General features: G+C 42.4%; 1 protein-coding gene and 1 non-coding gene across 2 annotated transcripts; one reads left to right on the top strand and one right to left on the bottom strand.

The window, feature by feature from the left end:
• Positions 1–4,556: 4,556 nt before the first annotated feature.
• On the bottom strand, positions 4,557–54,048 carry PIWIL4 (piwi like RNA-mediated gene silencing 4). Its single transcript, XM_053670460.1, has 20 exons — positions 53,930–54,048; positions 52,495–52,573; positions 49,896–50,027; positions 47,786–48,000; positions 42,192–42,313; positions 40,475–40,555; positions 37,908–38,105; positions 32,773–32,884; positions 27,341–27,461; positions 23,794–23,911; positions 22,443–22,554; positions 19,802–19,986; positions 17,636–17,708; positions 12,234–12,434; positions 10,938–11,041; positions 9,358–9,428; positions 7,808–7,961; positions 6,037–6,162; positions 5,779–5,926; positions 4,557–5,067 (listed from the first exon to the last, which is right to left on the bottom strand). The coding sequence occupies exons 1-20, from the start codon at positions 54,014–54,016 to the stop codon at positions 4,951–4,953; spliced, it is 2,556 nt and encodes an 851-aa protein (XP_053526435.1). The 5' UTR covers positions 54,017–54,048; the 3' UTR covers positions 4,557–4,950.
• LOC119062475 (U6 spliceosomal RNA) lies at positions 15,872–15,975 on the top strand. The gene has a single exon (XR_005084978.2). It is a non-coding gene; the product is annotated as a U6 spliceosomal RNA (small nuclear RNA).
• Positions 54,049–57,415: the final 3,367 nt, after the last annotated feature.

Here is a 57,415-nt window from a genome sequence, read left to right as displayed (position 1 = left end):
GAATTTTTATGTTTTTTTAGAAAATACCCAGATGTGTTCTAACTTTACCTTCTAGCGAAATGTCAAGTTAATACTTCTAATCTCCTTCCTAATGAGATTAGGCCTTGAGCACATTTTGCTACCTCTGAACGCTTTCTCTTGCACTGAGAGAAAGTGGCACACCGAGAAGCTGTCAGCAGCTCGGGGTTGGTGCAGAGTCTTCAAGAGTCTCCATCTCACCCCCTAAAATAAAAGCAAAACCAAAACCTCCTCCATAAAACAGCAAGCAATAGATTGCTTATATCTAGAGAAAACATTAAAGCAGGATTTCCTGCTTTCCTTAAAGCAGGATTGTGGAAGAATTCAGAACCTAGCACAGTGCCTAGTGCCTTATATGCACCCATGAGTATTTGTTGACTAAATTATGGCATTTGAGACTTCCGGCCAAGTTGAAGGCATAGGTAGATACACTGTGCCTCCTTGTGTCATCAAAAGAAGGACAACAACAAATTTAAAAACAACCAGAACTGACAGAAAATTGAACTGTATGGAAGTCAGACAACCAAGGAGTTAAAGAAGAAATGTTTATTTAGACTAGTAGAACTAGCAGAGATGGGCAGCCGGGGCAGAAAGGACTCCCGGCAAGGTGGCAGCTGGGGGATTGGGGCAGGTGATGTGGCTTCTGGCAGACTGGGCAAGGCAGTGGGCGGTCCTACATGTGCATGTGGATAAAGTGGGAGGAACAACTGGAGAGAGAAACAGGTGGTACAGTCCAGGTTTCCAGTGCAGGGGAGATAGCCTCAAAACCTCCCCCTGTAAAAAATCTGTGGGGGTTGAAGTGGTGGGAGAAACTCACAGGAGAGTTCACTGGAGAAACCTACAGGGTCCTTGAACATATACAAGCCCACCAACTTGGGAATCAGCACCAGAAAGGCCCAATTTGATTGTGGGTAGTGGGGGAAGTGACTGCCAAGAGCTGAGCAAGCACACTGTTCCCTCTTGGACCCCTCCCCCACATACAGCGTCACAATGCAGCAATGTGGGTTGCCCTGCTCTGGTGAATACTTAAGGCTCTGCCCCACACAATGGAACAGATGCTCTGAAGCCAAAAAATATGGCCCAAATAAAAGAATAGATCAAAGCTCCAGAAAAAATACAACTAAGTGATGAAGAACTAGCCAACCTATCAGATGAAGAGTTCAAAACACTGGTGATCAGGATGCTCACAGAAATGGTTGAGTATGGTCACAAAATATAAGAGTGAAGGCCATGCAAAGTGAAATAAGGGAACCAACACTGGAGGGAAGGAAACCAGGACTCAAACCAATGGTTTGAGGCAAAAGGAAGAAATAAACAATCAACCAGAACAGAACAAAGAAACAAGAATTCAGAAAAATGAGAAGAGGCTTAGGAACCTCCAGAACATCTTTAAATGTTCCAATATCTGAATCATAGGGGTGCCAGAAGGAGAAGAGGAAGAGCAAGAAATGGAAAACTTATTTGAAAAAATAATGAAGGAGGTCTTTCCTAAGTTGGCAAAGGAAATAGACTTCCAGGAAGTCCAGGAAGCTCAGAGTGTCCCAAAGAAGTTGGACCCAAGGAAGCACACACCAAGGCACATCATCATTATATTGCCCAAGATGAAACATAAGGAGAGAATCTTAGAAGCAGCAAGACAAAAGGAGAGAGTTACCTAAAAGGAGTGCCCATAAGACTGTGAGCTGATTTCTCAAAAGAAACCTTACAGGCAAGAAGGGGCTGAAAAGACACATTCAAAGCCATAAAAGGCAAGGACCTACACCCAAGATTACTCTATCCAGCAAAGCTATCATTTAGAATGGAAGGGGAGATAAAGTGCTTCCCAGATAAGATCAAGTTAAAGGAGTTCATCATCGCCAAGCCCTTATAAGAAATGTTAAAGGGACTTATCTAAAAAAAAAGAAGTTAAAGAATATGAACAGCAAAATGACAACAAACTCACAACTATCAACTGAACCTAGGAAAAACAAAATCAAAACCAAAAATGAAGGAAGCAAAGTACTAGAACAAGAACAGATTCACAGAAATAGAGATCACATGGAAGGTGATCAGCATGGTGGGGGCAGTGGATTGGGGGAAAAGGAACAGGGAATAAGAAGCATAAATGGTAGGTACAACATAGACAGGGGGAGGTTAAGAATAGTATAGGCAATGGAGAAGCCAAAGAGCTTATATGTATGACCCATGGACATGAACTAAGGTGGGGGGGATACTGATGGGAGGGGTGCAGTTACAGGGTGGAGCAGAATAAAGGGAAGAAAAAAATGGGACAACTGTAATAGCATAATCAATAAAATATATTAAAAACTAAAATAAATAAATGATAGCATTTGATTCTTTTCCTTTTGTGAGGTGTAATAATATATCACTATTAAAACCAGATACTTTAGATCTGGTATTTCTAATCCTACAATAACCCTACTATGTGGACATAATGATGTGTCTTTACAGGTAAACTGGCTCAGAGAAGTTCAGTAACTGCCCAGGGTCATGTATAGCTAGCTAGTAAGGGGTTTTTCTGAGATTCAACCCAGTCCTGCCCTAGACCAGTAGTTCTCAGCTCCAGCTAACCTTCAGAATCACCTAGCTTCATTTTAGAATTAGATCACTATTCCTGGAGGTGGGCCCAGCATCCGGTGTATTTTTTTTTAAAGCTTTTAAATGTCTATTCCAACCCTTTCTCATACAGCAGATTGGGTAACTGAGTTTCAGAGAGAGAATCCCACAGCTGAACCAGAGATGAGATGAAGAGTTTCCTAATCCCATGTTGCCCTCCGGGAGCTTATTGACAGGGACTGTTCTTCTGCCTCTAGCTGGCACCACACCTGCAAAGGGCCAGGGCTCTGCGGGCAGATGGTCCTTGTCTGCCCCCTGGTGGGCTAAAATGGCAAGGGACTACTATCTTGGGTAAAACTTAAAGGGTAAAAAGCTCTGAGACTGCTGTATTGATCAATCCAAACGCAGCATGTAGATTTATTTAGGCCTGCTGTTAAGTGGTGGGGCTTCACAGCACCCTGGTCCTTGGAAGGAGAAAACCACTTCATCAACACAGGAGCACCACCACTCTGGATCGGTGCAGCGCCTTGCTTCCACTGGCCAGCTTTAAACTGCATGAGGCACTCCCTCACCTAAGAACCCAGGGAGAAAATTTTAAATTTTTACCATACCTTTTATTAAGGCAGTAGAGTCTTGTGGTTCATCTCACAGGTTTTAGAGTCAAACACACCCAAGGACAAATTCTAACCACAATTTACTAATCTTATAAACTTTGGTGAGACACGTAGCACCTATAATCCTCAGTTTTATCTGTAAAACAGTCATTCTAGCCCTAATTCATACACTTAAGATTAAATGTGAACGTAAAGGGTTTGGCACTCTGCCTGGAACATATTAACCCCCCTCCACCCTCAGGTCCAGAAATGGTTATCACTATTAACACTGAAGTGGACCATGTTACCAGGCCTGGAAAACACTCTCAAATGAGACAAGAATATTTTCAGTGCCACCTTATATTATTTCTGCGTTGGGGTCTGCTTCTCCTCAGAGAGAACTTTTGGCTCCCCACACTCCCCTGGACTATAGCCTGCTATGTAGTCTCTCTCTGTGAAGAGAATCTAGAACTCTGATTTCCTTCATCAAAATAGTTCTGCATGTAGCCATATTCTCATTCCTGGGGGATCTGATGTGAAAAGGATGAGGGATGAGGAGGAACCAGCAAAGGAGACTGAGAATGGGCAACGAATGCGGCAGGAGAGAAACCAGGAGCGCGTTATCCTCGAGGCCACGGAGTGTCTCCAGATGAAGGCAACAGTCAACTGGGCCAAAGGCTGTGAGAAGCTGAGCAAGATGAGGATCTGGAATTGACGATCAAATTCCGCCAAGCAGGGGTCATGGGTGACCTGGAGAAAAACAACCTCGATGTGGTGGTTGTGAAACTCTGATTGGAGTAAGGCATTAGATATGTCAAGCATAGACTACTCTTTTGAGAAGTGCTTCTATCAAGAGAAGTGAAGAACTCAAGGGAGAAATAGTTTATCAAATGGAGAACATAGCAGCATGTTTATCACGCTGCTGGGAATGATCCAGTGTGAGGGGGAGACTGAGGAGGAGGAGGAGAGAGGGAAGTTGGGGGGTGGGAACCGGGAGTGGGTGCACAGGTGGAGCGCCCCCGCAGAGCAGAGGCAGGACTTAGGTAGGAGAACAGGGGGCAGGGCGGCGTCTGCGCACACAGACGCCCTCGGGTGGGTGGATGGAAGGGGAGCCTGTGCAAGCCCTCCCCGGATGCAGTGCTTTTGCAGGGCAGCAGGCAACAAGGTCATCAGTCAGTGAGAGTGGCTGTGTGAAGTAACGTGCCATCCAGTGACCAAGTGATGTGTTCGGTTTCAGAAACACAGAATAGGGATGGCAGTGAAGTCTAGTGGGTAAGAATCTTTTCGGAAAACACTTGTAAATAACCAGGTTCGCATGTAACTTCAGGGGAAATTCAAATAAAAATGAACACGTCATGTAATGCTCTAAAGTTTCTTTATTTCCTAATAACTATTGAAACCACTCTACAAAATGCTCTATAACACTATTTTAAAAAGCTTCTGAAACATTTAGGGTGGGAATTAGACCCTGTGTACCTATCCATCAAAACACCATGCACACACTTCTTAGAAGGTATTTAGCTTTGTGGAATTACTAACAGGTGATGGTACATTTTAGTTCTATATAACACAGCGAGAATTTACCCCAAGCATAGAACTTCAAAATAAAACAACACACATTTCTTTTGAACAGTGTCAGATTAAATTGTTTTGTTTTTCCAAGAAGTTAAAACTAGGTGCAACCTCCTTTCCCCAGTCACAGTTGCGAGCTCACAGAAGCCCTGTATTCCCGCTGCTCCTGGGATTTCTCCTCCAGCAAGGCCGAGGGTGACAGTTCGCGTCATCACAGGTAGAAGAGAGAATTGGCTAATTCCAAACTCGGTTCTTTGTGAACGCTCTGTGCCACCAGGAAGGTCAGCTTGTGTGCATACTGACACGGTGCGGGGATACTGATTAAGCCCTGCGAGGAAAATATATGGGTGGTAATTAGGAGGATAACTTGTTCTTCAAAGGGATTTTTCCTCTGAGATTCTTTCCTCTGCTAGTTAGTTACATGCAGAGATAGAATGTTTGTGAAGAAACAATAACTAGACTCCAACAACAGAGGGCACCCCGCTCACCAGGAACCTATGCTCACTGGGCAGAATGGGGTGGGGGCCTGGCTGGCTTCCTGGTGCTGGGAGCTGGGAGCTATCACACTTAGGGCCAATCTGTGATTCCTTCCATTTAATGTTTCAAGGGGCTCTGAATGAATCTTTGCCTTGGATTCTAACAGCAGCCCTTGGCCTCATGCACAGGCACACAGAACAGGGCCAGGCCCACTACTTTCCCACCAGACGTCTGAGCTTGCTCAACTTCCTCATCTGCAACGTGGAAATAACAATACGCTCATTTCCTCAGAGGTTTGCATAAGATAATGAATGTATATAATAAAGTCCTCTTGAAATTATAAATACTAATGTGTTAATAGCTATTCCCACTTCATTTCTATGACAGACTGGGTTTCCCCCACTGCGGACTCAGAGTCATTCATTCATTCATTCATTCATTCCTCCTTTGTGAAAGTCTGGCACTGTGCCAGGTGCAGGGATACAAAGGTAAACTGGGTGACAATTCCTGGGCAGGAAGCTTGAGTATCGGTACTCAAGTATTAGTAACAGCTGTCACTCACCGGCCAGTTGAAGTACAAGTGGCACAGCTTGAATGTAAGTCTCTGCATGTGGTCAGGCTTCAAGCCATTGTCATCGTAGATGACATTATAGTAAGTAGGATTCACAGTTCCCCGGCAGGCAGCCTGGCTGACCAAGTAAAAGTCGTACCTGAGGGGAAAATGAAATGAAAGTGAGAAAGAAGGCAAACAAAATAAGGCCAAACTTGAACAAAACACAGCAAATGTTCTGTTAGAAACAGGTTTTCTAAGAGCACTTGCCATTCAGGACGCGTGGCTTCTGAATCCACCACAGTGCCAAGTGGCGGGTTCTGTAAGGTGTGGTTCGCTTCCACAAAGAATCGTGGCATGCACTTCTTCCTGACCACGATTACCGACAGTTTGGAGCTGGGAACCAGAAAGACAGAACAGTAAGACGGAGAGAACTAAAACCAAGCCACGCAGCCCTCTGTTTCTCTTATTTGGTAATTTTGAGGAAATAAATGAATTAATAAATCCATTAGAAAAGCACTGCAAAAAGAAACAACCAAAAAAAAACCCCACCTCCAATCTCTCCTCTCCCAGAGACACATATTATACAATTTTTAAATTAGGGATTGGCCTCATTTGCTGCAAAACTGTGGTAGGTCCAGGCATTGGCTAGTTTATATTACTTAAAGGGGACAGGGAGGAATGGTTGATAGGGTAATCAACTTCAATTAGCACTTCTAAAAAAGATTTTCCAGAATTAGAGACAAGATTTTTAGAGACAAGATTTTTTTTTCCATTAGCAATCATCCCCCTTATTTTCACCTTCAGTCTTCCTCTCAATGTCTGAATAGCAAAGGGAGAGCCACCAGTCTCTCTGACTTCTCGAACCCTCACTCCTGAACATGCTCCTGAAAAGACAGATGGACGGGCCAAAGACACACTTGGGCCAAATGCTGAATGACGAGTGTTACAGTCAGCATCTGGTAAAGCCTAGGCCAAACCCAAACACTGGCCATCACAGGAGGAACTTCTGGGATGCAGAGACCACTGTGAAATTTCATGGTGATCTCTGGATTAACTTTCAATTAAACTGGTCATGTTTCTGATACTGAGACTTACAAGTCGATGTCACAGTGCAAGAAAACAAACTCCTTGGCACTGTCAGGTATTCCCCAAAAGGCATCTAGTGATTCTGAATTCACCTGAGGTCAGTGAGGAGCAAGAGATTTTGGCTCTGACAGTTTGGATGCAGCTGAAGGTGAAGTTGTCCCGAAGCTATTACGCTCTCCTTCCTAAGAGTCACTGATGAGGTCCAGACTTAGATCCTTTGTGGCTCTTGGCTGCGACACTTGGCCAGTGGGGGTGATGGTGTTGTAACCCTACATTCAAGTGGAGCGCTGTGCGCGGCTTGGAAGAAGATGCTTTCTGAATATTTTAAGATTACCATCCTCCTCCATTTTCCAGTTCTAATAATTTTCTTGCACTTGCCACTTGACATAATCAATATTGTTCTGAAAATGCTGTATGAAACAGGGGGTCTAGAAATGTGACAATGGAGCAAGGTGTCCCGTGCTTAGGACAGGGTGATTTCCAGACGCACCTCAGTGCTCACGGCACTCTCAGGCCTCTCAGCACCTGCCGTAGGCCTGAGCCGAGCAGCAGCGCCTGCACTGTGGAGGCTCAGCCCTGTGTGTGGGTTCGGGCCTTGAATCTGAAGCCATAGCTTATCTTTTCTCCGTGGCATGTTTGTATGTATGAAGCATCTTCACCAGCCAGCGGCCCTGCAGGCCTTCTGCTGAATTTCAGTGACAGCTGCTCTGTCTGGAGGATGTCACCTGCCTTCCTCCAGGTGCCACCACCCCAGGGCCCCAAAGCTCACACCACCCAGGCTATTTATGTCAAACCATCCCAAATACCCTCCAGTCTAGGGGAAATCGATTTGTCCAGATGCAGAAACAGAGATAAATTTACGTGCCTAAAAAAGACATGCTGCCATATAGTAATTCTAACAGAGAATGACGGATGTGCTGTAACTGTGAGTGCAGAGGAAAAACAGCAATACCTCGTACTCGACCTTGCTTCCGACAAACTGCTCAGCAGCTGTGGCACTTCGTATTCGATAAGTGTTTTTAGCTGACCATTCCCTACACCATCACGGTACACAACAATCCGGGCTGGCAAATCCTGATTGTACTTGTACCATTTGTTGAGTGCTCCTGCAGAATTTGGTGTAAGAAAAGAATGACTTGTCTGATGCCAGCAAAGCATAAAGTCCCCATTAAATATATTATTTAAACATTAAATATCAATGTTTAAATAGGTTTGCTATCTCAGACCACTGTGAAATAGGGTGATACCTAATTTGGGTTGTATTTGCAATAATATAAAAACAGATGACTTTAAGGAACATTCCTGCATCTTTGCTATTTAAGGAATCATAATGGTTTCTATGCCATAACAGATTCTTAAATGTAGCACATCACTTCAGTATAATTCTAATAGTTTACCAATAAATTAAATTTTAATTCATAGAATAGACAAATTCCTAAAACCAAAGTGATACTAATGCCGTTTCTTCAAGCCTTTAAGTCCTCTCAATAAAAAGAGACTGAGTAATTTTAGATAGTTTCCTTCTCTAATGAGCACAGATATGAACACACAGGAAAGAACTTGGCGGTCCCTCTGAAGGCATCTCTTCACATGGACTCACCCAAGTAGATCCCATGTCTCACTGCCAATGGGGCTTTAAAGACCCTTCCACCCACTGTACTAGAAATCACCGGAAGAGCAGGGACTGGACAGGGACTCCTACCCAACAGAAACTTTCCATGACCGCTAAAAAAAATACCAGGTTTTGAAGTGAGGAGAAAGTAATAAAATAATGTAGTAAAGATATAATGATTCTTTTTTGTGCGTATATATTGTATATGCAATTGCATTAGTTGATTGTCTAGGAAATTCATTTTAGTTTGATAGAAGATCATATATGTGAGTCCATTACCAACACATATCACCAAATCTACTATTTTAGGGGAAAAAAATCTTTACAACTTCTTACCCACACCCCCACACTCCCCCAAAAATGTTTAAAGATGGGAAAACACAGCTCAGGGGAGGGGCTGGGAATTGCAAGCACGCTGAGCAGGACTGACAAAGCCAGATCTGGGCCAGGTCCGTCTTTCTGCTGCATCACGCTGCGAGAGGGCGCCCTTCCCCCCTGCCGTCTTCCCCAATTCTCAGGCTATGCCACACTATACCCACTGACGTCCCGAAGGCTTCTCTCCTATTTCTAGACCTAACGCTGCTGGGTCACAATCCTCGTTCCTCTAGGGTAGGTTTCTTCTGGCCTTCCAACTATTTGCCAGAGCCACCAGTATTTACAAACTCTCCCTCCCCTGGCTTTCTGTTTATCACAGGCAGACAGACGACAATGTAAATTCTAGTCTGTTAGCCTCAGACAGGACACAGCTCTGGGGACGTCCAGCTGGCTGCCAGCTGACTCAGGCGGGCCTGGGGAGGTTGCTTCCTCCTATCCGGTCTCCTACAGACATGTGGACCTTGGATCTGAAGGGTCATCCTCACAGTCCACCACTTCTGCTATGCTTTTATTACCAGTCATGAAAACTTTTAAGCAATCTGCAACCTCAGCGGTTGTTCTCTGAAGGATACAGCGGGAAAACCACCTAAGGGAAGCAAAGAACATAAGTAAAGTTCAACTTCGAAATATCTACTATAAACATGCATCAGGGTTAAATTAAGAAACAGATATTATGGGTAAAAATCAATGTTGCTCATAATTTTGTATATGCTGTCTGATCACAATTAAAAACTCACCCTCCTCCAAAATGAAATTTATCAAAAAGAGAAACTAAAGCAATGTGCTGACATCAGACACATGTGGGTTCAAATCCTGGCTGGTACACTCATCAACCACCTGACTTTGCTATGTAAACTCAAGCTTCTGTTTCCTACCTGTAACAAGGAAATTTACAAGATGGTATGACAGTTTCTACCTCACACTGTTGTTGTAAAATTTAAATGATGTATATATGTATATATAGTGCTTAGCACAGTACTTGACACATAATAAGCAATAGAGGCCTCTATGCTATGATTATAAAGGAATTTTTAGTTTAGCAGGTCTTCTACTTTCAAAATAGTCAAAGATTTCTCAAGCACAAACTTCCACTTCTATTAGAGAGCCTTTCAAGCTTACAACCTTAACATGATTACCTTATTTAGATTTCAGAGGCAGATTTTCTTGCTAAAGTCATTAATCAGTTTAAAGCGCAAAGAAAACGAAGATCATGACAGGAATGAGCGTGCCCTCAACACTGCTGCAGTTCTCCGCGCCCACGCAACAGCGACGCAGTCAGCACGCGGCTAACTAGCTGGACGGCCTTCATCTGCCTGACTAGGGGAGTGACAGGCACAGCCGGGATCTCTATGAGCCTAGAATGAAGTCGGAGGCGTGCTGCTATTTTTCCTATTTCCCGCATTCCCAAATACATACCCAACCACAAATTTAATGGAGCAAATCCAACCGCTTAAGCCCAGGGAGAAGAAATTTTGCCAAAAGCTCCTTCAGCCTCAAAACATGGAATAGTGACAAATATCAAAATAATTCTAGAAACTATACTTTAATAAGAACTATGAGCTCATATTTAACATTAGCCCTAATCTTGCCTATGTTTCTAATAGCTGTGTGAACAACCATCATATCAAACGTCTGTGAGCATTAAGAATGATAAAATAGTCACAAGCATGTATTGAACATTTAAATGGAATAAGGGGCAGATGAGGATGCCAATCCAGCCAGTCCGATTTCTTAACTGCTGCACAGGATGCAGGTCAATTTCCCAGTACAATGCCTGAGAGAGTGCAGAAGTTAAAAAGTAAATGCACAAGAATTTCTACATAGCCATCATCTTAGGAATATGACTGGCATATGAGCAACGGCTTGTTCTAATGTATGTATAAAATAGTTTTTTAATGAGGCTATGTATTAGCCTCAATATTACCCCAATATTATCAATCACATTTTTAAATTTAGTATAAGTTATGACTGTAAGTGTTCATATTTCTTAAATGAGTAAAAAAATACAACCTATTCCTTGCTGTATAGTCTTTAATTAAGCCACAATTAATAGTCTAGATAGAAGAAGAATATGTTAGGCTAATTTTAAAACTACCTGGTGATTCTGAGGTTAACACTGGCCACGAATCCAACCACCACGGTTCCCTTGTTGAATGCATCTCTACAGACATCAATGCCAACTACCATCAGGGACTTTAACTGTAAAATTAAATTTTTCATGACTTAATGGGGTGAAGTATTGTTTCCCCAAACAATTGAGTTAATATGAAATTAAAAAAAAAATTATTGCCCTGGCTGGTATAGCTCAGTAGGTTGAGTGTGGGTGCGTGAACCAAAGGGTCGCTGGTTCGGATCCCAGTCAGGGCACATGCCTGGGTTGCAGGCTACGTCCCAGGTATAAGGCACACAAGAGGCAGTCACACATTGACGTTTATCTCCCTCTCTTTCTTTTTCCCTTCCCCTCTCACTAAAAATAAATAAGTAAAATCTTTAAAAATATATCTCTACTCACTTAATTATTCATGTTAAGCTAGGTGCCAGAGAGGTCAAAGTCCAGGTAAGGCTGATTATTAAACCAGAAGCCAAAGAGACTGACAGATGAGGGGAAGAATACGATACACACTTTGCTTAAAAGACTCACTAGAGTCTAAAATAGCAACTAACTTGTGTGGAGAAGGCCAGGGGCCATTGTTGGTTCAAAAGATTCTGGGAAGGCGGTCAGTCCATTTACCCGCTGCCTCTGGGATGAAGGAATCTGAAGAGGAATTTTCTCTTTCTTCTCCAGACCTCTAAGGAATACTCATCCTCACCTGGCTCTGTACCTCCAGAGGGGCCACTGGGAGTTGCCCCATGTGCTCTGTTCATAGAAACACAATGGCCAATAGTCCCTTATTTCTCTCATCCCCTCACTTCCTCCCACAGTGGCAATGGTTCAAGAAAGAGAGAGGACTTTCTCAGTTTTCAACACAGTTTGGAGGTTGAGCTCACAGACTCTGCCAGTTCTCCAAGGTCTTGGAGGAGCATCCAGGGTGCAAGGCCACTCTGAAAGTTGGTGCCTTGTGAAATCAGGTAAAAGCAGAGCCCATGGAAGAGATTTTAATAGCCGTCAGAAGGCTCCAAATCAAGTCCCTCCGAGTCTATGCCAAACTAGATTCTCTTTCATAAAATATCTGTTGCCGGTTTACCTGGAGTTCCCTGAGAGCAGGGTCCATGCCTCACCTTTGCGCACCTTCACGGTGGCTTGTGCACTGCTGAAACTCAGAGCAGAGGCTCAACAAGCAAAACAAATGCTTCTGGGGTCATGCAAAAATCTCTCTTACTTTGATTTGACTTTTAAAATGAATTAATCAATTGAAGGATTACTAAAAGGAAAAGAGTGAAGGCTCCTCACAGGAATCTCGACGGCCCACAGCTCGCCTCCGAGTTTACAGGTCATCTGCATGGCAATCTTGGTGGCGATACTCATCATCATTCCCTGTTTACTCAAGGTGTGAACCAGCACACACTGGCTTGGGACGGGGCAGTCGCAGCTCAAGTATTTTTTAATCGACTCGTAATAGCTCTGCTGACTGGAAGGCAGAATACACATTACCTAAAAACAAAATGAACAACAAGTCAATTTACTTACACTTAGAGATAGATTTATAAAGAAAAATTGAATACATGGATTCTCCAACATTCTTTGTCCTTAAGTTCTCAAGAAAAAACAATGAACATGCCTCCAGGTCTTTAACTTTGACAATTACGGCCATTTGAAAGGCCTTCTCATCAGCCATCCACTCCACCAAGCCCCACTCCAGGCTTACCTTCCCCATCACCCTTGGCTTTCCCTTCCCCTTCATCTCTCTACTGGTTTGATTCTGTTAGTGCCCTCAAGTTCCCTTGTAGCCTAGCTCTTGCCCCAGCTCCCTCCCCGCTTTCTCCCTGCCCTTCTTCTGTGGCTCCAGCTCTCATTCCCTCTGCCTCCCAGCTTCACCCACAGAAAAAGAATCGGCTTACAATGTGGTATTTTCCCCATTAGGAACTGAACAACCAAAAATTTTTTTAAACATTTTTTTTGTTCACTGGTACTCGAAAATGGGGATATGGGAAGTGGGAAAATAAAGAGAAAGAAACTTCAGGTATTTTTTAGTTCCGCCCATCTCTGTCACTGCCCCTATTTCTTATCAGGTTTCCCTCACAGAAGGATCGCCCCTGGACTACCTCTGTCTCCTTTCTAGCTCCTATTCCCTACTTTCAACCCCCCCAAATTATAGAAAAGATAGTCACTCTCACAATTAGCAAAAGAAAACAAATGAAGTGATTTTTTTTCACCTACAGATCTGTTCAAAATCATAATCCCACTAAAATTATTTACAATTCATTAATAAAGTGGGGAAAAGTATTTTTAAATTGTCAGCAAAATTCTCTTAGGAGCCTTCCTTCCTTTCATCCTGTGAGTTTGGGGCCAAGCAAGCTCAGTGGCAGAACAAGGCAGGCGCCCGATGGGACCAGGATAGAAAGAAGGCAGAGCCAAGTGAGACCGGTCACATATCAGGGTTGGAGAAGCAAGCAAATGTTTGGTGATTAATGGCAGCTGAGTTACTCTCTATCAGAGAAGGGGGGTACAAATTTGGAAAGGAGAATGCTTTTTTGTGGCATTGAGATGGAACTGGAGGCATGCACATGTTTTTAATATATACAGATACACAGAGTATAAAATAGGTGTAGTTGTCCATAATGTATATGTGTGTATGTACACATAAACACATACATACGAGTATTTGCCCTCATCTGCCCACTGAGACAGCCTGCAACAGCGACACTCCAGGAGCAAATGAGCTCATCCAATGCCCAGACCTTGGTTTCCAAACACTCTTCTCCACCCAGAGGAATCAGGGCTCATGAGAGAACCTTCTGATTCCACAGCTGGGCAACAAAACTTCAGGTTTAACTTGGAATATCTTTTTTTAAAATATCTATTTTATTGATTATGCTATTACAGTTGTTCTATTCCCCCCTTCATTCCCCTCCACCCTGCATACCCCTCCCCCACCATTTCCCCCTTTAGTTTATGACCACGTGTCTCAGGTTCTTTAGATTCTATATTTCCCATACTATTCTTGCCCTCCCCCCATCTATTTTCTACCTACTGTCTATGCTACTTATTTTCTGTACCTTTTCCCTCTTTCTCCTCTTCCCACTCCCCTGCTGCTAACCCTCCATGTGATCTTCATTTCTATGGTTCTGCTCCTGATCTAGCTGTCCTTAGTTTGCTTTTGTTTTAGGTGTGGTTGTTAATAACTGTGAGTTTTCTGTCCTTTCACTGTTCATCTTTTTTATCTTCTTTTTCTTAGGTAAGTCCCTTTAACATTTCATATAATAATGGCTTGGTGATGATGAACTCCTTGAATTTGATCTTATCTGAGAAGCACTTTATCTGTCCTTCCATTCTAAATGAAAGCTTTGCTGGATAGAGCCATCTTGGCTGTAGGTCTTTGGATTTCATGACTTGGAATACTTATTTCCAGCCCCTCCTTGCCTCTAAGGTCTCTTTTGAGAAATCAGCTGACAGTTTGATGGGAACTCCTTTGTAGGTGACTGTCCCCTTATCTCTTGCTGCTTCTAGTAGTCTCTCCTTCATTTTAATCTTGGCTAATGTAATTATGATGTGCCTTGGTATGTTCCCCCTTGGGTCCAACTTCTTTGGGACTCACTGAGTTTTCTGGACTTCCTGGAAGTTTATTTTCTCTGCCAGATTGGGGAATTTCTCTTTTATTATTTATTCAAATAGGTTTTCCACTTGCTCTTTCTCTTCCCATTCTGGTACTCTTATAATTCGGATGTTAGAGCGTTTAAAGATGTCCTGGAAGTTCCTAAGCCTCTCCTCATTTTTCTGAATTCTTGTTTCTTCATATTTTTCTGTTTGGTCATTTTTTTCCTTCCTTCTGGTCTGCTCCCTTGATTTGAGTCCCAGTTTCCTTTCCATCACTATTGGTTTCCTGTGCAATTCCCTTCATTTTAATTAGTTTAGCCTCCATTTGTTCCTCTAATTTGTGACTAAAACCAACCAGTTCTGTGAGAATCCTGATCACCAGTGTTTTGAACTGTGCATCTGAAAGTTTGGCAATTTCTTGTTGGCTTAGATTTATCGGCTCTGGAGCTTTGAGTTCTTCTTGAGCCATGTTTTGGTCTGTTTGTGCCTGTTACATATGAGGAGCAGAGAGCCTTAGTTGTTTACCAGGGTGGGGCCACCCAGGTTGCTGGGTTGTGATGCTGTATGTGGGGGTGGGGTCAGACAGGGACAATGGCGGTCCTCTCTGCTGCTTCCCGCTGTTGGGGCCTGCATGGTCTGTCTCACTGCTCGCTCCTTTACCTGGTTTATCTGCATGTGAATGTGTGACCGAGATCAGCCTGCCACCTTGCGCCCTCAGTGGGTCTGCCTGTTGCTACTCCACACCTTGGACCCGCCCATGGCGGCTGCCTGCGTGCCTGGGTCATGCGCCTGGGTCAGTCAGGTGGATCTTTCCTGCCCGAGCCAGCTCTGCTGCTGGCTCTGCCCCTCTTACTGGTCTGGCTGAATGGTTCGTTGTTGTTGGACATCTGTATAGTTCAATTTTCTGTGGTTTGGCTGCGTTTTTGTTGCTAAAACTTTGTTGTTTTTAAACTTGGTTGTGTGAGAATGCACAATGTTTCCACCTACGCCTCCATCTTGACGGAATTCCTCTTAACTTGAAATATCTTACTGTACAAGACAGTAAGGGTGTGTTCCAAGAAAATTGGGGAAATGTCAAAAGGCTTGGATGGAGCTTTCACAGGAAAACCCAAGGACAATTTGGCATCAAAATAAATAATAGCTGTCATGGACTTTAAGTTAGTAAATAGGAATGCACACTGATATAAATAGATGAACAACAAAATGGAGAGAAAAGGAAGCTTTTCTTTATAAAGTAATACCACCTAATAAATGTAGAAGGAAGTATGGAATCAGAAGGCCAAGACAGGCAACCATCAGAGTATTAACGAGTTCAGACAAGAATGACCAACGGAGTGCTCGCTTCAGCAGCACATGCACTGAAACTGGGATGATTTAGAGACCAGCCTGGCCCCTGTGCAAGGCCGACACACAAATTTGTGAAGTGTTTCATGTGTTTAAACACATGTATTTGTAACAACAACAAAACAGAACTACCAATGGATTCTAAAATGAGTGGATAGGCGTTTGATGAGGAACAGATATTCACATAGTGCCGAAGTACCTCCCTACTAAAACAAACCAACCCTAACTAAGTACAAAGAGAAAAAGAGTAACTTGATGGTGGAAAGTTGACCAATACCACCTTAATCAATGGGGTACTGATAGGAGGAAGTAAAAACAAAAAATCGTACTTCTGCCAAAACTGCATAACCTGAATTTAATCAAAAGGAAACATCAGACAAACTCAAATTGAGGGACATTATATACATAATTGGTCCATACTCATCAAAATTAGAAGGTCATCAAAGATGAGGAAAAATGATGGAACTGTTCCACGTTGCACATGAGACTAAAGAGATCAGACCACTACGTGCAACACATTAGATCCTCTTACTAGAGAGGATGTGTTTGAGATGAATGGAGAAATGTTCAGAGTCTGTGGATTAGCTGGGCATATTTACTCTTGGTGTTGATGGTTGTCTTATGGTTCTCAGGAGAGCGACCTCATTTGCAGGGAATACGTACTAAAGTATTCAAGGGTAATAGAACATCATGTCTGTAATTCAATCTCAAATGGTTTTAGAAAAAAATAGATTTAGATATATAGAATAATAGATGATTGATAGAAAAATAGAAAATGATAAAGCAAATATGATAAAATGTCAACAGTTGGGGACTCTGAGTGAACAGTATATGGGAGTTTTTGTACGAGCAACTTTTCTATAAGTTTGACTTTATTTTTTAAATTAAAAAAATGCTCATAGTGTGAGAATTTTCTTTATCTAACATCACATCCTCATGGGCCATTTTTTTTGTGTGTATTTGACTAAAAGAGCCAGAGCGCTCTGCGTGCGATATGAGTGGGAATGCTGGGAGCTGGGATGAGTGAGCTCGGGAGGTCAAGGAGACGGGACAGGAAAACAGCTGCAATGAAGTGCAAGGCTGAGACCAAGGAACACGAATGGGTGTGAGATATTTTTAAGAACAGGGAAGTCCATTTTAACCTACCTGCAATGGTGAAATGTGATGTCATTATTCCTTGGCCCCAAATGCTCTGCGAAGTCAGCCTCACACCACACACGCACACACACACACACACACCTACTCTGAGAAATGAGGCAACTGTGGCTCATTTCTCACATGAGCTCATTTAAATCCCCCAGGGTAATAAAACGCAGGAGGAAATGGCACTCACAAAAGATGAAACACACCCAGGAGGGCAAGAATTCAGAGGAAGCAAAAATATGGGGTCACGGGCGACATGCCAACACCTGGGTGACGTGGAACACAGGTGCCCCAACATTTAAGGGATACAGTAGGAGTTAATTATCTTAAATCTTAAATAAAAGATGACTCCTCCAATAAGTGAAGAAATATGTAGACATCCCAGAGGCTGATACAGGGGTAACCAGGAGAATTTTAAACTAAATAGACATATAAAAGAGAAATAAAATATTGATTAAAATACAAGGGTTAATACTTTCTTGGGTTCTTGGAGAAATGCACAGCAATCTGTAAACATATCATGGGAGACTGTGTTCAGATTCTTTCAAGACTGTCATACATATTGAAAAATAGAAATTATACAGCAAAACATAAAATGACCCTGTACTCACCAACTGAACATCAGGATCAACGTGTTTCTGTATGGCGCCAAGAAATGCAGCTGGATTTTCTTGTACTTTCATGCTACGTAAAAAGAGTAATTTTGAACATATAAAATTCTTCTCTGAGTAGCACATAACCATATGGAGTTAAAATAATACAAATGTATTTTTATAACAGACTAGCAATTTGAGAAAAAATTATCAGAGAGAAGTGACAAGCTTTTGAGTCTAAAATTGTTTCTTCCACTATAAGACATGCCAGAAATATTTAATAATCATTTATATTAGCTTTAAAATAGTTCGGTGGCAAATAAAAATTTTGGAATTGTACAGAATCCCTATAATTAATAATTCTGCTGCTCAAAATGAGGTTAAAAATGAACTTTTAAAATCACCAGTCACAATATCAAGTGTCTGAAACGAGATTTAAATTAAACTAGGATTAAGATTCCTCTAATACCGAATCTCCATAAAGAACTTTAAAATGAACTGTTTCAAAAATCATCAGGTTAATGAGACCAAGATGTTCAGCCATTCTTGAATCTGTATGATTCAGGCTAAAAGCTTTTCTTTTCTTCCATGACAGCTTGTTTGGAGCTTAGACTATTTAGCCTTTGTCAATCAAACAGTGAGCAAGTACTTATCAATTATCTGTTCGGTGCTTAGAGCAAGTTATGGGGCAGAGGCAACAGAAATGATTCCCACTCAGAGGAATTTATAAATCCACTTACTTTATGGAGAATCACCCTCTCTTAAGTGTGTATGATTGCCTGGCCCGGTTCCTGGTGGCCTTTTAAAACTTGCCCGCCAGAGGGCAGGACCACTCTCTCCTACTTGCGGATTCCAATCAGCTGTAGGAATGTCTTAACAGCTCTTTAAACCACTCAAAACTTCTGACTTTTCCAATTCAATCTCTTGAATCAGACTCAACCACTATCTCACTGTCCATTCCTTTTAAAGCCATCTGGTAAATGTTTCAGATGGGAGAAACTATTCATATAAATATAACAGGTAAATGAATACTTCATGGGGGTTGAGGGGTGGGAGGGAAGGGTGGGATAAAATACAGACTTTCAAATAAAACAGGCCAGGAACAGAAGATGGACATGAACTTGCTCATGGAACTGGTGTTCAGAAGATGCCAGCCCAGGGTCTGCTGAGTGTGGCTTCTTACATTAATCTTTTCCTGCCTTATTAATTAGTTTATAGTTTAAGAGAAATGAGAGCAGGTGAAACTCAAACCAGGCAATCTGTTAACAGATTTGATAAGAGGAGAATTCTAAACTACGGTATAAAATGAGACTGGGTTATCTGTGGTTTTCCACAGTGCATGCACTGCTGATGTAATTAATTAGCAACCATGTGTGTAAAGAATGATTTCCCACCCTGCCAATAAGGACATCTGCATCTGCACCATAACAAAGAAAAAAAGTGTCTATCGCTCCTCACTAAGTATATCAAGATCAATAAATGAGGCATGACCAACTTCATGACTTTACCAAAGCAAAGCAATATTCGGTTTGAGTGTGCTTGTCTGTACGGATCCCTGTCTAGACTCAAAGTAACTCCTTCATCTTTCTCATCCCTCCAAACCGGCCCAGTGTCTAACACACAGCAGGTACTCAATAAGTGTTCAAAAACTAAGTGAACGACCTTGGTTTAATCAGAAAACTGTTTAAATGACTAATTTTATTCTATAGTAATGGAATCAGAAAACTTATTTCAAATCTATGTTTACATTCAATTTTAAAGCCTAAAATGTATGAAGTGAGTCAGGAAATGCAACTTAATTTTTTTAAATATCCTGCTTGCTGTTAAGTTTTATAGATAACTGCTATTTTCCTATAATATGAGAGAATTAAAGGAAAAAAGTTGAATAGGTAATATATGAATTTATACCTGAACTAGCAATGAAAAAACCTCAAGGTAATGAGACTATTGCCTAAAAAGCTGGAAAAAAAGTTTTACAAAGACCAACATAAAGTATATTTTAGCTGTATAAAATTTAATCATAGCAAAAATGTATTTACTTACAACTCTTTTCTTGGCACTTCAAATTAGGAAACTCTACTGATAAAGACGCTTTTATAGCTACCTGAGCCCTTATTTCCTAGCTCCTGACCAAACCGAATTACTATATTAAAGAGGCTGGGATGATTTTCAGTGTATTCTCACATTTTGGGGTAGTCCACATTAAATCCCATAGAACTTCCAACTCTTCTTAGGCAGCCCAGAAAGTTCTCAGTCACATTTTCAGCTCTGTTGCTACATACAATCAACCATTTATTCAGAGATTTTGCACTTAAAATCTTGCAAGTTCGAATATCCTTGGACCAATCAGCAGCAGACACGGGTTGACACTGAGAAAAATAATGATCACGACAGGGTTGAACACATTTATTCAGACAGCAATTCAATAAAGACAGTGAGGATGGTCCACATCTATCCTAAAAAACTATTTTGAACTATTTGCTGTTCAGGCTCAAAACTTCAATCCAGGCACTCACTGCACATCTGAACAGAATGCATGTGCTTCCTGGGAGCGGAGGCATCCGAGCACCATCCCAGATCGGCCACTCCATGGCTGCAGAGCCTTAGACAAGTCCCTTTACTTCACAGGCCTCCACTGTGTGCAAAAAAAAAAAAAATCATCTGGTTCAAAGACCTGTAGGTTCCTTTCCAGCTCTAAGAATCTCTGACCTTTATTATGAATGGCGGCTCAGGCGAGCAGGCTGTCTGTCCAGTTTGGTCTCTTTAATCTAGGCATCTGGGTCACTCAAATAGAAAATGCTGATTACTGATACTCCACGTCGTCATACTAAAACTAACAACCCTACAGGGCGGTTAAGGATATATTTATGCAAGGAGTAGCTACACCTAGGAGCAAAGATAAGGCCAGGACACAAGCTCCTCGCCCACTCTTGGAAGGTTCCCCAGGTAACAGGAAAGAGAAGCGCTCTGCACTGAAAAGGGGAGACTTTAAATTGGATACACTGGTCCCAGCCTTCTATGTATATCCATGGACTGGAGGTGAATGGAAATATCCTTGGTATTGTGAGCTGGGAAGAGCTGCTGTTAGAATTTAAAAGAAACACACTATAATCTAATTCCTTGCTGCTCAAAGTGTTGTATTGGAGCAGCATGGCTCTCTCCTGAGAGCTTGTTAGCAATACAGAGTCCCAGGCCCCATGCTGGACCCTCTGAATCAGAATCTGCTTTTTAATAAGTTCCCAGGTGATTCATCTGCACACGAATGTTTAAGAAGCCTTGTAATCCCCTTGTTTTACAGACCCCAAAGCTGTGGATGGGAGAGGTTATGGAGCCAGCTGGTGGCAGTGACAGGTTTAGAATGCTGGTCTTCTTGATGTTGCAACCAGAGCACTTTTCACCAAGCACTCTGACTTCTGACCACCCGCCATCCTCAGGTGGCCAGGCAGGGACTCCACTCCAGAAAGAGACCTCAGGCTGAGAATGGAGGGGAAGGGTTAGCCCCTCCATGGAGGGTTCCATCTGGAGCCAAGGTTTAGTCCCTCCCTTTATAGCCGAAATGAGGAGAGTCACGCCTTCTCACCTACACTCCTATCCATTATGGGCAGGCAAAAGACCCAAGACAAATGCCCATGGCCCACTCTGAGGTCCATGAACCTCTAGTTTACTCATCTCCTAGAACCCAATTTCAGAAAAGCAGACTCGGTCAAGAAGTCGATGACCCAGCCACATGTAGCTGCCTACCGCCACCTTGAGGAAGCAGGTTCTCCCATTTTATGTTCCTTCTATGGAGCCCTGTTTCCATGCAAAAAAAAAAAAGTAAAAAAAAAAAAAAGCTGACAAATAGAAGACTTTACTTATGGAAATAATGAGACAGGTCATTTTAATATTTAAATTCAAATCCTGTTTCATATGTGGAGCTAAAATTGAGCTTCTCTTTACTGATTCCTGACCAAAATCCTAAGCGGGGCCTACATTTTAGTACTTTAGATAATTGTGTGTGGGTTTTTTTGTAATGTATTTATAAGTAGTTGTTTTCAGCTTCTCCAATAAGGTTTTGATAATTTAGAATAGATTATCAAAAATAAATGATGAAAATCCCCATTCTGCCAACACAAACCAACTGCTGCTTAGTTTAAACTAATGTTTAAACATGTCAGTTTATTTTATCAAATAGGGCAAGAAGAGAGCCTTTAAAATGAATAAAATATAACTGAATTTTAAAATGTGAAAAGTAGAAATGCAATGCACAGTTTTTGTGTAAAATAGATTCATTTCTTCCACGGAAGCCTGAAAGAGCCAATGATGGGCCTCTTCAAGTTTCAGAACATCGTTCCCCCTAAATGCTATGGCCGGGGATGAGATGTATGTGAATTTCTTCATGTTTATGCCAACTGGGCAGCCTTTTACGTTGGGATAAAAACAAGTCTGGTATCAGGAAACATAATTTATTGAAATTAACCCTCACCAGCTAGCAGAATTTTCCCAGGTAGAATGAATTTTTTTTAATAACATAAGGGTATTATAATACTCGATAGTAGATGGGCATGTTTTAATTACAATGGCTTGAAATGCCATTTTTTAATGTGTCTTTAAATGTGACACATCACACAGATGGACATAAATCGCATGCTCTTGGGGCCACTAAGCCCATGCAAGTACACTGAAATTAAAGAGGAAAAGAGAGGGGACCTCAAGGTTTAGGACAAAGGGAGCATAGAGAAACCAAATGAATATGATAAGCCCACGTAGTCACTCTGGCATGTGATTAAACTTACACACAGTCAAGTCAATTACTGTTAAATAAAAATAAAATCACAGCACTTACTATGTGGCCTTGCACTAGTATTTTTTCTGAAGGCACAACCCGGCCAGTCAGTGACATCTGGCATCCGAAATTTAGCCCCCAGGTCTCCAGCTCAAAACGAGCATCCTTGTTTCTGTGGCGAGAGTTGAGTGTTAAGTCACTAACGTGCTTCTTTTCTAAAGAACTCTCATCATTAGAGACAATTAAAACTTACTGAATTATTCAGAGGCTGATTTTTTTAGGATTCCTGACTTCTATTTCTACCCACTAGTATTTTTTCCTCCTGGTCTATAGAATTATGGGCATGAGATCTGGGACTTGCAGGGATGGAAAAGGCTCCCAGGGTGGCACACTGGCTGGTGAAATGGGCCTTGGAGCCAGACAGACAAGGGCGTACCTCCTCCTGCTGACATTTAAGAATACGAGACCCTGATCAGACTTTTAACTTTTTAATCTGTGGGTTTCTTCTTGGAAAAATGTATGGATTATAAAACTAGCTACTTCATAAGGCTGATATGAAGATTAAATACGATGATACATGGCAAGTGCCACCACAGTGACTGGCAGATGCTGCGTGCTCAGCAGAGGTAACATACTATCCCCAATAATAAACTTAATAAAGAGATATTGTGGAGACATCTTCTGGGAATAACTGAATTTGTGGCTTGAGAGTAGACAGAGGATGATACAGAAGAGGAACACGAGAACCTTATGCTTCAGAAGAGTCACAGGATAGACTGGACAGTGGAAAGACTAAGAGAAGAATATTAGTACTAGTAATAATAATCACTTTATTTATCTGCGTAGTACTTTGAGGTTATAACTTAATGAGCTTTAATTATAGTTCATGTATTATTGCATTGGATTATCATATATATCGTAGATTATGATACATACGGTCATCGCTACTGGCTATGAGCTCCTTGAGGAGAGCAGTCATACTGACTTCGGGCTCTGGCCTGGGCCCAGTGTGCTGAGGCCAGTCGGCTAAGATCTGAACATGCCTGACCCTGACTGACTGTTGGGGGTCTGGAGTGGTTTTAGAGCATTTTGTTTTTAAAGTTACAGTCCTCTTTCCTCTTCTTCAGACTTTTATGCAGAACCTAAATGCATTCAGTGGATGAAGCAGAGCCATCTAGCTGAAGGAGGGTAGTTCTGCCGGAGCAGCCTTCACCTGCCTCCCTGCAACCTGTAGACCTGGGTTATCCTGGGTGACCCTCTGACCCTGGACAAAACAATTCAAAAGTGTCTTGATCTGAATCGATAGAAATGAGACATTTTCATCAGGGAATGCAACGTTTTATAGATCATCCAATTCTACACACTAGGCTAGAGGCAGGGTGCACCCTGGTCCCGGTGAGATGCCTGGTACCTCTGGATGTCGTCCGCAAGCCTGGCCAGGCGCTGCTGCCTTCCTACAGGACTGAGACGCATTTCTTCAGCCACAGCTTTCATCAGCTGGAAATCAGAGCTTGCCTGGCCAGTCAGTCCTGTTAAGTGTAAACAGAAATAACGTGAGAAAAACGAACACTATACAACGTAACCCCAGCCCATCTCAGGCACAGAGTAAGCTTTTCACTGAAGCTGAATCAGTTAGCACTCTCCAATAAAAACGCAAGCCGTGTATGTCATTTTACTTTTCTAGTAACCACATTAAAAAAAAAAACAACGACACACCCCAAAACGAAACAGATGAGCCCTGGCCACTGTGGCTTACTTGGTTGGGCGTTGTCCTGCAAATTGAAAAGTTGCCACTTCGATTTCAGGTCAGGGCACATGCCTGAGTTGCAGGTTCAGTTCCCAGTTAGGGCACGTATGAGAAACAAGCAACTGATGGTTCTCTCTTACACTGACGTTTCTCTCCCACTGTATCTCCCTCCCTTTCCCTCTCTCTAAACCAAAAATATAAATTATAAAAAAAGAAACAGGTAAAGTGATGTTAAATAGTATATATTATTTAATTCAATATATCCAAAATATTATCATTTCAACATGTAATCAATATAAAAAACTTATTCAGTTATTTTTATTTTTTTATACTATCTTCAAAATCTAGTCTGAATTTTATACTCAGAGTACCTCCCCATTTCCTCAATCACTGTAATCACATTTCAAGTACTCCGCAAACACGCGTGGCTACTGACTACCACGGGGGACTGCGCAGATCTAGAATATCCGAATACCACTAACAATGAGCACCCCTCTCTTTGAGTAATAAATATATCCTTATGAGTGTTTCTAATCACAAAACAAACATACACACCCCATACTGACGTAGGCAATACAAATATGTAAAAAGTAGAAAATCCTCCCTTCCTTAGTCCCACCCTGCTAATCAAAAAAACATGATTAAAAGGACTCAAGACTGTTAGTCAGCATACAGTGAAGATTACCTTCTGGAAGCACATGCAAAAAGAAAATAAGGGTGATTTTGTCACAAACAGTACATCAGAAGAAAAACTCATATCACTACCTAAACAAATGAAGTTCAAAAAATGGCGAAGTGCAATGGCTTGCTGTCAGGAAAGTATCTGGGGCCTATTTTACACTGAAATAACAAATGGAGACTTCTGCCAAGATGGAGGCGTAGGTGGAAACACTTTGCTTCCTCGCACAACCAAGTCTAAAAACAACAAAGTTTTAACAACAATAAATGCAACCAAATCACAGAAAATCAAATAATATGGAGTATGAAAAGAACGAACTGCTCAGCTAAACCAACCGGTGAGAGGGGCGAAGCCAGCAGCAAAGCTGGTCAGGCAAAAATGATTCCCCGACTGGGGCGGCGGGCAAACATCTGAGGGCGCGAATCCCAGGTGTGTGGTAGCTACAGGAAGGCGCAGCGTGGCTGGCTGTCTGAGGTTGCGCATTTGCACGCAGATAAACCAGTGAAGAGATGAGCATTGAGACAGACCACACAGGCCCTGGCACAGGGCAGTGGGCTCGCACATTTCTGCTCAGATAAACAGGCGGGGGCAAGCAGTGAGGTGGACGGGGTGAGCAGGGAGGACCATTGTTGCTCCCTCTCTGACCCTGCCCCCACATACAGCATCACAACCCAGCAACCTGGGTGGCCCCGCCCTGGTGAACAACTAAGGTTCTGCTCCTCCATATGTAACAGGCACCAACAGATCAAAACATGGCTCAAGAACAACTCAGAGCACCAGAACCGATAAATCTAAGCCAACAAGAAATTGCCAAACTTTCAGATGCACAGTTCAAAACACTGGTGATCAGGATGCTAACAGAACTGGTTGATTTTAGTCACAAATTAGAGGAACAAATGAAGGCTAAACTAATTGAAATTAATGGAAATGTACAGGAAACCGATAGTAATGGAAAGGAAACTGGGACTCAAATCAAGGGAGCAGACCAGAAGGAAGGAAAAAAATGACCAAACAGAAAAATATGAAGAAACAAGAATTCAAAAAAATGAGGAGAGGCTTAGGAACCTCCAGGACATCTTTAAATGTTCCAACATCCAAATTATAGAGGTACCAGAAGGGGAAGAGGAACAGTCATGAGTGGAAACCTTATTTGAACAAATAATGAAAGAGAACTTCCCCATTCTGGCAAAGGAAATAGACTTCCAGGAAATCCAGGAAGCTCAGAGAGTCCCAAAGAAGCTGGACCCAAAAGGAACACACCAAGGCACATCATCATTACATTAGCCAAGATTAAAATGAAGGAGAGAATCCTAGAAGCAGCAAGAAATAAGGGGACAGTCACCTACAAAGGAGTTCCCATTAGACTGTCAGCAGATTTCTCAAAAAATTTTTTCTCAAAAAATCTTGACCTTATAGGCAAGAAGGGGCTGGAAATAAGTATTCCAAGTCATGAAATCCAAAGACCTACAACCAAGATTGCTCTATCCAGCAAAGCTTTCATTTAAAATGAAAGGACAGTTAAAGTGCTTCTCAGATAAGATCAAATTCAAGGAGGTCATCATCACCAAGCCCTTATTATATGAAATGTTAAAGGGACTTATCTAAGAAAAAGAAGATAAAAAAGATGAAGAGTGAAAGGACAGCAAACTCACAGTTATTAACAACCACACCTAAAACAAAAGCAAACTAAGAGGACAGCTAGATCAGGAGCAGAACCATAGAAATGAAGATCACATGGAGGGTTAGCAACAGGGGAGTGGGAGGAAGAGAAGAGGGGTAGAAGGTACAGAGAATAAGTGGCATAGACCACAGATAGAAAACTGATAGGGGGGAGGGTAAGAATAGTAGGGGAAATACAGAATCTAAAGAACTTGAGACACATGGTCATGAACTAAAGGGGGGAATGGTGGGGGAGGGGTGTGCAGGGTGAGGGGGAATGAAGGGGGGAAGTGGAACAAATGTAATGGCATAATCTATAAAATTAAAAAATAGATTTAAAAAAATTAAAAAATTTAAAAAAAAGAATTATATAGGAGAACTAAAAATATGCATATGCTTGTATATGTGCCAGGCCTCACCTTCCAGTTATTTTGACCTAGCTGGTCCTTATAGCACAAAATAGTGCTATAAGGCATTAGCACTATTTTTTAAAATCTCCCCAGGTGATTCTTTCTAGTTACCTGCATGACTTTCGCCAGTGTGGAGGATCAATGGTAGCACTGAACTGAGGAGATGCATTAAGAAATGTTCAGTGGCAATTTGACATATGCTGTTGAATCTAATAAAATATTTTGGCTTGTAAAAAACAAAACAAAACAAAAAACAAATGGAAAACATGAGACAACCAAACAATTTCCAAAGGGCACTCTATCCCCCCACTTTCTCTACTATCAAATAAATTACTTAAGGCTCCATCTTCCAAGGTTCCAAGCAATGTTCTGGCACACAGCCAGTGGAGGGAGATTCTGCCCACTGCTAAGGAGCAGAAGCCTGTGATCAAGAATTTGCTAGAGTGTAAAACATAAACATTACCTGTTAGAAAGCAGAGCTCAGGGATCAGGTGGACCATCTGAGCCTCCGTGTTGTTTCTCTTGCTTTTCAACAGACTAACAAGCATTGGTTGATGTAGGTCAGATAGAGCAATATCATACTGCTATAGAATGCAAGATTAATGAGGGAAAAGTTAATATGAAAACACCACAAAATGAGTATCTTTGCTTAGTTTTTCAAAGAAGAAAAAAAAAATCCCATGGTTATCTACTCATTTCTGCTTCCTTCCTCTCAAGTTCTATCTTTTATATCTGAGGGCCAGTTTTTCATTATCTTCTACAGGGTGACATTGTTTTGTTTCATTTGTAATCATGTCCCTGCTCTCTTCTGGGTTCCGTCCAGAGTCAGAACAGCCTCCAGCTGGCTCCATGCTCAGGTCAGCGACCTGCTGGAGCTGAGTCCAGGCCAGTGTTCCCACTACTGACGACGGAGGAAGGCTGCCCATGAGTAACTGACTGACTCTACACACCTATAGTCATCTCAAAAATGACTATACAGACAGCTTGTCTACACAAGCTGGAGGCCAGGGTTACATCAAGTCAACCTCAGACTTCCCCAAAGAGTGTGACTGTCCTTAATTTCCAGGACTGCAAGGTGTTGTAGGGAAGCAGCTACAAAGTCTGACAAACATGAATCTGATCCCCAAACCTTCCACTTAATTGTACTGGGACACTGGAGAAGGCATTTCCCTTTCCTCTTGTATCAAATGAAAAGAACAGTAGCTCAGTACCACCCATGTAAACCACTAGCACTGTGTCTGGTTTTAACGAGCTCCTCCTACCTTACCCCCTTTTCCTCTCCCAGGCTTGAATTTCAACATTTCACTTTGCCTGAAGTTCATTTCTCTTCCAAAGGCAAGAGTTCCAATGAACGTTCATCTCCAGTATAATTTACTCAGCATTGATGACAGAACAACTGGAATTATAAATTATAAAATGCCTGGGCACCATGTGATGCTGGTATCAATAATTACAATTAAGCAAGAAGTGAGAGTTTCTCCATTTCAATAAGGACTGTTAGTCATTAAAATTAAAAAAAAAACAACAATTCAGCAATTGCAATCTACAGTGGTGACTGCAACTCAAGTTACAGTTAAAAAGCTTAGAAAAGCCTTTGCAGAAGGAAGAGTTTTTATACATGACTTCGTTAGTTCAGTGCATGTCTCGTGCCTGCGATGCCCTGGGAGCTGCAGTGGGTAATTGTCCACAAAGCAAGGTGGATGAGAAGTGCAAACAACAATGTGCTGAGTGCTTATATTTTTCCTTCTCTACCCTTAACCTATGAGGCAGATATTATCATCACCCCTGTCATAGATGAGGAAACACCATCAGCAACTAAGAAACTTTCCCAAGGTCCCATAAACTGGACATTAGCACAGCCAGGACTTAGCACAGCCAGGACTTATGCCCAAAGACTTGGAAACCTCTGCTTGTTCCAACACTCAGTACTGGGTCCCGGGGGCAGGGAGGGGTTGGAGAGGGAGCAATACTGGGAGCAGTAAAACAATTTATGGCTCTTAAATTAGGGAAGAGTTTATGAAGGAAGCAGAATCCAAAGAGATTGGACTTGAAGAAAACATGGGGATATAAGGACTCCAGGGCAACAACTAGAGAAAAGCATGTTCCGGGAATAGAGCATTCTATTTACCTGGGGCATGGCCAGGAATTCTCCCCACTACACTATGTCATAAGGTAAATTTTATCCTCTCCCTTGCCCCAATTTTCTTAGCATTTGAAAATATGGTTCATGCTACAATAAAATAGAGAAATACAAAGGTCAAGATCAACATGTCTTCCACTTTGAAAGTGGGCTACATAGTAATTTAGTGATCCCTTTCTGGACAGAGAGAAAGACATTTGAGAAAAAGGCAATTTTGTTTCTTTTTCTCTTCGGTTATGACATAAATGTAGTGAACATGACTCACTTCAAAGAAAGTGAGTGGGATTTTACAATCATTCCTTTTCAGGATGTCACATGTCCTAAAATCCAACTGCTCAAAGGAGAACAAATTTAACCACACAGAAGAGAAACCCAAACACTGAACAAACTTTGTGTTTTCAAATAAACTCTATGGAGCACATTTCATGCACAAGATGCGTTGTGAGGCACTGGGCATCAAGGGCTAGCCAAACACCGCCCCTGTCCTAGAAGGAAGACGTGTTCTGGATGCAGTGTGACAAGTGCTTAGAGTACAGCTAAGCTTTTCTGTGACTGTGACAGGAAGAAGAGTCAAGAGAGGACTTCCCTAATGAAGTGACCTTTGACTACCAGGCTAGGATTTTCCTGGTGGTGAAGGACAAAGGTATGATGTGGCTTTATGCAGATGTCTAATTGTTGGGAACAGCCCTGCCTGGTTTCAGGGGTATAACCACCCCCCCGGCCTCCCACCATGGCTAAGGCCAAGTGACCTTCGGACCTCAAGGCACTAAGGAGACAAAGCTTATCTCCGTGGCAGGAGGCCGCTTCTGCTCCTTTTACTTCATCCATAACTGGACCCCAATGCTTGATCGGTTAGCCAATGACAGGTAAGATTCCTCAAGGGAGGAACCACCCAAGACAGGCATGATCACATGGAGGCCCCAGGGAAGGACTTGGGGGGCTATGGAAAATGGGGGTGATGGACCCTCACCCCTCAGTCTTGACAAAGCCTGAGTCCTCATTTCTCCTAATTCCTTGGCTCTTTGCCTTCTCTGCCTGACTTAAGCCTGAAACAATGACAGAGGGCGGTGCAGCCCTGTGCTGGAAAGGGCAGGCTCCCCAGGTGATCAGGCCTGAGAAAGGATATGTAAAATCGTGTGAAGCCTGCTTTGCTAAGAATGCTCTTAGTTAAATGATAAAGGTCTGAACAGGAAATGAGTTTGTTTCCCAAAGTTTTGTAGTCTTTTAGCTGATAGACCCTGACTCAGAAGAAGCCCTAATAGTTCTTTGTGGGCTGTCTATAGTTTGATCCCTGCTACCTGACAATAATTAATAAGTTGTACCTGTATTCCTGCACAAATTTAACCCAATAAAAGCCTGTTTTGGCAAGGGTCAGGGTGCTCTCCCCTTGAGAGAGTTGCCAGGCCACTCTGAGGCGCTCCCCCCTTGAGGGAGTAGCCTTGCCGGCCCTTTTCCTCCACAAGACTTGGTAGTCAGTGTGAATCTGTCTCATCCATGACACTGTGGGCACTGCGGGCCAGTGCACACGTCATCTAGTGAACCTGAGCAAAGTTGGGGAGCAGTTAGTGACAGGCATCGAGTGGACTAGGTGATGGCAGCATGGGGTGCCTGGCGAGAATGCCGTGGAAGATGAGGCTCAGGCAGAGACAGGGCCAAACTGTGATGCTGGAGACGAAGAGGGGAGGCTGGGAAAAGGGGGGCAGGGTCTCCACCGTTCACCCAGTGCTCACAATGTGCAGGTGCCGGGCTAGATGCCCTGTGTGCATTATTACGTTGTGCAGTTTTCTCCGCACCGTGAAAGCAGGCAAACGACTCCCTGTCTCAGACAACACTTCACGTTTAGTGATTTGATCAAGGTTACACAGGTAGCACCAGGACCATCTATCTCATCCCAGAGCTTGTGCTCTTAACCACATCTCTGGGCAGTGTTCCAGAGAGCTCTCCCTTGTGGCATTGAGATGACAGGTCACAGTGAGGAGAGGGCTGGGGCTGGGAGGCCCTAAAGGAGTGACCCAAATGCCCCTGATGGGAATCTGTGAGAGGTTCTGTATTGAGGCGGTGAGCAGGGTGGGCAGGGGCATGGGTTCCAGGGATAATTCAAGGATAAAAATGGCAGCACCTGTCTTGGTGACAACCAAGGGAGGAGGTGAGGGGGAAGCAGGGCAAGGAAGCAAATCCCAAGGAGAAACACAGGAGAAAGACAATCAATTCAGTACGGATTATGTTAGTCTGAGATGTCTGTGGGGTAGTCACACCAAGATAGTCTGACAATAGAGACGAGTATGTCATTTAGAAATGAGGGCAAGGCAAAAATATTATACTTGTGCGGTCTCAAAATACAAAAAAAAGATCCTACATGTGGGAACCATGGTGAATAATAACATTTAAGGTTTAGGGGAAATTAGTGGGGAAAAACATTTAAAAAATAAAGGCTGAGAAAAAACAATCTGAAACCTAGCCAATGAAACAATCTGAAACCACCAGGGATACGCCCCAGGTACCCAGGTGAAAGTGGTCACTAGTGTCAAAGGCCATCAAAAGCCCATTAGGAACCCTGGCTGGTGTAGCTCAGTGGGTTGAGCATGGGCCTGCGAACCACACGATCGCGGTTCGATTCCCAGTCAGGGTACATGCTCGAGTTGCAGGCCAGTTCCCAGCAGGGGACTCACGAGAGGCAACCATACATTGATATTTCTCTCCCTCTCTCCTTCCCTTCCTCTGTAAAGACAAATAAATAAAATCTTTTAAAAAAAGCCCATTAGGATGAGAAGACTAAGCAAATTTGACCTTTAAAGATCAATTTCCTTAGCAGCCAAACCAGTCACTTCAGGAAGAACTGAAGCGGTACTTGGAGCTGATGTAGGTGATGACCTTCTAAAGAAATTAGCTAAGGAGAAAAAGAAGACAGCTTTTCCTGAAGGTGTAGAAAGGTGACGGAAAGGCTTCTGCTTTGTGTTTTTTAAAACCAGCTGTGAGAGGGTTTTCAGACTTTCTGGAACACGACTGCACATTAAAAGAAGGAGCCCTGAAGGTGGAGGTGGGGGCAGGGCTAACTGTGATAATTGTGAATCAAATTTCCAGAGACAGCAGGAGATTCCATCAGTAAACGTTTGTATGTCTACTACATGCAAGGCGCTGTGCCAGCCCTGGGTGAAGTCCAGAAGGGGGGTCAGACCATTCACATCCTGCCCACAACAACTTGATGCAGGGCGGGGGGACCTGGGAGAGCATCATGGGGTTCCCCTAAGAGTTGACAGCTGAGCTGAGTATTGAGGGTGTTCAGTGACTGGCTGGCTGTGAAGGGTCGTCCAGGAAGAGGAAGCAAGGTGTGTGAAAATGCAAAGGGAAGTGACCACAGAACACACGAAGGAAACAGGAGTGGTAGGAGGAGAGACTCAAGAGGCAGAGAGGGGTCATGTCATAAATGGCCTTGGAAACTGCCCAGGAGCTTAATTACATCTGGCTCCTAAGGAAATGGGGAACCAGGGAAATATTTTAAGCAGGGAAGTGCTGTTACCATACATGCTTTTAAGGGAGATGACTCAGCCTACAGGAAGAAGGACAACAGGGGACAGGATGAGGATCTGGGCCAAGGCGAGGATGGTAGGGATGGAGGAGAAGGGACAAGTCAGAGAATGATGGCGGAGGCACACTCGGCCTCACCATTTAAGGAACCTGCTGAACTTGGAGAGGAATAGGGAGACTTCTCTGAGCTAAGAGGAAGGGAGATGAGGAAGAAGGGGACAAAGTCCTACCTGCCTGTAGTAATCCACATAGGTGGTCTCTGTGCCATCCCGCTTCTGGAAGAAGTCCGTGGGCTTCACTGACCAGTCGATGTCATCAATGCGATAGGTTTTGTTATTGTATCTGGTGCATGCAAGAAACTTTTAATTTTTTTTTCAAATCATACAAAATATACAGCAATTTGGCTTCAATTTTAATTCAAAGTATCAGACTCCAGATTTCAGAAATTATGGAAGAGAGTAACACAAAATAGCCACTTAAAAAAAAAAAAAGATCAGTTCTTCTCTGAAAAGAATAATAATGAACTCTTCAGCCTGCACTGGCGAGGCTGTCCAACACCGGAAGTGCTGGTCCACATGGGAAGAAGGAGAGCTGTCTTGGGCCACACATGACATACACAAACACGGACGAAAACTGATGAGCAAAAATAAAAAGTTTTAAGTAAAGTTATAATTTTCTGTTGGGCTGCATTCATAGCCATCCTGGGCCACATGCGGCCCGCAGGCAGCGGGTTGGACACCCCACAGAAGGACTACTGTACTCCAACAACACTGGGAGAGCAGTTGTTAGACCCCAAACTGTTTTTCTCACTGACGGACACTCTGACTTCAGGTAACTCATTCTTCAAAGCTGGAAGGTCAAACCACTGTTTGAAACTTTCCTATCAGCTTCTGGTGCCACAGTGATTTTTTTCTGAGCCCCTAGATAGCTTTTCCAGTAAAAAAAAAACACATAAAGAGGGCTGATTTGGGATGCTGCTTTCCCTTGCATCTAGGGCTGGCCCTCAGCAAAATGCAAATAAGGTCAGCTAAGATCACTCTAAACTCTTTGTCCTCTTCAGAAATGTGTGGCTGGAATGTCTCCAATCCACCCCTGCCCCCAGCCCCTCTGCCCCACCTCTAGACAGAAACTTCCTTGTCAGGTTTCTTCCCTCAGGGCTCTTGGTAGCTGTGAAGGTGACTTTACAATGGTGGGATAAACCAATAAGGAAGTCAAGATGGGCTAAGAAGGCAGCTTTCTCACCCCAGCTAGTGTGGAATTTAAAGTCCCAGCTCTGTGCTCCGTAAGCCAGAAAAACAATTTTCCGTGGAAATTCTCAGGCAGACTAAAAGGCCAGCAGGTCCTCTAGAAGAAGTGTTGTGAGCTACTAACAGTGTATGGTAAACTTTTTAGTATTCAGGAAGCCACCTCATCTGCTCATGTGTATTTCGGTTCAATGTGCACAAGGGGCAAATTATATATAGATGTACCTAAAGGCTTGAAAGGTCTCAGCCTTAAAGACCTCATGTGCGTACAGAAGATGAGACATGGGCCTAACGGTCTATCCTATATTGTCATTAAATGAAATAAAATAGCTATAAAGTGGTGGCTCCCAGCAACACGCTATGGGAACAGCATAGGGTAGGGAACTGAGTCATTCCAACTGAGTGGACAAGTGGAGGCTTCGGCAAAGCAGTGATGTTAGAGCTGGGCTTTGTGGAAGTAGAAATTTAAAAGGCAGAACTAAAAGGTAGGGAGTCTGTTCAGGTAGAAGAGATAGCAAACAAAGGCAGGGAGAAGGAGGGATACATGTCCTACCCACTGACTCAGCAGGTCTTGAAATTCTGTGTATCTTTTTCACTATCTGGGAAAGGAGGCCTTTGAAACTGCTTTCACCCCAAGGCCTGAAAGGTGCCAAAGGGCCCATAGTACCTAAAGGAAGAAGCCTATTAAATACCTTTGGGTATTCGCACCCTGTCCTAGAAAGCTAGCACCCTATTTATCTGTCAAAAAAATATGTAATTTCTTTGCCCAGCCCTGCATGCCACCACCTTTATAAATCAGTAGGACAAAGGACAAGGGTGGGGTTGGGGGTGGGCCACTGGGCCAGTCCTGAGGGTACTCTGTGCTTGCTACCCCAGCCCTCACCACCCCTATGCTTGCCAACTGGCCTTTGGCCTCCCTGACCTTCACTGCCCTTACCCTCCTTCAGCCCCCCACCCCCACCTTATCTAGGTCTGTTCTATTCTAGAAGAATGGATCACCAATAAACCCTGCTTGAACGCTAATAGACTTGCTGAGCTTTAATTCTCTGCTGCATTGGTGGGAAGAACCACATTTCTAGGAGTTTCTCCTATAACGAATCCAGACAGAGGTACTAAAACAGCAAAGTGCACACTACTGGGGGTGGGGAAGGGGTAGAACAAGAGATAAGGCAGGACCAGGTCAGACTGTGGACAGTCCAGAATGCCAATTGAGAAGGTCTGAACTCTAGACAACTGAGAACAGCCAGGCCCTCTAAACGGTGTGACAGTGAACTGATCAGATCTGTGGTCAGGCCAATGCCCTTGAGACAGGCCAGTAAGCCAGGAAAAGTGAAATAGAGAAACTGAGACAGTTAAATGGCTAAGCAGTTTACAGCCAGTCACCTAGTCAATCACAAAATTCTATCCGCTCTAACCAAGGGCACTTAAAAGTAAATGGTTTATACTTTTCCTCACCAACCAGAGGGTAAATAGCTTAAATCAGCTTACACAGGGACACAGATAACAGAAATCCAATTAGTGCCATTTCTGCCAACCACACCTAAGGACAGATGCAGTTAAGGGAATAAATATCATTTTGGCACATCAGCATAAAGTTGATGAATATTCTATTGAGATCATCCCCTATGACCTTTCCTAAACTCCTAGCCCTTAAAAACCCTCAAAACAAAGGACCCAGGGTGGTCTCTCCCTTCAGGGAGCATGCCAGCATCTTTCCTTTCTGCCTCTCCCCACCTTCCTCCCCCACAGGCATGCATCTCCTAAACCCTAAAGGTCCCAGGGGAGCAGTGGACAGCAGCAGCTCATCCTGGGCTAACCCCTGACCTTGTCTCCAAGGCCCCATTTTCTCTGACTTCTCAGTGAGTCAAAGCAGCCCTGCTGAGGCTCATTTCTTACCTACATTTTTAGGGAACCAATGCAGCCCCACCTGGGCTCTCCTGTTGCTTCTCCTATGCTAAGCCCTTCCTTTTTTTAAAAAAAAATTATATTTTATTGATTATGCCATTACAGTTGTCCTATTCCCCCCTTCATTCCCCTCTACCCTGCACACCCCTCCCCCACCATCCCCCCTTTCATTTATGTCCATGTGTCCCAAGATCTTTAGATTCTATATTTCCCATACTATTCTTGCCCTCCCCCTGTCTATTTTCTACCTACTATCTATGCTACTTATTCTCTGTACCTTCTCCCCCCTTCTCCTCCCACTCCCCTGTTGCTAACCCTCCATTTAATCTCCATTTCTATGGTTCTACTCCTGATCTAATTGTCCTCTTAGTTTGCTTTTGTTTTAGGTGTGGTTGTTAATAACTGTGAGTTTGCTGTCCTTTCACTCTTCATCTTTTTTATCTTCTTTTTCTTAGATAAGACCCTTTAACATTTCATATAATAAGGGCTTGGTGATGATGAACTCCTTAAATTTGACCTTACCAGAGAAGCACTTAATCTGTCCTTCCATTTTAAATGAAAGCTTTGCTGGATAGAGCAATCTTGGTTGTAGGTCTTTGGATTTCATGATTTGGAATACTTCTTTCCAGCCCCTTCTTGCCTGTAAGGTCTCTTTTGAGAAATCAGCTGACAGTCTGATGAGAACTCCTTTGTAGGTGACTGTCCCCTTACTCTTGCTGCTTCTAAGATTTTCTACTTTATTTTAATCTTGGCTAATATAATTATGATGTGCCTTGGTGTGTTCCTTCTTGGGTCCAACTTCTTTGGGACTCCCTGAGCTTCCTGGAAGCCTATTGCCTTTGCCAGATTGGGGAAGTTCTCCTTTATTATTTGTTTAAATAAGTTTTCCACTTGTTGCTCTTCCTCTTCCTCTTCTGGTACCCCTATAATTTGAATGTTGGAATGTTTAAAGATGTCCTGGAAGTTCCTAAGCCTCCCCTCATTTTTTTGAATTCTTGTTTCCTCATATTTTTCTGTTTGGTCATTTTTTCCTTTGTTCTGGTCCACCCCCTTGATTTGAGTCCTAGTTTCCTTTCCATCACTATTGGTTTCCTGTGCATTTCCATTCATTTCAATCAGTTTAGCCTTCATTTGTTCCTCTAATTTGTGACCAAAATCAACCAATTCTGTGAGCATCCTGATCACCAGTGTTTTGAACTGTGCATCTGAAAAATTAGCTCTCTCTTGGTCACTTAGATTTACTGGCTCTGGGGGCTTTGAGCTGTTCTTGAGCCATAATATTTTGGTCTGTTTGCACCTGTTAGGTCTGAGGGGCAGAGCCTTAGGTGTTCACCGGAGCAGGGCAACCCAGCGACCTGGGTTGTGACACTGCATGTGGGGGTGGGGTCAGAGGGGGGCAATGACGTTTGTTCTGCTCTCTCTCAGATTTCTGTCCCCTCTGCTACTTCCCACAAACAAGTTGAGCTTGGGCCCTTCTGGTGCTGGTTCCCGGGTGTGTGGGCTTGTGTACCCTCCAAGACCCTGTGGGTCTCTCCAACGAACTCTGTGAGTCTGGGAGCCTCGCCCGGCACCTCCACCCCAAAAGTCTTTCTAATTGGTGCTTTCAGGCTCTAATTCCCGTCGCTGGGCCCTAGCCTGAGCTGTCTGTCTCACTGCATGTTCCTTCGCTTGATTTATCTGCACTCAAATGCGTGACTGTGGTCAGCCAGCCGCCCTGCACCCTTACTGGGTTTTCCTGTTGCCACTGCACACCTGGGATCCACCAGCTGCCACCTGTACTCCTGGGTTGATCTGACTGATCTTTCCTGCGCGACCCTGCTCCACCGCTGACTCTGTCCCTCTTACCAGTCTGGCTGAATGGTTCATTGTTGTCATACTTCCATACGGTTCAATTTTTCTGTGTTTTGGCTGCATTTTTGTTACTAAAACTTTGTTGTCTTTAAACTTGGTTGTGTGAGGAGACCCAGTGTTTCCACCTATGCCTCCATCTTGGCCGGAAACTGCTAAGCCCTTCCTTGTTTCACTGTCTCCAGCTTTGGTACCATCAATCACATGGACTCGTGGTGTGAAATCTTTCCTATATGAAGTCAAGAACCCACACACTACCAACCGGCTGGCGGGTCCCTGTCCTGTAACACCCTGACGCTATTCCTGTTCCCAAATACCATAAACAACTCATTCTCTAGGGAAAAGTTTACTTAAAAGCAGGCTTTTACCTTGTAAGGACAATGAGCCCAAGCAGCTGTTTTTCACACATGTGGGTAAAGCCAGACATGCCAGTTTGGTGACAGAGACTAGTCATGAATTCCAGAACAGTCTCATTCCGGAGAATTTTATAACTTATATCAGCACTAAACAAGAGCTGGCTTTCAAACTGTGACACAGAAATGGCGAACCCAGGCCACAGGGACAACCTTAAAAAAAAGAAAGAAATATGAAAGCCATATCAGAAAAACAATAAACAGTTTTATTTTTATTGTATTTTTTTCTGTTACCAATATCTATCCCCCTTATAACCTTTTCCACCTCCACTCACTCCCCAACCTCTGTAATCGCTACACTAAACATTTTTAAATGGTGATTTTTACATTCCAATTCTCTAGATTTTTGTGAAATAATTTTTTCCTTAGTCTACTTCCTTCCAGGTGCTGACTGAAAACTTTAGCTATGTCCAGCTGGAATGTCTTTAAACATATACAAGATAAAATATATTCCTGTAGAGCAGGTTTCTCAGTCCTGACACTACTGACATTTTGGCCTGGGTAACTTCTCGCTGGGACTGCCCTGCACACTGCAGGATGTTAAGCACATCTTGGCCTCCACCCGCTGGATGCCACTAGCAGCCCCCCAGCTTGCACAACCCCAAATGTCTACAGACATTGCCAAATGTCCCTTGGGGGACAAAACTGCCCCAGCAAAAAATGATAAATTTATAGAGAACCACAGCATGAAAACAAAGCGTACTGACTCAGAGGTGAAGACAGTAGAGAGACTTAACAATGAGATAAAGAAATAACTACAGTGGCTCTGGCTGGTGTGGTTCACTGGATTGAGCACCAGCCTTCAAACCAAACAGTCGCTGGTTTGATTCCCAGTCAGAACACATGTCTAGGTTGTGGGCCAGGACCCCAGTAGGGGACGCATGATAGATCACCGCAATTCTCCCTCCTTTCCTCTCTCTCTAAAAATAAATAAATAAAAATCTTTAAAAAAAAGAACTGAAATGGTATCATGTGCAGACATACAAAACTAGAGTTAGGCTAGAGCTCCTTTCCACATTTATGAATATTATAGACTGGAGCCTCAAACAAGAAAAAGTGGCAAAAATGATATGAAAAAAATAGATGAATATTTTAAAAATCATTTTGGTTTACATTTTGTGTACTTCATTCACTGTGATACTAAGCCATCCTTCACCCACTACAGCTCAGTACACACTGGCCCCAGGAGAATGTCTAATCCAGGTGCAAAGATAAGTTAACAGCATGCTTTACACAGACCACTCAGACAGACTGAACTACCATTTGGAAAACTCCAATTTTTCCTCTACTTAGCAGAAGGCCAAACACCCTGCCCTCATCTTCAACAACACAGACAGATCTGATCAAGGTAACTCAGATCACTGGGGAGAAGTAGGGAAGGGCTGCAGGAGGAGTTTGATGAGGCAGGTGGGCAGTCTAGGATGGGATTGGCTGAGAAGTTGAATGTCTCCAGAGCCCACAGAAATGCAAAGGAGAGTGCTCTCAGGCTCGCTCTGGGATGCCTGGATGATAGTGCTGCAGTTGCCTGCATTTCCCAATGGGCAGTATTTTATATGGGAAGGAACTCTGGGCACAGCCTAGGATTGGGCTAACCTGGCAGAGGGTGGCAGGGTTATTTTTTGAGTGTTCTAAGAGGGGATGAGCTGAGGCAGAAGCCTGCCATTCTTCCAAAATTGTGCAGTTTAGTATCTTACGTTGTTTTTAGTTCATAACCTGACCCTATAGAAACAAGATAACTAGTAACAAAGGAAAAGGTAGGAGAACTCAGGTGTTAGAGTTTAGTCTTAATTGATAGGCTTAAGTGATGGAAGCAGTGACTAATAGGCTTAAGTAACTGTTTTTGAATAAAGACTCCTTTATCACCAAACCTTTGCCTCTGGAATTTTTTCCTAGAGGGCAGCAGCAAGCTGGAGGACCCCAGTTGCTGTTCGGTAACACTATCCTTACAAATTTCTCCCTTTGCTAACACATCTGTGGGCTGAGGGCTGCCTCTGCCTTTAACTTGGCCACACACTTGGAGAGCTGAGTAACAGACAGTTCAAGACTTAGCTCTGCACTTTCTCAGCAGCGTCTGCTTCCCAGTTTGGGGAGAAAATTCTACATGTGTTTCTAACAGTTCTATCCTTCCTTAGGAGTTTACTTGGCTTGTTTGTCTGACCTCTACTTACCCACATCACCCAACCTGGCTGTGACAACTTCCTGTCAGCAAGAAAACAGAGCACTAACCATGCAGTATGACATAATATAGCTTATTCTGCTTTCATTATTACTTATCACACATGGTAATTTCCGTTTCTGAATTCCTTCTACAATTTATGATAATGATCTAACACACTAGGAAACCTGGCTGCTAGCTCCACATTGACACTCACCATTCTATAAAAAACTTGAAAATTAAAAAAATCCATTACTTCTCATACCATGTGCCCTCATAGGAGGCCTAAAAGTTTAATACTGCATCGTATATTATGACACTCACATTATAAGTATTTCAGAGTAACAGAAAATATATATAAACCTACTTGTGCTGGGGAATTTCCACTGGCTCAGAAGGCTTATAGAAGTTCCGTCCAATTTGGTACATGGACAATTTCTTTAAGATCCTGCAAGTATATATTTTTTTATTCTTTGGTAAACATAAGTGAATAACAGTGTAATTCTAAATTTGTACTCATCCTGAACATAATGGTAAAAATATGTAGAAAGTACAGAACTCTCATTCTTATAACACAGGGAAGTTCAGATACTAAATATACACATGGGTGTATGTATCAGAATGATTACTTCCTCATATTTGAGAATGACACCACTGAAATTATTTTTATCTGACTGGGTTTAACTGCAATGACAAGTACCCAGTCACGTGAACAGTTATGACTGTGGTTGTGACATTCTGGTCAGCGCGAATGGGGCCAAGCCATGTCTGAAGGCTCTTCTGGCCTCTTCCCTCCTTTGAGATGAGGAAGGATGTTCCCAAGGGGGCTGCTCAAGCTGTCTGGGTGCTACCAAAAAAACACAGTGCCTCTTCGGCAGCTGGTCCTGGCCAGCTTTGGAATGGGGCGCATCACTGATCTGAAGCTGCCCGGTCCACGCAGAAAACATTAAGAGATTCAAGTCAAAACACAGGGGCTCTGACTGTGTGATTTTGGCTTCAAATGTCCCCAAGTCTCGGTCTATTCATCTGTGAAAAGTGAGTACCCGCTTCATAGTACCCACTTCCATAGTACCTGCTTCAGGGCACTCAAGTGAGGATCAAGTAAGATCAAATACAAGTGAAAGGACTTTCTAACTGAAAAGCACCTTTGCAATGTTAGCTGACTTAAAACGGTCCCCTCTCAGGAGGGTACCTGCAAGACGGGCTTCTGAAGAGTGTGACACAGCACTGAACTGAAGCCCAGGTAAGATCTAAAGGGAATGGCGAGAAATATGACCAGAATGAGAGAAATGTGTAGGGGAAGTTCCTTCATGCGCGCTACTCAGCAAAACCCCAAACTCCCACCCACATCCATCCAGAGGTCAGAGTAGAATGAAGGATTCGAATCTCAGGTGAACAGCTCATTTTACTGATCTGCACCAGTAGCGTGGAAAACAGTGGTTTGCATGCTCTGTGTATCCATGTGTCACCTAGTAAACTTGCTAAAAACATGGATTTCCAGATCCTGCTCATGAAATTCTGTTCACTGGGTCCATTGTGGGGTAGGGAATCTGCATTTTATCAACCCCACCTAGCCCCCAAGATGACTTGGAAGTCAATGATCCACATCAGTTTGAAGAACACTGCAAAGTTTAGTCACCACCTTCCTTCTGCGCCCCCCTCCCCCCCAAGTGAAAGCAGGCTGCAGATGGTGGTGGCCTGTTACACTAAAATAAATCAATTAGAAGAAAAACAAATGCTTCAGTACCAATCCAGACATATTCTACTTTTAAGAGGAAGGGGTACAGGGTACAGGGTACAGAAAAGGAAGAGAAGGAAAAAAGCACCTTCCCTGCTACCACGGAGACAGTGCAACCCCCAGTTCTTTGTCTCAATGCAGCCAGTACTGGATAATGATGATGAATGCGGGCTGGAGGCTGTGATGTGCTGTGGCGCACATCACTGCACAAGTACATGCAAAACTGCCCTAAGGATGACACTGCGGCTGGTATATTGCCTACAAAATGGTTGATTATCTTGCTACCCAGGCTCTGTGCTGAAAGGCATCATTAGCCTAAATTAAATTCACATTTAAGACACCTTACTTTTTAAAGATGATGCTGAAGACCTGGATGCACACGGGGGAGCTTGCTGGCAGCTCCTGCGTCAGAGTGATAGTCATCTTTACAGCCTCACCTCTTCGAGTTTCACTTGACAATTCTGTGACCTGAGAAGAGAAGTATTTAATATGTACTCTCCAGATTATCCCCAAGCGTGCAGAATGCAGATGCGACGAAGCCATCACAATTCAACACACATTAACAAAAACAAAACTTCAGGTGTTACTGTGTGAGTAATACTGTAATCAACACACTGCATTTGGAAGAGTTACCATCTCTGTATCTTCCCAATTCTACAAAAGCAACACAACTCTCTACTCTGGAACTTCTTCCTGGAGAATCAAAAAGAGACTCAGGGTTCAAAGACTCAATCCAAAGAGAATTCCAGAGCAGTGGTTCTCGACATTTTAAAGGGGCAAGAGTGGGGAGTGGGGAGACAGGTCACAAACTACTTTGAGTCTGGTAGAAGTTACAGACATTGTTCCAAGAAAATGTCCCATATGTATATACCACAAGGATGTACATAACACACCCACTTTTAGGGGGTTTGTGGGTGCCCAGAAGCCTGTCTTGCCCATCCTGGGTTCATTGATTTCAGGGTACAGCCTCTCAAAAGTTTATTCATAAAAGAGAAGAAAGAAAGGAAACGAAGGAGCAGGAATAGAGAAGAGGGGGACTAAACATAGGGAAAGAGAAGAAAGTGGTGGAATTTTAAATACACAGGAAATCTGACTTTATTGATTTTTGAAAAGTCTAGAGAAATCTCTAGGGTTCTTATAATCTGGAACAATGTTCTAACATGAAATGAATGCATGAGTAGGTTTCTACACCAGCTTTAAATTTAACGCTCCCTCGACCAAAGAAATCTCCACACAGATTTTAGGAATAAAACACTAAACAAATCAGTCAATAAAACTCAATGATCAAGGATTTTTCAGAAGGGTAGGAAATTAGCAGAGATCAGCTCATTAGTAAGCATTTATGTATTTTACCCTTATTTTCTGTAAAGTGTAGTTTAAAGCACTTTTAGGTTGAACCAAGAATGTAGTGGATGGCCCTGGCTCATGTGGTGAGGTTGGTTGGAGCATCATCCCAAAAACCTGAGGGTCGTGGGTTCGATCCCTGGTCAGGGCACATGCCTGGGTTTCAGGTTTGGTTTTGGTACAGGCGCACCTGACAGGCAATGGACCAATGACCAGCTGATGTTTCTCTCCCCCTCTCCTTCCCTTTCACCCTCCTTTCCCTGGGTGAGGATTAAGAAAAAAAAAATGTAGGGTAGGAATGGCTCACTGCATGGAAACAAAGAGAAATGGGTACTTTTCCAGGAGCTGAAATATTTCATTAAGATGATCTCTTGCTTCAGATAAAACTACAGAGAAATCAAAGGCAGAAGCTATAGAAAGAGCTCATCAACATCTGAGAGGGGTCTAGCAATGAGGAGGGATAAGGGGTTCTCACCCCACCACAGAGATTTCAGGACAAAGAATTAAGACAACAAAGGATGTTGTGGTGAATGGTTGGGGTGTGGGGCAGCAGATGGTCCCCATTAAGAGGAACAGCATTTCTAACAGCTATCTAAGAGCAAACTCGTCCCCTGCACCTCCCCCCCCAAACACCAACTCCTCCTTGCTTTCTGGGTCTGTCGTGGGACCCCGCACCCTCCAATCCTGGGCTGCCAGCCTCAGAGTGAGCTTTCACTTTCCCTCCTCCATCCACTATCTGATCATTTGGCAAGTCTTAGCACTTCTACATTAGCAATGTCTCTAATCTATTTCAGCTGTTCCAATACCATTATTTTCCACAGAGCTTAGCTTTAATTTGGAATTGGACAGACCCTGGTCCTCTGCCCCTTGTGGCCCATGCGATGTGGAGCAATTTACTTCAGCTCTTTAAGACTTTTCCCCATTTTTAAGTGGGAGTGAGTCCAGGGCTGTGAAAATCAAGTAATTCACAGATCTCATCCTTATCTGTAGCAGTGCTTTCGACCTTTCTTCAAGCCCTTTGGACATTCTACCCAGATCATTCCAGTGACATTTAGTTAATAATTTTCCCATTTTTCTCATGTTAAGAACTCAGAAAGATGTGATCAGAGTAACTGTTATTTAACTTAGCTCCCCTGGAAACTAACTCTCAGTGGCTTCAGTGGCCCTTGGAGGAAAGTCCCTATTGCTCAACAGGGCACTTAAAGTTCTCCCTGCCTTCTGAGTAACAATTGCCATTTTTTCCTGGCTTGCCCTGAACTATCAGAAGTTTCTAAAACTGTCCCTTTCCCTGGCTGGTGTGGCTCAGTGGATTAAGTGCCTGCCTGTGGCCCACAATCAGAAGTTTCTAAAACTGTCCCTTTCCCTGGCTGGTGTGGCTCAGTGGATTAAGTGCCTGCCTGTGGCCCACAGGGTGGCTGGTTCAATTCCCAGTCAGGGCACATGCCTGGGTTGTGAACCAGGTCCCCAGCAGGGAATGCACATAAGAGGCAACCACACATTGATGTTTCTCTCCCTCTCTTTCTCCCTCCATTCCCCTCTCTCTAAAAATAAATAAATAAAAATCTTTTTTAAAAAGTAAAAAATAAGTAAAATAAAACATGTCCCTCATTTCCCAAAATTGTGCCCTTGCTCCTTTTTCTTGTCCTTCTGTCCAGGAATACACCACCCCTGCAGGAGACCATTCTGCACGGTGTGGGCCCAGCTCCCACTCAGAGATGCACAGGTTCTCCCATGGGGAAATCAGGCCTGAAATGTGCCTAGGCCGCTTTGAGTCTTGCTTTTTGCTAAAAACTCCCTCACCTTGAATTGAGACAGCAAGTGCTTACTGTAAATTCCTAAAATCCATGCTAAACCTTCCAAAGATGAGTGTAACCAGTTCAACCACTTTTGCCTTTTCGTTTGCAAATATCCCTCTTCTGTGATGTGATCAGCAGCATTGGCTCCTTTGTTTTCCGCAAAAGGTAACCACCTAAAGCAATTGGTGCGCAATATATGAGGACCGTCATGTAATGTGCGGAAAAAAAAGAAATAAAGGCCTGGCATGGTGGAGGCCTCGGCTTTTGGCTCCTCTTGAGAGTGAAACTGCCCGCCCTTTCCCTCCACAGTACTTGGTAGTCTGTGTGAACGTCTCTCCACCATCCACAATGTCATGGACCCCACGAGCCGGGGTCCGAATCACACCCCCATTACCCTCCCTCATTGATCCAAATCCTGCTCTAAAAACAAATTATCACTCCCTCTGAAGTGTCCTGCCGGAATGAGTTTTCCTTTCCTCAAGCTCTATATGAAGACCTTAACCTCAAGATACTTAACCTCTCTAAGGCTCCAGGGGTGATGAGAGGATTAAATGAGATTGTGCATATACAGAGCCTGGCAGAATAAGAAGGTTTGTGGCCTGGTGGATGTAACACAAAGTATAGATCTGCTCAACCTAAGAGATGTGCGGGGGGCTAATCTGGACAACAACCAAGTATGGCACCTAACGCCCAGTTAAGTGCTCAGTAAATGTTAGCATAGTAAAACTAGTAATTATTGTGCCACTTATTTCATTCTACCTCACACTGCACTTATTTGTAAATAACTTCAGTACTAAATGGAAAAGTCTTTAGACAATAAAAGCCTTTGGTTATTGATCCTGTTTCCTCCATGGTGGCAGCACCCAGCCAGGTACACAGTAGGCTCTTTCTAAGTGTAGAATGAATGCATGAGAGTGGCAATTCAATTGACCGGTGATAGGAACTAGATTGTGGCCACAGATGCACAGATCACATCCGGATGACGATGGAAGACCGGGAGGCAGCAGAACAGGACTTCTAGAACTGCACTATTTGGGATCACACTGAACAAACCCGTGGAGGAGCTCTTCCAACTAATACAAGCATCTGATGAAGTTTGTAGTGTATGGATGAGAGTGCAGGATTTGGCCCAAGTCAATAGTAAGACCAGAATAAGGTGAGGTAGTAATATCTTCATTAGGACACTTTCTTTTTACTATTTAATTTCCACTGTCACTGGGTAGCAGGTCATGTGTGGATAATAAGACAACACACTTTTGTCTAAAGCTAGTATCACCTGTGTCTGAGAAATAACATCAACAGGCCTGATTTGTTAGACTTTGTTTCTACCATCCATTTACTCACCTGCCCCCTCATTAAATTCCATCTCCAACAATTAGGTGTGAGGCACTTACTAAATGCTTATTTTGAATGAGAAGTGAATAATGTTTATTTATTCCTAGCACCTATAAAATTTCTCCACTTTGGTTAGGTACATTAAGTAAACTAAATCATTCAAGATGGTGAGGGTAGTATATAATAATTTTAATATATCTAAATTTCCAAACTGTTACTACAAATGTATCTATAAGCAAGGTGGTCTTAAATGATCACAATACACTTGAGATATATCTTTTCAATATTAGCATGCTATCAATATCTGGTCATATGACAAAATACTGAGGATCAGTGAGAATTTAAGATAAATAAAAATGTTTCTAAATTTACAGGTCCAGATTTTTCAAGCCCTAAAATTTAATTACCAGGTATAATTTTAAAGTTCCATATTCAGATGAAATAAACACGCAAATAACTCCCATAAATTTCAGGATCTCATAAAATGATAATGGCCCCAAGAGTGCTCAGAAATGCATTTTATGAGGAAATTCACAAAGATTTTACAGAGTCTAGAAATGTGTGCTATTGATCCTACTCTGTTCAAAAGGCTGGCCTAAAGGATTAAATTTTCCAAGGGATAAAAGTATACAATTTTAATCCAATGTTCTGTTTTAATTTTTCATACAGAAATTGGTTCTTTTTTCCTTGTAGTAATTTTAATATTACTTTAGAACAAAGCATAGGATAAAAACTTCAATGCCAATATTTTTGTTCTAGGACTGAAAATGGATAAAGGACTATGAATCATGCAGTGGTCACATTATTAAAATGTGTCTTTATGATTAATGTCAATAACTCATATTTCATATAATGAGACAAGTCATACAAGAAATGACAGTTTTAGAATCAGAGATCAATGTAAAGTTATTAGAATACATGGAACCACTGTGTAGGAGCAAAAAAAAAAGTAAATTTAAAGGCCTTGAAGCCACATGCCAAATGGTGTTTCAGTCTTGCCTATATTGGGAAAAGTTTTAAAAGAATGCCTATTTCAAGGACACTTTACAAAAAACAAAGTTGAAAAGCAATGTTTGTATTATAGCTCTTATTTTTTAAATGCCAGACCATCAGCTTCCTAATTAAGAAATCAATTATGGGTGAGGCTTTAATTAGGAAGTTGATTTACTCTCAAACACGGGAACAGGAAAGAGGAAAGGAGTGAGTGAAACACTCATTCCGACACATGAAAATCCTCAGGAACTACCATAAAGGGATCGTGGACAAAACCAAGGGGGAGGGTGGAAGCAAGGGAGGGAGGTGGGCTTGGCTGGGGTGTGGGGGAGGGGAGGGGGGAAAATGCAAACAACTGTAACTGAGCAACGATAATTTAAAAAAAAATCTGCTAACCTCTTAAATGCATCCAGATGAGCATAAACATATGCACATGTGTGTTTGTGGGTATTAAAAAGTAACTCTACTGTACCTTTTCTTCTAGCCTTTGAGAGAGAAAAAGGATGGTCCCATCAAATGCTTTTGCTCTGTTGGAAAGTTCCCTGTGACTGTAAAGCAAAGCAATTCTCACGCTTCTAGATTCCAAATCTGGCACATACGTCACGTGATACTGGTACAGCTGCCAGTCCTGTGGCAGACCTAAACTAAAGAGATTTGTGACCAGTTTCACAGGTATGCCACTGGAACCTGGGGGGAAACAAATAAAAAACACGTTTTTAACAACAAAAACAACAAGTCCCACCATGTTAGCATTAACCACATCATTTAAAAATGTATTTGCATGTGCATAATTGCTGTTGTAAAGCCAGCATTCGCATTCAATGACACAGACAAGTGCTAATAACCTGTAGCCTGAGAACCTCATGGAGTCCCATAAACACAGGTTGGGGAATTAAAAAGGGCCTGTGTGTAAAGCATGCCAATGAGAACACAAGAGAAGACACTGATGCTCTTGTCCCTGGGAGAAAGGGAGCATCTGAACTCAGCTACTTTAGGACTCCTTCCAAAGCTCAGATTCTCTGTGGGATTCACATTAGGTGGATTAACATTTTAGGATGACGCTCTCAGATTATACAGAGCATCAGATTGACGCTCTCAGATTATCCTGTTCTCACCATAAATACGACCTGACCTCTCAGAAATCCAAATAATGATGTTAAGCATACTTCTGAAAAATCCTGAAACAGTTCAACAGTGGCTATACCGCTCTCCCAATCCCAGAGAAGGCCCTCAGAGATTGAGGGGAGGGTGGAGAAGAAAGGAAGAATGGACACATCTCTCCTGTGTCAGCACAGGGCCTCTAGGCTTCTGTTTTCTACAGGTGTGGGTAGGGGGGGGCTCATGTGTGCTTCCAGGAATTCCATCCATTACAAAATGTTTCATTCACCTCTTCAAAGTCTACAGGACAAATTCAGAGATGGCCATGATACAGCTGGTCAGCACTCAAGCTGGCCTAAGTTCTCACCAAGACAGAATCCAAAAGGGCACTAATGAGAAACTTCACCTCTCCTCAAAGGGAATCATCTGATGTTTGCCTTATAGAAAAGAATTTAATCAAATAGGCATTATTTTGTTTTTCTCATGGAGGAAGTGGAAACATGAGCCCCCAAGGTGGTAAGAAAGAAAAAAGTGCAATATCATGTGTGCCCTGGTATTCCCTCAGCTTCCACCGGTGGTATAAATCTGTTGGGAGCATGGAATTATTGTGCTATTTTAATTTTTAAAAAGTTTCTTTTGTTCTAGATCCTGAGGCAATGACAACATATTTTAGCTCCTCCTATTAATGGACAAAGACAAGTCACCTAGAAAGTCAGAACTGGCAGGATCCTTCGAGATCATCTACTCCAGTATTTGCAAACTAATCATGACCCATTAATGCTTCAGTTATGTGAGTACATGAGGCAAAGCGCTATGTCTCATGAGAGGACTAGACCATAACAAAAGTGGGTCAGAGCCCCTTGCACTTAGTTAGGGCAAGCACTCTTGCCTGAAAACTTGTTTCAGTGGTGTGTGTGCACTGCTGGATGATACTCATGCAGCTATTTCTTATTTTACTGCATGGTTTTAAAAGCTTGAAAAAGACTTCTCTGCATTAGGAAGTCTTGACTTCTGGGAGAGAGTCACAAAGCCTTTGGAGAGTCCAGTGAAAACAAGAGATCTACTTCCCTGAAAATGTATATGTCCACAATTGTGGGTGTAATTTCAGGGCTGAGCCTGGAATTTAGGTTAAGAATTCCAAAATAGGCAATGTCTTTCTTCGTCAGCTGAAGTAAAGAAACACTGCTATTCCCTTAAGGAAAACGATTTGGGAAAGACTCAAAACATCTTTTTTTAAGTCCCATTCCAAATGTAAGGAGAAAATCTTTTCAACAAGTGAGTTGCTGTTTGGGGGGAAATACTACTATTTCTATTAATAAAAGAGAGTGGAGTTGAAAACAACTAGCATCTAGGTCATGCCTTGAATAGAGCAGATGGTCAATAAATATCTTTTAAGTGAATGCATTTATTTTATATCTAGAAATTAAAATTTCTCAGGCAAGATTTGGCGACATTAAAAAAGAAGTAATACAAAGACTAGTTACCTGTTTTGCAATCTCTCACATGGGCCAACTTCTCTCTGGTATGGGTGCTCAAATCCACAAAATCCTGTCTGGTTTTCCCACCTCTTTCCATGAGTGTACACTCAGCATTACCAGAAGAAATGCCATTTTTATCTAAAACATTAAAAGAATATCATAATAGCTCATATCTTATTCTGGTGATATTATTTAAAACTACTATATCCAAAATGCATCTACAACCAAAATTCAGATTTTTGTGGTGTTAACAAAACTGGCCCACATTGCTGAAAACAACCATGACCATACAAAAGTTATCAAAGTAAAAATTAAAAACTGTGAATACATGGCATGTTTTGTTAGAAATAACAGACCCTGAGTTAGTCCTCCATCATGATATTTTGGTCCTATCTGATTCTCCCCTTGGCTCAGAGGAAGCTCTGTCTCCGTATGTCCCACTCTGCAGCCACTCAGGGAGAGTAGCTCTCCCTCCTCCAGCTTCTGTGTAACACTCAGAAGTCCAAGAGTGCCTGCACCAATCACAAGCAGGGAAACGCCCAGAACACTGCCATTGGTTTTTATACTAGATCATTCCTTTGAGAATGAAAGTCGACAGTTCACCTTGGGGCATGTCTCTCACAGGTGGGTTCTAGAAAATATGAAATTACAATACAATGACCCTTTGCTGTTAAAATGAGTACAAAGAGATGCTGATTTTTAATTGTATTTTTCCCATCATCACCACACTACTGTCTGTATCATGAGTCCTTTTTCCTTTTTGCTCAATCCCTCCACTTGCTATCCTGCTCCCGCCTTAGCTGTCAGCCTGCTCTCTATCTATGAGTTTCAGAGACGTTGACTTTTAGATATGACTTTGGCTCTCTGAAGACAACATGAAAATATAACATACAGAATATCATGACAGTGATATGACTCATAGTATGAGGAATAGCTAGAACCCTGACTTGACTGCCATCCCTTGACAGAGTCACTGAATGTAACCACCCCAAAAGCATCATTGCTTTTGCTCATAATTGCAGTCCATGTCCTTCTCGGCGAAGTCTGCATTTCCTGGAAACCACAAAATTTACTTAATTTAAAAAGTTATCCTCACTAGATTATCCATATCATTCACTATTCATGGTTTCAAAAAATGTTGGATAGTTTCTAAAAATTCAATATTCCATAAAATATTAGTTGCCAGAGAGAAGGGAAGGGGGATGGGGAGTTACTGTTTAATGAGCACAGAGTTTCAGTTTTGAAAGATGAAAAAGCCCCAGAAATGGATGGTGGTGATGGTTGCCACTGGCCTGTATAACTAAAAATGGTTAAAACAGTAAATTTCATGTTATACATATTTTACCACAATTTTAAAAAATAAATAAAAATTCAATCCACCCTCAATAGATGAAGGGTTTCCGTCACTTGATAGTGACAAGAATGTGCAACAGACATGGAAATAAAGTCCCAAGGAGAAGCTGGGATAAGGTCTGAGTGGTGGCAGTTGCACTGCCTGAGAGCAGATCTTCTGGGGGTTCATTCAGATCACAGGGGTCCTGGGGCAGGGCTGGAAAAACCCTGCAGAGCAAAAGAGAACCAGGCACAGGACGGGTGGAAGGACTGGTGAGACTAACTAAGAGTCTAGAAGAACCTAAGTACTTGGAGTTTACATGGTTATTAACAATTAATCATTTAACTTCACGGTCAAAGCAAGGGAGATGGTTAATAGATTTCAGCAGTGGTTATAGACTGAACTGCTGATCCCCCAAATTCTCCTGTTAGATTCCTAACCCCTAATATTTCAGAATGCAACTGTATTTGGAGACAGGGTCTTTAAAGAGATAGTTAAGTTAAAATGAGATCATTAGGATGGGCCCTAATCCAGTATGACTGGTGTCCTTATAAGAAAAGACTAGGGCACAGACGAGTGCAAAGAGAAGATGATGTGAAGACACAGGAAGCAGGCAGCCAGCCATCTAGGCCAAGGAGGGAGGACTTAGAAGAAATGAACCCTGCAGAAATGGTGATGATCTTGGACTTCTGGCCTCCAGAATCATGAGACGGTATATTTCTATTGTTTCACCCACCCAGTTTGTGGTATTTTGTCATGGGAACTCTAGCAAACTAGTGCTTTGAGCATGCCAACTCACACAGTGTGATAGGGACAACTTGGAGCAGCATGTTGACAAGTATCCTGAGGGTAATTCTGGATTTACAGGGAACAGAGCTACCATGAAGTGGTGACGTCTACCATGGGTGGGGAAGGAAGAGGGGGCAGTGGCAGCTGCCAGATTTCTACTCTTCCTGCAAGCTGATGGCACTGACATTTACATGTCAGAGAATTCTTAAATATGTTTTCAGAAGTATTCAGTGGACAGAGAGAATCTGAAAACTAGCTTCCTAATACCTATAGATTCCCAAATGCCAACCACTGTCAGCAAATTCAGCAGCAGACTCTATGTTTGAGATTCGCAAAGAAACACAACAAATACAGGGGATCTTTCCAGAAAGGTAAATGTAATGTGATGCTCAAGAAGGGACCTGGCTATTGGAAGACATAGTGGAGTCACTCCGGTTCCATTCTGAAGGAACAGAACTGAATGGAACAGACTACTGCACTTACCAGGCTGTGAAATCCTGCTTGTTCCCACGAAGCTATTGCTGGACGATGTGTTGTTGTCACTGAGATCAGTAGATATAGGCTAAAATAGGCAAAAAAAAAATTATTGGTCTGATTTCAGATGTTCATACATAAATCAAAAGGTTATTACAAAATAAAAACCACATCATGTCCTAAGTCATTAGACTGCCATGAGCTAACAATGTTAACAGGTAATGCTTGAGAGCTGATAAGAAATTGCCCATTCTAGAAAAAAGAATAAGGACAAGCTATAGTATTCCCCATTCATCAAACTTTAATTTTAATGCTGTGAACCAGATACAGCCGTTAGGCCCTGGAGGTGTAAAGAGGCTGAGATGAGACCCTGGATTCAGGGTGCTCATCAGGGAGGTGGTTCAGATGGGCACAACCTCATGCTTCCATGGCCCACAGACACGGCCTCCAGTGTGAACATGCCTGTAGTGAGCCAATAAACCGAGCCCAGAGCATCTGGGTCACCAGTCACACGATGACTGTCCTGAACAAAGTTTTCCAAATTAGTTCATAAAATATGTGAAAAGAACTATTAATATTCTCTTTTTTCTTTTTTAGTGAATTGGTTGGGCTGACGTTGGTTAATATAGGACATGGCTTTCAGGTGTACAACTCCATAATACATCACTCGTACACAGCGCCATGTGCCTTCATCACCAGCCATCCCTCTCATACACAATTCCACCTCCCCACCTCTGCTCCCAACTATTAAAATTTTCTATTTAAAAAATATTTTCTTTTTTCATCATAACTACTTTCTTTGTTCAAGAAGAAATGTATCTTGGCCTGCTAAAAATGTGTGAAGTGAAGAGAGGACCTTTTCATGACAATAAAAGCATAATGACCAAATTACTCACTTGAATACAATCTAAGAGATTGCTCCAAATACTAAGTGTGTAGTAATATCAATCCACTGTTGCTGATCTGCTGATCAATTGGTTCCAGTTGCTTAAGTCTATCTAGCAAGGAGCAGTACTCACAGCGGGAGATCAAGAAACACTGGTTAAATCAAAACCACATCTGTATCTGAGATTACTTATTTTTATATATGAATTAACAAGATGAATTATATTAGATTGTATGTGATATAATGCTACTACAGAAGGCACAGCAATTTTTACCAAGATACTTAAACGCAAATCAAATAAAATTCAGGAAGTAGAAAAGGACGCCATATTTGCCTCTAATTTTAGTTCTCTTCACTGACCAAAATATCTATAGTAATGCCTTACTCAGATAAAATCCCAAAGGAAAAAATATGAGCAGCCCTAGGAAGACTCGAAGTTGACAGAGAAGATAACCCACTGCTTCCTAGGAGGAGGAAAAGGGGGATACAGAGGAAGGCCGAGTCCATGAAGGAGACACGTAAGAGAGCAAGACAATGCCAGCTAAGCACTGCACGCACCGTAGGGTAGGCCTGGGAGCTTCCCACCTCGGCGGCCCTGGGGCTCAGGTTGATGCCTCGAGCCCTAACACGGGCGCGTCCACTCATGTTTCCGATGAGCCCAGAGCTACTTTTAACGCATCAAAATCTCAATTAGGATAGTTTCTCACTGGCATCCAAATGACGCAGCTGCGACCTCTGGCTCCTGCGCTGGAAACGCCCCAAGTATCGTGCGTGGGTGGAGGGAGCACGCACAGCCCTCGGGGTTACCACGTGGAGGGTAGGGAGGAATGCGTAGTGGGGTGTGGCAGCGCGGGGCGGGGTATAGTGCAGGGAGAGGAGGGGTAGTGCAAGGGGGGCGTTAGGGGGCGTCCCAGAGTTCCCTTCTCTTCCATCCCTTTCCCTTTTCTTTGCCCACCCCCCAATTTGGCATTACCTAAGTTGCTAGTCTTTGCCCTTCTTATGTGTATGGTTGCATACACTGTTACCTTTTTCAGTTCCTATTTTCTGCTTGATGGTATGGGTAAGCAATGGTTTTTCATGTATATGATAACTAGGAGTTTTCTATTCTGTGAATTGTTTTACATACATTGCTGTTTTTAACAACAATGTATGTTGTTGTTAAACATACAACATGTATGTTTCTCATGTATTCAGTTTTGATTTGGAAGAAATGTTATCCTTTTTTTAACATTGCAAATGGCTACTCCCAGTCTACCACTTGTTAATTTTGACTATGAAGTCCTTTATCTAACCAAAATCCTTAATTTTGATATAGTCAAATATACCAATTTTTAATTTTATGTTTTGTGCATTTTGGGTCTTTTTGTAAGAAAATTTTTCCTGCCCTAAGTTTACAAGGACATATATGATATTAAATGTCTTGTATCCTTCAAGAATACACAGACACACACACACAACTGTACACATACGATGTGAGGAGGAATCAAACTTTATCTCAATATAGTGAGCCATTTTCCCCTAACATTTTTGATTAACCAGTGTACACTTTTTGTAATGGTTGGGGGACCTACCTCCAGCAAATGACAAACTCCGTGTCTGGTCTGTGCCTTCCACTTCTATTCTGCTTTTATATATCTGCTCTGCACCAGTACTTTTATCACTTTTTATGATCATTTGTTCATAGTATTCATAAAATCTGGTGGAGCAAGTCTTTACTCTTTGATTTTTTAAAATTATTTACTCACAAAATGTATTCTTCCATATTAATTTTAAAATAAGTTTGTCGAACTTCTCTAAAAATTCTGCTCGATTTTCCATTAGGTTTGTATAGAATATATAAATCAATTTGGAAAGAACTGTCATCCTTATAATGCTAGATTTCTTCATTTATTCAAGTTCTCTTTATGTCTTCCAATAGCATTTAAATTTTTTTTTATAAAATCTTGTGCATTATTTAATTTCTGGAAATTGTATACTTTTTATTACTACGGTGCACTGTACCTTGTTTTAATTATATTTTTTCATTGGATATTTGTATAGACCCATTATATTAAGTTTTGAACGTTGATATTGTTTTTCAAGTTTGCTGAACTCAGTTCTGATAGTTTATCTTTTGACTTCGTTGAGTTTGAATGTAGGTGATCAGATCATCTATAAATAATAACAGTTTTATCTAATCCCTTCTTCTTTCTTTCTTTTTTTCATGTTGGCCAAATTTTCTTGTACAATGTTGAAAGTTACTGTGATAGATGGCATTCTTGTCTTCTTTCTGCTTTCAAGGGAACTGTCTATGTTTTGTCTGATGTTTGCTGTAAATATCTGGTTTATATTATAGTGTTTATCATTTTAAGGAAGCTCCCCTCTATTCCTAGATTTCGGAGATAATTTTAATCCTAAATATTGTGCAGAACTTTATCAAATACTACTGTGGGTTGTCAAAAAGTTTGTGCTGAAGTTATAAAGGCACAGCGCAGACAGTTCCTGAGAGGTATTTGAGGCCCCCAGGAAGAGCAGTAAACGGGTAAAATGTGGGAGACACATAGAGTGGAGGTACTAGGCCAACAGTCAAACAGTGACCTGGAGATACAGTCAGCAACATGCATAGATCTTCAACACATTGCACTGAATAAGGAAAAAACAAGAAGAGGTTGAGGGGTAGAACACATGTACCTAGGGATGGACTAATTTTTTTCAAGTAAATATATATATCCAAGTACACACCAGGACAATAGACTGAGCACCAATAGAAGGGAAGAACAGGAGTGGCAATGAGGGAAGTGAAAGAAAAAGCAAAATACAGTGTGCAACTTGCATGGACTCATGAGAATCACCTGCAATGAACTGAACAATACGATTCATTCAACTTCCTCTATTGGGGCCCTAAAATTGAATACATATAATAGCTAATGTTTGTTGAATACCTATAGTATGCTTGGCTCTAGGACAAACATTCTTGTCCCCATTTTACAGATGAGGAAATTGAAGCTCAGGTAAGGGACTTACCTGAGGTGTTACAGCTTGTGTGGCAGAGCTGGGATCCCAACTCAGGTCTGTCTACCTGTAAAGCCCACACTGCATTCACCCAGCTCCCTCCAAAAAGGTGATCTACCTTATTTCAGACACTGCCCAGATCCTGTGTAGTGTGCCATGCTCTGCCTTCTGTTTATTTTCCATTAGCATATTCTCTCAGCCATAATAATGGGAAACCATTAACCATAATGGGAAACCATTAACCATAATGATGGCCTTGGGCAGAGATGGCCGGGTCTCGGACTTGGCTGAATGAAGCTATTCAAATGAATAATACATTTTTTTTTTAATGAATGAATTGGAAAGTTGGGGTGATCATAAACTGCTATAATAAAAAGAAGGGGGAATAAAAAAACTGAATGTAGACAAGAAAGCTACTTCTGAAAATCTGTGCTTTGTTTCTGAGTAGGAGAATAGTCTTTATCCTCGTGTTTCCCAAATTTACACCTCCTGGTAAATTTGACCTGCTTCCATGAGACAGCACTGCAGAGGGACAGAAAGGTTGAAAATGTATGTAAGTGACTTTAAACAATTAAAGCCTTTCAATTTTCCAGATATTGACTCATTATAAAATCAGAAGTATCAACTATTTTCAATTCTTACCTTATTTGCATTTAAAATTTTCTATTATGATTACTATAATGACATACAAATCAGTCACACTGTGCTCTCCATGTATTATTTTTAAAGGCTCTTATATATTCCCTGTATTAGGGAGGCAGCACAGCGTGGTAGCAAGTATACGCACGTGTAGTCAGACTGGAGTGGACAACCCAACTCCATCACTTACTAGCTTTCTGAACCAAGAACATGTGCTTAATCTCCTTTGGCCTCAGTGTTTTCAACTATAAGATGAAGATAAGATATGCAGGGATTTCTCAGCCATGGCACTACCCACATTTTGGGCTGGATAATTCGCAGTGTGAGGAGCTGTCCGGTGTATTGCTGTTCACCGGTACCCTGCCCTGAACACACTGCATGCCAGAAGCACCTCCTTTAACTATGAGAACCAAA

The sequence above is a fragment of the Artibeus jamaicensis genome, unplaced genomic scaffold, assembly GCF_021234435.1.
Source record: "Artibeus jamaicensis isolate MK-2021 breed Jamaican fruit bat unplaced genomic scaffold, CSHL_Jam_final contig_585, whole genome shotgun sequence".
Taxonomy (NCBI): domain Eukaryota; kingdom Metazoa; phylum Chordata; class Mammalia; order Chiroptera; family Phyllostomidae; genus Artibeus; species Artibeus jamaicensis.
The sequence above is the reverse complement of the archived record's forward strand: the minus strand, read 5'-3'. Positions and strand labels throughout refer to the sequence as shown.

Coding starts and splice junctions, on each gene's coding strand:
- PIWIL4 (XM_053670460.1), bottom strand. CDS start 54,016: ATGAGTGGACGCGCCCGTGTTAGGGCTCGAGGCATCAACCTGAGCCCC. Junction 52,574..53,929: donor GCTCCCAGGCCTACCCTACG/GTGCGTGCAGTG, acceptor TGCCTATTTTAG/CCTATATCTACTGATCTCAG. Junction 7,962..9,357: donor CTTAAAAGTTTTCATGACTG/GTAATAAAAGCA, acceptor CAAATTCTGCAG/GAGCACTCAACAAATGGTAC.